Source organism: Gracilinanus agilis, chromosome 2, assembly GCF_016433145.1.
Source record: "Gracilinanus agilis isolate LMUSP501 chromosome 2, AgileGrace, whole genome shotgun sequence".
Taxonomy (NCBI): Eukaryota; Metazoa; Chordata; class Mammalia; order Didelphimorphia; family Didelphidae; genus Gracilinanus; species Gracilinanus agilis.
The window spans coordinates 159,471,025-159,543,113 of NC_058131.1; the positions used below are offsets into that span (position 1 = coordinate 159,471,025).

Sequence of the window (72,089 nt, forward strand, 5' to 3'; positions counted from 1 at the left end):
TAATTTTCTCTAACTCTTGCTTGGTTTTAAAATCTTTCCTTTCCCAGAGATCTGACAGGTATACTATTTTGTGTTCACTTAACTTATTTATAGTTTCCCTCTTTATATTCAAGTCATTCACCCATTCTGAATTTATCTTGGTGTAGGGTGTGAGATGTTGATCTAAACCTAATCTCTCCCATATTGTTTTCCAAATTTCCCAGCAGTTTTTGTAAAATAGTGGATTCATGTCCCAAAAGTTGGGCTCTTTGGGTTTATCATACACTGTCTTGCTGACGTCATTAACCCCAAGTCTATTCCACTGATCCTCCCTTCTATCTCTTAGCCAGTACCATATTGTTTTGATGACTGCTGCTTTATAGTATAGTTTGATATCTGGTACTGCTAGGCCCCCTTCTTCACATTTTTTTCATTATTTCCCTTGATATTCTTGATCTTTTGTTATTCCAAATGAAATTTGTTATAGTTTTTCCTAATTCAGTAAAGAAGTTTTTTGGTAATTTGATAGGTATGGCGCTAAATAGGTAAATTAATTTGGCTAGAATGGTCATTTTTATTATGTTAGCTCGTCCTACCCATGAACAATTAATGGCTTTCCAATTGTTGAGATCCAGTTTTATTTGTTTGGAAAGTGTTTTGTAGTTGTTTTCATATAATTGCTGTGTTTGTTTTGGTAGATAGATTCCTAAGTATTTTATATTGTCTAGGGTGATTTTAAATGGTGTTTCTCTTTCTACCTCTTGCTGCTCTAATATGTTGGAAATATATAGAAATGCTGATGATTTATGTGCATTTATTTTGTATCCTGCAACTTTGCTAAAGTTGTTGATTATTTCTACCAGCTTCTTAGTTAATTCTCTAGGATTTTTTAAGTAGACCATCATATCATCTGCAAAGAGTGATAGCTTAGTCTCCTCATTGCCTATTTTGATACCTTCAATTTCTTTTTCTTCTCTAATTGCTATTGCTAGTGTTTCTAGTACTATGTTGAATAATAGAGGTGATAATGGGCATCCTTGTTTCACTCCTGATCTTATTGGGAAGGCTTCTAATTTATCCCCATTGCATATAATACTTGTTGATGGTTTTAGGTATATACTGTTTATTATTTTTAGGAAGGGTCCTTCTATTCCTATACTTTTCAGTGTTTTCAATAGGAATGGAAGCTGTATTTTGTCAAAGGTTTTTTCAGCATCTATTGAGATAATCATGTGATTTTTGTTTGTTAGACTGTTGATATGATCAATTATGTGGATAGTTTTCCTAATGTTGAACCATCCTTGCATTCCTGGTATAAATCCCACCTGGTCATGGTAGATGATCTTCTTAATTACTTGCTGGAGTCTCTTTGCTAATATTCTATTTAAGATTTTTGCATCTATGTTCATTAAGGAGATTGGTCTATAGTTTTCTTTCTCTGTTTTTGGTCTACCTGGCTTTGGGATCAGTACCATGTTTGTGTCATAAAAGGAATTTGGTAGGACTCCTTCTTTGCTTATTATATCAAATAATTTGTGTAGTATTGGAATTAATTGTTCTTTGAATGTTTGATAGAATTCACTTGTGATTCCATCAGGCCCTGGCAATTTTTTCATAAGGAGTTCTTTGATGGCTTGTTCAATTTATTTTTCTGATATTGGATTATTTAAGTATTCTATTTCTTCTACTGTTAATTTAGGCAATTTATATTTTTGTAAATATTCATCCATATCACCTAGATTGCTATATTTATTGCCACATAATTGGGCAAAATAGTTTTTAATGATGGCCTTAATTTCTTCTTCATTAGAGGTGAGGTCTCCCTTTTCATCTTTGATACTGTTAATTTGGTTTTCTTCTTTCCTTTTTTTAATTAGATTGACCAATACTTTGTCAATTTTGTTTGTTTTTTCAAAGTACCAGCTTCTGGTCTTATTTTTTAATTCAATAGTTCTTTTTTTTTCAATGCTATTAATTTCTCCTTTAATTTTTATGATCTCTAATTTTCATCTTGGGATTTTTAATTTGTTCCCTTTCTAGTTTTTTGATTTGCATGCCCAATTCATTGACCTCTGCCCTCTCTAATCTGTTAATATATGCACTCAAGGATATAAATTTCCCCCCAAGTACTGCCTTGGCTGCATCCCATAGATTTTGGTAGGATGTCTCATAATTGTCATTTTCTTCAACGAAATTATTTCTATGATTTGTTCTTTAATTAACTGATTTTGGATAATCATATAATTCAATTTCCAATTAATTTTTTATTTGCCTTTCCATATGCCCTTACTAATTATTATTTTTATTGCATCATGATCTGAAAAGGTTGCATTTATTATTTCTGCTCTTTTGCATTTGTTTGCCATATTTCTATGTCCTAGTGCATGGTCAGTGTTTGAGAATGTACCATGTGCTGCTGAAAAGAAGGTGTATATTCCTTTTTGTTCCTATTTATTTTTCTCTACATATCTATTAACTCTAATTTTTCTAGGATCTCATTCACCTCTCTTACCTCTTTCTTATTTATTTGGTTTGATTTTATCTAGATCTGATAGAGGAAGGTTTAGATCTTCCACTAGTATAGTTTTACTATCTATTTCCTCCTTAAGCTCTGCCAGTTTCTCCTTTAGAAATTTGAATGCTATACCATTTGGTGCATACATGTTAAGAACTGATATTTCCTCATTGTCTATACTGTAAGATAAGTATAAGTAATGGGGTCACCAGGGATATTAAAATCAACTATGAGGTTTGTGGGAACACTCTCTGGGATGTAAGAGAGACTAAAACTGATCACTGAAGTCTTGTATAGCTACACCACTCCCAACTGGAAAAATAACAACCAACTGTCACTCTGGCCAGAGGCCTTGAATTAACTGACAAGGTAACAAGGTGAAATTGGGTTTTAATTAGAAACAACTAAAAGGAGGGATAGGAATGACTACTCTAAAATCTTAACACCTAATAACAAAACCCAAAGGGACAGGGAAGGACTTATTCACTACACTAATTTAAACTATCTAACTAACAGGGCCTAAGGAGCTATACTGGAGTCTCTGGGTTTCTGGTTTCTGCCTCAAACCTGGAACCTGCCAGGTTTGAGTACAGCTGGGGCTTTTGTGGCTTTGGGATTTCTCACTGCAATCCACTGATGATGTCTGGATGCCAGGAGCTACAGTTGTCTCAGGAACTAAGCAGTAAGGGTTTTGCTTGAAGCACTGTCCTCTTCTCTTGTTCTTTCCTTAAATGCCACACCACACAGGATCCAGGGGAAAACAGGATGCAAGGTGTCCTTTGCTCTGAGTTCTCCCAGGCTGGCAACAGTTTTTGCCTACCACTAATGGAGTCCACATACAGCACACAGATAGACTTCCTCCTCCTTCATTCCAACCTGGAATTCCCAGCTCCAGCTCCTTCCTGCTAGGTACTTCCTAATCAATATATAATCAATACCTACTAACTAGCTAATCTAATCTTACTCATAACAATACTATCTTTTATCAGGATGTAATTACCTTCTCTATCTCTTTTGATCAGATCTATTTTTACTTTGGCTTTATCAGTTATCAACATTGCAATTCCTGCCTTCTTTTTCTCAGTTGAAGCCCAATAGATTTTTTATATCTTTTCACCTTCACCCTGCATGTGTCTACATGCCTTATGTGTGTTTCTTTTGGACAACATATGGTAGGCTTTTGGTTTCTAATCCACTCTGCTATTTGCTTCCATTTTATGGGAGAGTTCATCCCATTTACATTCAGAGTTATGATTGTCATCTATGTATTCCCCAACATTTTTAAGTCCTCTCCTAATTCTGCCTTTTCTTTTTTCACTATTTCCTTTTAAACCAGTGGTTTGCTTTTAATCTGTCCCCCTAATTCCCACCCATATTTTACTTCCCTTTCAGCCCCCTCCCTTTTTGTTCCCCTCTTGTTATTTATTTATTTTTAAGGGTCAATTAGATTCCCTCCCCCCTCTCTTTCCCTCCTTTTATGTACTCCCTGCCCCACTCCCTCCCTTGGCTTTTCCCTTCTGATTTTCCCTGAAGTGTAAGATAGAATTTGTTACCCCAATGGATCTAGCTGCTCTTCCCCCTCATAACTGATTCCTCTGAGAGTAAGGTTTCAGATTTACCTATTAACACTCTCTTCCTCTCCTTCTTAAAATAGTATTCTTCCCCTCCCCTTCCCATACGCCTCTTTGTGTGGTATAGATTATACTATTTTTCTTATTCATTTAAATTTCTCTTTGTGCCATCTTATATTCCCCAACCCATTTATTTTTGTATATCTTCTTAGACCACTTAGTACCCCCAACCTTTTCCTATGTATAGTTCTTCTAATTACTATAATAGTGAATACAATTTTTGATAGTTACAAATAACATTTTTCCATATAGGAATATAAGCAATTTGATTTTACTGAAGCCCTTAAAGAAGAACTTAAAATTTTTTTTTCTTTCCCCTCTCTTTCTTATTTACCTTTTCATGTTTCTCTTGGTTTTTGTGGTTGGATATCAAACTTTCTGTTTAATCTTGGTCTTTTCTTTACAAATACTTGGAAATCTGTTTTGTTGAATGCCCATACTTTCCCCTGGAAATATATAGTCAGTTTTAATGGGTAGGTGATCCTTGGCTGTAGACCCAATTCTCTTGCCTTTCTGAATATCATATTCCAAGCCTTGTGGTCTTGTAATGTGGAGGCTGCCAGATCCTGTGTAATCCTGATTGGTGTTCTTTGATATCTGAATTGTCTCTTTCTGGCTTCTTGTAATATTTTCTCCTTAACTTGGAAGCTTTTGAATTTGGCTATTACATTCCTGGGGGTTGTCTTTTGAGGGTTTAGTGTAGAGGGTGTTCTTTGGACTCTTTCAATGTCTATTTTGCCTGCTTGTTCAAGGACATCAGGGCAGTTTTCTTGGATAATCTCGTGTAGTATGATATCTAGATTTCTATTTGTCTAATTTTTCTGAAAGACCAATAATTTTCAAGTTGTCTCTTCTGGACCTATTTTCTTGATCTGTCACCTTCTCATTGAGATATTTCATGTTTCCTTCTATTTTGTCAGTCTTTTGACTTTGCTTTATTAATTCTTGCTGTCTCGTGAGATCATTGGCTTCTACTTGCCCAATTCTAGCCTTTAAAGACTGGTTTTCAGCTATAATCTTTTGGTTTTCCTTTTCAGTCTGTCCTATCTGGCTCTTCATGGCTTCCGGCTGGTCATTGCTTATCATTTCATTTGATTTTTGAACCTCAATTTCCAATTGCGAAATTCTGTCTTTTAAACTGTTATTTTCTTTTTGAACTATTTCCTACTTTTCTTGCCAAATCTCTTCCACCTTTCTCATGATCTCAGATTGGTTGTGACCAATTTTCATTTTTGGGGGAGCATTTGGATGTGTTTACTTGATTGTCCTCCTCTGCTGAATGTCCTGTGGTCTGGATTTTTTCTATGTAAAAATTATCTAGAGTTAATGCTTTTTTCTTGTTTCTTTTTTTGGTTGGTTTTTCTTGAGCATTGCTAGCCATTACTCTGCTGTTTCTTGCTTCCCTCAGAAGTCTGAGCGAAGAGGTCAGGCTCTCTGTGTATGGAGCTACAGAGCAGTTTTTGCCTAAGGCTACTTTTTGAGTCTGCCCACAGTTTCTGCTGTATGCTGCCCCAGCCCCACTCCCCTCTCCATTGCACACTATTCAGCCTCCTGGGGTCTCAGGTCTAGCTGCTCTCAGGGGTGATTTTGATCCACTGCCAAGTGTAATTCAAGATTGCTAGCAGAAGACTTTTGCTTCTGCAATTTCAAACTGTCACAGAAAGGCAGTTGGAGGTTTTAGAATCTTCAGAAAGTGAGTTGGAGCCTGATGCTATAAATAGGGCTAAAGTCCAACTGAGGGACTTTTGCCTTCTGGCTTTTGCTTTGCCTGGGGGCTTTTGCCTTTGGGGCTTTGGCTTAGCCTGTTGGTTTCAGCTTTTTGGCTTGGCTTTGGCCTTTTGGCTTTGGCATTGGCCTCTGCTTATTTTGTCTTAGGGAAATTTGGACCTATCTAATTTCTCTGGACCTCTCCCTGATCTCTGTATTACATCCTTGCTTGCAGTTCCCTCTTTAGCCCTTGCCTTAATCTTTGATACGATGATTCACCAGAGACTTGTATAGGTAACAAAGGGGATTTATTAAAGTCAGGAATAATCAGAGGGAAAGAGGTTTTAGGTTTTCTAACTGCTGCTAGAGAGAAGGCTGGATGGTGAGGGATGGGTCGCAGGAGAGGTTTAGACTGAGAGAGTCCGGTTCTCCAAGTCAGGAAGGTTTGACTGCCTTTGAAGTAAAATATTTATCAAATCACTAAATTGGGGTTAACTTGTTTAGGATGCCCTACTTGTTTACAGAATCTAAACCCACAATGTCCAATCACAAGCCACCCTTCCTCCCAGGACCCAAAGGGAATTTCAGGGAAATAGTAAGGATGTAATACAGAGGGAGAGGTCCAGAGAAATTAGATAGGTCCAAATTTCCCTAAGACAAAATAAATAAAATATATATATTAACCATAACAAATTATATGTAGTTTGGATTTTTAAAAATACTTTGAAGTTGAGTTTTGGGATAGATATTACAATTAATATTATTATTATTTTCATAACCCTTACCTTAAGGTTTGGTAAGGATTGGTAAGGATACTTGGTATTGGTTCCAAGGCAGAAGAGTGGTAAGAGCTAGGCAATGGGGGTTAAGTGACTTGCCTAGGGTCACACAGAAAATTAAAATTATTTTAAGAAAAAAATTATTCATTACCACAAGGCTCCAAGAGATCTAATTATTTCATATCTGTTGATTAAAAACAGAGTAGTCTGAAAATTGTATGGGGCATACTTTTTCCTCAACTCAAAGTACTCTTCATTGGTGCCTTGCCTTTGTATTTGAAATGACTTCTATATGAAACAATTATTATTTTCTGTTACAATAGCCTGCTGGCTGGTCTCTCTTCATTCCAGTTCATCTTCCTCTCAGCTGTCAAAATGATCTTGTCTGAGTTCAAAATGAACCTCAGACACTAGCTATGTGACCTGACCTCTTTTTTTTTACAGATATTTTCCCAATTACATGTAATAACAATTTCCACATATGTTTCTGAAGTTATAAGATCCATACTGTCTCCCTCCTACTCTTCCCTCCCTCTCCCAGAGATGGTAAGCAATTTGATCTGGGTTATACATATGTGTTATCATGCAAAACATATTTTTTGGACAACCTCTTAATTGGTTTCCTCAACTATAAAACTGACATCATAGCACTTACCTCACAAAGTTATTGTAAGGATTAAATGTGATATTTGTAGAACACAGAGATATTTGTGGCACAATGCCTGACACATAGTAGATGCTTAATAAATTCATGTTCCTTTCCCTTCTTCCCTTCTCTATCCAATCAACTGACTAACTATAACTTCCAGGATCAAATATAAAATCTCTTTTAAAGCCCTCCATAATCTGGCCCCTTCCTATATTTTCAGGCTTTTTACACTTTACCTTTTCCCTCCCTTGATTACATTTTGATTCAGTGACACTGACCTCATTTCTGTTATTCACAGAAGAAAAACACCATCTCCTGACTGGTGTTTGCACTGGTTTTCTCCCATGCCTCCTGGCTTCCCTGACTTCCTGGATATCTCAGCTAAAATCCTGCCCTCAATTCTTGCCTCTTCCTTCTGTTGATTGTTTCCAATGAATAAATTTGTAGATTATTCTTCATTGTCTGCATGCCTCACCTGCCACTTAGACTGTGAACTCCTTGAGAGAAGGTATTTGGCATTTCTTGGAGCACTGGTGCATTTAATAGGGATCTAACCTTATTTCTCTATAGGGAAAAGAAGTATAGACCCAGAAAGAAAAGAAGGGATATAAAATTAGAGAATTTTGATTTGTAGACCTTGACTATCACATCTTTGAAAAATATAGATAAAAATTACTGACTTCTGCAATTAATATTTGACCTAATACTTTTTTTAAGCCCTTACTTCTGTATTATTCTAAGGTAGAAATGCAGCAAGAGCTAGGCAACTGGTGATAAGTGACTTGCCCAGGGTCATACAGCGAGGAAGTGTGAGGCCAAATTTGAACCCAGGTCCTCAGGACTCCGGACATGGCTCTAACCACTGTGGCTACCTAGCTGCCCCCTAATGTAATGTCTTCTTAAAATAGGCAGTTAGGTTAGTTGGCTAGATCCAGGTGCTAACAAGATAATGGTCTAAAGTTTGAATCATCCTGTTGGCCTTTCATCTTGCACGGCCAGATTCTATCATGGTCACAAAGTGAACCCACTTAGGATGTGGCAAGCTTAAAGCTCTTCACTACCTGGCCCCACATTTCACTCCTTTCTGTATAATCTATAAGTTAAGTCAAGCCAACAAGCATTCATTTTTTTAAGCCTTACCTTCAGTCTTCAAATCAATGCCAGGTATCAGTTTTAAGGCAGGAGCAGAGCAAGGGCTAGGCAATTGGAGTTTAGTGACTTACAGGGCCACACAGCTAGGAAGTGTCAGGGGCCAGATTTAAACCCAGACCATCCATCTCCAGGTCTGACTACCCACTGAGCCACCTACCTGCCCCTCAACAATTTTTAAATTGCTTACTATATGCCAAGCACTATGCTAAGCATTTAAGATTTTTTAAAAAAGTTAAAATAGTTTCTATGCTTGGAAGGGGACCATATTCTAATGAGGGAAGACAACACACCTTAAAAAATGTATCCTAGAAAGGAATGAAGACAAGGCTCGCCTAGGCTTGTTCCTTAAAATGGAAGTTATGGAAAGAACCAGCCAGAGAGAGAAGCTGAAGGGGCAGAGGGTACTTTCTTACAGTTCCTTGCATACAACACGCCATCTCCTAGTTTTACCTTTTCCCTGGATGTCCACCATGCTTGAAATACTCTTATCTCTGCCTTCTGGCTTTCTAAGACTCAGCTCACATCACACTTTGTAGAAGAGGTCTTCTCAGCTCTATTCCTTCCCTCTTCACCTCCAAGTGGCTTCTTCTGAGATTATTTCCAGTTTACCTGGATTATATTTCGTATGTATACAACTATTTACATGATTTTTTTCTCATTAGAATACAAGATCCGTGAGAGGAGGAACTGTTTTTGCCTTTCCTTGTGCCTCCCAAATAGTTAAGGTTTAATAAGTGGTTAATGGGGGTGGTGAAGCAATTCTTGAGTAAATCTATTACTCGTAGGAAAATAACTCAGAAGCCTGCTGATGGGACAGCCAGTATTTTTATAGACAAAATAAAGCATAAGCAGATATTCAGTTCTGGAAAGACCAAAAATTGGTCACTTGGAACTGCATATGTATGTGGACCAATACAACTGACCCATTACTCTTCAGTTTATTATAGTTAATTTTTTTTTGATGAGGGAGTGACAAAAATAGAAGGAAAAATCTGGCGATATAGGTTTGTTTCTTGGTTTACTTCTGTGCTCCAATCTGTTTTAGAAAGTTGAATTAACAAAAAATTTTCTCTTCCTGTTGAGAAAAAAAATTTAAAAAAAAACCCAACACCCTTCATGCCCACCAAACAAATACATAGTTAAATAAATTCCTATATTGGCCATGTCCAAAAATGTATGAATCCATCACATCTTTGTCACGAGCTGGGTAGCATGTTTCGTCACCTGTCCTCTGGAATCCTGGTTGGTCATTGCTTTCATCAGATCTGAGTTTTCAAAGTTTTTTTTTATGATGTATAAATTGTATTTCTGCTTCTGCTCACTTCACTCCGTCAGTTTATGCTGCATCTTCCCAGGTTTCTATTCCTTTTGTCATAATAATATTCTATTACATTCATAAAGTACTACTGTACAACCATGATTCATTCTGCCACTCTCCCTCCAATTGATGGGTCCCCCTGTTGTTTCTAGGTCATTGCTATTACAGAATGAGCTGTAACAAGTATTTTTGTACAGATGTATGATGATAAGTCAACATGGGGATAATTTAGGTCCTGATTTTATAAACTCTTTTGGAACTTGGTCCCAAAGATGAGATAGAAGACACTTCAGAAAGCAGGTCTTTAGATGTGGAACAATGTGTATAATATCAAATGTATTGGTTGGTTTTGCCACATTTTTTTATTTTACTTTTTCTTAAAAAAAAATCTTTGTTATAAAGGATGACTCTCCTGGACAGAGGAGGACCTTCTATCCCAGGTTTTCCCTCTGGAAATGTGACATGTGACATTAATGGACTAAGCCAGCCCCAAATCTTTTTGCTTTGAAGTAGGTTCACAGACATTGATCAATTTCTCTAGGAAATCTTACCAAAGTCTCTACTGCCAACATCAATGATACCATGAGTTATTTGACAGTGAAACTACTCTTAAATTGAGTATGCTGCCCATTCTCAGAATGGGCAAAGAGAAATCTCAGCAAAGTTGGAAACAATCCCAGCCCAAACCCTCCGGGATAAAAAACAAACAAACAAAAAACACTAACTGTGTACACTTGCACCACCTTGTGTTTAAAATGCTTCATTGCCTCTTCAGCTGCCTTAATACAGTACAGTTTGGCAACAGACCACTCCTAGGATTCTCAGTCATTACAGAATATAAATTTATTTATAGAATCTTACAAATAAAATGGTTACAGTCCACATGACAATATATTCTTGGGTTTTATTTTTTTCTTATGACACCTGAGTTGTTTGTTTGTTTGTTTTTAAAGAACACTGTGATGGAATTGTAGAACTGTAAAAAGAAATGAATAATAAAAACTCAATTCAGTGATTTCCCCCCTTGCACACCCTCAATACAATGTGTACTGCTAAGTGAAATTACAGAGCGCCTCTTCAAATTGTCATCCTGAGGCCACTGTGATGGAAGATGGCTCACTTAGGAACAGACCTAGGGAAGGTAGGCAGAAAGGGCGTCTTACAAACTGCAGACAAAGGGCAAATAAAGGATGAAGAAGGTGCTGAGATCGGCCACTCAAGTGGGAACTTCTCCAGATGTTCTCACTTCAACCCCACTCCTAACCCTGCAAAGGCTGGAGAGACTCCTGCGGCCTAGTAACGGAAGGGAAAGCTGCTTCCCCCCAAAATGGTAGGGAATCGTGTCCTAGCCTAATTTTGTATTCACGCCCTCCCTGGGGGTTGGGGGGTGGAGGACCAAACTCCTCACCCCCTTCTCCCATCTCAATCTGCCCCTATTTCAGACAGTGAAATACAGCTAGCCCACACGAGCAGTAAAAGTAGGGGTACAGGCGTAGGAGATAGAATAATATCCTTATATATATATATATATATATATATATATCAAATTGATCTAAAACTGCACGTTCAACAGCTAAAATCCAAGGGGAAATGCATATTAAAATGGCACTGAATTTTCCATCAATACATGACAGTCATATTTTCAGCATATAAGGCAGGTCTGTTGCTAACAGCAGCTTTCAATCAGATGCAGGAATATTGCTCTGACTTCCCTTGCCATAATTGGTCTTTTTACCATTTTGTAGTGTAATATGCACTTCCTTGGGGCAGATATGGGAGAAGGAAAAGTTCTTAAGTTAATATATATATATGTAGGGGCAACTAGGAGGCTCAGTGGATAGAGAGCCAGGCCTGGAGATGGGAGGTCCTGGGTTCAAATTTGGCCTCAGACATTTCCTTGCTATGTGACCCTAGGCAAGTCACTTAACCCCCATTGCCAAGCCCTTCTGCCTTTCTAACTTTGAACCAATACATAGTTATTGATTCTAAGACAGAAGAAAGTGAGGGTTTGAAGAAAAAAAAGTTAATATGTATGCAAGAAAGAAGATAATGTCCTATTTTTAACATTTCAGATTTCTAAGCAATTTCAAGTAATTTTATTATACTACTGAATAACTTAAAACTCTCCTACACCAGGAAGTCTTTGCCCCTAAACTGATATTCTCTACTAAGGCAAACCATCTAGTATTATTTTAGAAAGGCAGAAAGAATCTTTCAGAGAGGAGCTTTTACACATTTTGATGAAAACATGGGTTAAGAAAACTAAAGGCTTTCTGCTGGTTCTCCTGTATCAGAGAATGATCTAGAATAGATTTGGTTTCTCCAGCTCCTGAAAGCATTTCTGGGGAAAAGAAAAATGGAAAAGGTGATTTAAAAGAAGAAAATGAGAGGTTCCCAATCCAAAGAAACAGCTCTTTAGTACAAGTGGACCTTGATGCTGATGTAAGTTGCCCTTCCCACAACCTTGAATGCCAAAAGTTCTCCTTATTTAAGCCCGACTTCAGCCTACCCCAGGCCACAAGCAAGACAAAGAGAAAAACTCTTGGCAGTGAATTACCAGCAGTTCCCTTATTGGTGGCATTTTTTTCCCCTGCAGGATGGTGGCATGAAGGAAGTTCCCCAGAGGATTTAAAAAAAAAATGCTGTTTTAATTAGTATCTGATGGAGGGTGCTGCAGTACCTTTTCTTACAGATCAGCCCCATGTTCATTTTCAGACATGAACAGAAGGAAAAACCTCAATGCTAGCTCGAATTACCAACCTTACCAATTAAGTAAATGAGTATTAGCCAAGACCGCCCCTGGGTTACAACAGTGAGGCACTGCCTAAATGACTTCCAGGGGTCTTCACTGCCCAAGTGGCTGAAAAATTAGACTTTATCAATATGATAATAATAAATCAATTCACCTAGTGAACTTGGGGAACAGCTATCCCTTGAAGCCAAAGTTCTGACCATACCATCACACTCCCTAGGGCTGGGCTCTAGCTTCAACAGGTACATCGAGCTTGAAAAAGTTGGGAGTCCAAGGCCCAATCACACCGCCATCTTAATTTTGTTTTTCTTGGTAAGCATCGCAACAGGCAGTGGTACTGGAAGCTAATTCACAGGGTGATCATTACTCTACACTGCTCAAACCAGCACCTTCTGGCCTCATGCTTGGCCCTTGGCCCATTCTGAATCCTGACCAGCCCCACTTCCCTTTACCTGTCCCACTCCACCCCGACTTGTCCCTGTGGTAAAAGGTGTGACTTGGGGAGAAGATTTGTATCGTCCTCTCTCTAACAAGAGCACCCTGAATACTCCTGGGAGATGCTTCTAAAGAGGTGAGAAGATCCTCCTGGAAGCTGCAGGAATCCCATCCCTCCACTCTCAGTGTTACTCTGGAGGAAAGAGGAGGCTGAGGCAGTAATAGTTACATCTATTGTGGAGTCTGGAAGAGAGGAAAAGTCATGGCGTGTTGGGGATGCCTCTGGGAGCTCGATACACCCCAGTCCTTCACGAGGAGAGGCCATCATCGCCGCAGAAGAAACGTGGTTTCGTCTTTCTTCTCATTTTTGCCTTCATTCTCCCTCTCATAAAAACCTCCTCGGCCCATTCCCTTGAGAAGCATGAGGCAACTAAAGAAACTCTGAAGGGATGAGATGGATCTTCTCTCCGTGCGAGAGGTGAACTCTCCTCACAAGGGGACGTGGTGAGGTCCAGATGCATCTCCTAATCCCAAGGAATAACTACGAGATATCCCTTTGGGTGAGAGAGTCTGGGATACGTGCTGGAGCAGCAAGGAAACAGGTTCTGGAATTTGTCAGGACCACTGCCCGCAGTGCTTGTTGACCGAGAAATGCCAGAAAGTCGCCAAGGGGAGAAGTTGGATGTGTGTTCTGTGTTGTTTTTACTGTCCAGAGTCACTCTGAGAAAAGAGAGAGGGCAGAGGGGTGGGAGGCACTACCTAGCAACCAGTTACTAGGGAAGTTCATGTCTAGGATACAGGGTTTTGGGTGAGAGAGCTGACATTTAGAGGAGGGGGATACAGTCTGTAGAACAGCCCGAGGCAGAAACTGGCCTCTTCTGCTGTGCTTTGTTGAAATGATGTCTTCAAACCCGTGCTACCTGGTGACTGAGCATCCCAGGGTTCCTCTGCCAGCCCCACTCCTCACAGCATGGCATTACCCAATCTGAATCTGCCCTGAGTACATAGTGAGAACGAGCATGATGGTGAAGCCTGTGAGCAGGCCCAGGTTCTGGATGATAAAGGGAACTAATATGCTGCCGCTCCTTTCATCTTCTCGGCAAACTTCATTCATCTCTGGGAACTGAAAAAGACAAGAAGGAGAGAGCTGCACTTCTGCCCTGACACATCTTCCTAGTAACCCAGCCTAGGTCCTGGCAAGTTCTGCAGGTGGCTCCAATGCCCGGGTGAAGGAAGAGAAGGCAACAGCAGCAGCGGGGAGAATTTAATAGCCACGTGTGCCCAGCTTTTCTCCTCTGCAACTTTAGAGGAAGAGGAAACAAGTTTCTGTCCCTGGCAGCTTTTGAACACTGCCTGAAAACAAACCTTTTTATTATGTACACAGTACAGTTACGGCTTGATTTGCCTCCAGAACGCAGTCAGCAATGGTGAGAGGGTACAGCAGCAATTTAAGCCAGCCATATAGAAGAAGCCTATGCTTGTGCCCATGCCATCTGTGGCTTGGAGAAAGGGAGCTGGACTTCCCCTAAACTTTTATACCATTAGTGGGGAATGAGCCAACTGAAGCCAACTGCAGTCTTCAGAGGAAAGCTTTATGTTGGAAACATAACAGTCCAAACATTTAGCAAATTTAAGGATGCCATGTGCCTTGGAAGATGCAAGAGAGCCTGGGGCATTCTATAAAATGACAGTGGAGCGAGATGGTCAATATACTCATCATCTCTTATGAAAAGTGTCCTATAATCTCTCTCTCTTTTCTTTTAAACCCTTACCTTCTATCTTAGGATCAATAATTTAGTATCGGTTCCTAATAGAAAAACAGTAAGGCTAGGAAGTGTCTGAGGCCAGATTTGAACCCAGGTTCTCCTAACTCTGGGCCTGGCCCTCTATCCTCTGAGACCTTCCCATACAAAGAATGTAAGGATCACGTTCAGCTCTTCCCAGGTGGCATTAACTTTTGAGGACTTACCATATCAGCCAGGGCAATATATAGGAACATTCCCCCGGCAAGAGCGAAGATCCAGTTGGCAGAAAAGTGACTGCCGGCCAAAATCCCAAAGGCCAGACCGAGGTAGCAGCAGCAGGCAGAGAGGAAGTTGAAGAAGAGAGCCTGTTGGATACTCATTCCAGCATTTAACAGAATGACGAAATCTCCTAAAAAGATGAACAAAGATAGGAGGAAGAAAATAAAAATAAGAAGTCAGATGGCACAGGTTTTGGAAGAATGGAAAAGGTCTGGAGGGGACAAGCCTTCAAAGATAAAGTTCATGGATAATCAGGGCTTGCCCAAAAGTTATTGTGAAACAAATGGAGTAAAAAGCAAATAAATCCAAAGGCTCCAAAGCTTCTTACAATTGGCCAAATGCCCAAAGCCCGGTGGCAGAAACTAATTCATATGAATTAATAAAGGCATACAGATTAGAATAGCCTTCAGTTTCTGTCTTGTTTAATGGAGAAGCAAAATGTGTAAGTTCATCACAACCCTTATTTCTTTTCTCTGGCTCACATTTTAGCAACTACTTGGCTTCAAAGAAGCTCCAGTTTAGACAGCTTTTTAAATGCTCTCAGTCAGGACATATAACAACTCTGTAAAAATACCATATTAATACTAGAAAGATGTATAATTTCATCAGTATGAATAATCCCTTCTTGTCTTTGTAGTTGGTTTTCATGAGTTGCTATGAAAATGAAAAAAATCTGAGAGTTGTCTGTTGGTCAACTCTCAGATTCTCTCTGAATTTAGCGAACCGGGTCCTACAGCAACTGAAGGCAGCCCATGGCTAAGCCTGTTTCAGTTTGGTGGCACCTATCAAAGCTTGCTCTCCCTGGGTAAAGTCTTCAAAAACCGATGCCAAAACAGAACACTGAATTAAAGGCTCATCTTTCATAATCATGTTATACAGGAAAGGAAGGAAAGAAAGAAGACATTATTTTTTGGCCCCTCTTCAAAGTTGGCAAATATTTCTTTTAAGAGGCAGTGGCTAAATTTCAAATCAGGTCAGGGAAAATGTATTTAATCCAATTTGAAAAATTTATTAGGCACCTACTATGTGCAAAGACAGAACCAAAACAACCCCTGCCCTCAAAAGGAGCTTACTGTTCTACAAATGACCACAAGAGATATTTTTGTGGAATTGGAAGTGGGGAGGCATAGGCTCCATAAAGGGCACGTGTGTGAGCAGTACAATCAGAACAAAGATGGTTCCTACATACCCAATTCATGTGGAAATTCTTCGCAGAGGATGGCCACCGAGGTGCTAATGCCTTGGAAAACAGACACAGTGAATGAGGCGCCAATGGCCAGGCCATCAATGAAGTTGTGGAGGCCGTCACTCAGGGTGATCATCCAGGCCAAAGTGCCAATGTCAGAGTAGCGGACACCTTTTATCCAGTAACACGCACTCTGGGATGCCTGTAAGTCCTATAAGAAAGCCAATTTCCCACCAACCCAGAAGAATATTAGAGAGAGAAGAGAGCTTTTTCGACAATAAGTGAAGAACCACACAGCCAGAGCTCCATCACTAATCATACAGGTCCCTGGCGTTCAGTAAATGAAGAGCCACATACCTGGACAGACAGGGAGCCCACGATGACCTTCTCGTCCATCACTGGAGCCTTGCCCTCCAGGTCACTATTCAGATGCTGTGGGATCATGTGATCCAAATCTCCATTCTGCAGCTTCTCAGTCACTCCCTCTTCCTGGTCCTTCTTGGAAGGGAGAGTCTCAGAGACATAGTGGCTATGCCCATGGTGATGCTAGGGGGACAGGAAGGTGGAGGATACACAGGAAATGAGCAACTAAAAGGGAGGAATTTCTTATTGCCCATAAAATCAGCATGTATCTATTAAGTGTTAACTATGCATGCGATACCATGGAGAAATACCTATAAGACGTGGAGCTCATCCTTAGATGCTTATAATCTATTAGGGGGAAACAAGGTAATACATTTGCAAAGTTAAATAATAATAAAAGGTATAAATGGGGCCAGCTAGGTGGTTCAGTGGATTGAGAGCCAGGTCCTAGGTTCAAATCTGGCCCCAGACACTTCCAAGCTGTGTAACCCTGGGTAATATCATTTAACCCCCATTGCCTAGTTCTTACCACTCATCTGTCTTGGAACCAATACACGGTATGGATTCTAAGACAGAAGGGAAGAATTTAAAATTTTTTTTAAAATAAGAAGTCTAAATATGATTTATTGTACAAGATAACAATAAAAGAGGTCACGAGGTAGTATAGAACATGACTATAAAATGAATTTGTATTTTTTTAGACAAATGTAGCAGAACTTATAACTTCCCAAAGAGCAATGAAAATGCCACTCTCCCTCTCCTCTCCACTCATTTCTTTTCTTTTTTGTCCCCTTTTTTAAAAACTCTTCCACCTTAGAATCCATTCTGTGTGTTGGTTCCAAGACAGAAGAGTGGTAAGGACTAGGCAATGAGAGTTAAGTGACTTGCCCAAATCATATAGACAGGAAGTGTTTGAGGCCAGGTTTGTTTTGTATCCAGGCCCTCCCAACTCCAGGCCTGGCTCTCTCTCTACTGAGCCACCTAGCTGCCCTCTCCACCAAGGTAGTCAATCTTAGGAAGCTACACATATGTATACCTCATTTTAACAAGGCTGATATTATTCAAAACATTCTTAGAGTCCTTCTTTTAGAATAGTCTTTTTAGTCTACATATATACATAATTTTGTTAATTATAGTCAATTTACAAACTACACCAGAAAACTAGTTTCATCATTTTATAGTCACATAATTATTATTCTATACCTCAATCCCTGTGGATAAAACCCTGAGAACAGTAACTAGAATAAGAGCAGAATCATCACTCTCCTCTTGCTATTGGACTTGAGCTGTCCTCTTGAGTCAGTCACTACTTAACTTGGATCTCCCTCTCACACCTTCCCTCTAGTCTACCCATAAGGTGAGATGCAAACACACTTGATAAGACTTTGAGAGGAATGTGGAAGTTCAAGGTAATGGACTTATGGTAAAATACAGAAAAATTATTTGAGAAGAGAACCTTGTTAGGAGAGATTCCTTTGCCAGCCCCTTCAGCCTCACCTCGTCTTTCTGTTTGAGAAGCATTTTCAGAATCTTCTCTGTGAAGAAGAAGAGGTAAAAGCCCCCAAATACCACTGCTGATTTTGAGACATAATAATCTTCTAGAGGGTTGAATCCAAAAGCCTGTGGACACAGAACAACAGAATGAGTTTACAGCAATGTAAAACTGTCACTGGGGTCCTCTGGCACCGTCATCCCAGACTATGGCAGTGATCTAACAAGCCAAGAATTCTCCTTCTAAGAGGATCCAACATTAATGTTTTATTGATACAGGACTCTTAGGCCTGATCAGAGATGCTTTATGAGAAAAATTCTCCTAAACCTCTCAGCTGTTTACTAAGAGAATGGAGAAACTACAGGGATATGACCTTGGGTACCTACCTCTAAACATGCCTTTTCTGAATCTTACTAGTTGGGTTTTTTCCTTCTTTTTCCCCAAAGTACAATCTTTATCATTAAGTCCTCTGACTGAGCAATCAACTCCATCTGAATAGAATGTCAGTGACTATCTTTTCTTCTTACTTAAGAGTGTCCCTGGCTGCACTATCTGGGAGCACAAAAGAAAATGATGCAAATCAGACTTTATAACAGGAAATCCATTTCTTCTATATGCCAGAAGACAGGTAATCCATTCCCAAATAGAAATGCACATGGCAGAAATGAGATATCAGACTAGCAAGTCCAGCACATTCCAACTTTTGCTCAAGGTTCTTCCAGTAGCTTCCTCATTTATATCCAGGAAACAAACAGAATCTGATTGAAGGATGACCAAGACCAGAAGTCTGAACCTGAGATTCATCTGTTGACTTACTGGATGATCTCAGGAGACCCACCTCTGAATCTAAATTCCCCTAAAAGGCTAGAGTAGCTCCCAGACTTCTTTCAATAACATCATTGGATGCAAATAAGTCTGACTAATCAGTAGGCAATCTGGATGTAGAGAATAGTTGTGGACAGGATAACCTGCTGTGCTCCTCAGGAGAGCCAATCTCCTAAAAGACATGCCAGCTAAGACACAGGCAACTCATCTCATCTCTCTCCTTCAACATCAACAGACTGTGGTCTGCAGCCATTGCATCAGGAAGAAGTCTAGCTCTCTGGCTCCTGCTCTCCCTTGGACCACCGCCTAGAGTAAATCACTTACCTTCCTTATCTAAGGAGGAGAAGATTACCTGCCTGATCTCTCACAGGGCTGATATAAAAATCAGGTGGAGAAAACAGACATGAAAACACTTTGTAGAACAAATACAATCAGGAAGCTGTATTATTTCTGTCTCAGTTACTGCTGGGCCCAGATCTGTCAGAGACAATGGACTGAAAAATCTCATCACAAGCTAGAGACAGGAAGTCGCTCTGGTTAAGCCATAATCAAATGAAGATTCTCAGGACCTGATTACCAAACTTTCAAAATATTTGCGTACTATTCCCCATTGTGGAGAGCATGCCAGTTCAGCTATGTGAGGGGGCAAAGGTGCCTTCAACACATGCCATCAACAACAACTTCTGACCATGAAGGATCTCGTGTGGGCCACCTTTGCCCTATATCCACCTTTCTGAACAGAGGAGAATGGAACCACTAAGCAAGACCCAAATTCTGGTGAGGTCTCCCACTTCTTTACTCCAGAAACCAAAAAGACTTTTGAGCTGAGCCTACACTCTTAGGAACTGATTTACCTGTGGTTGAGAGAGAGCCAAGAGCTCAAGTAGGGGGTGAAGGGAGAGCACCAAGTGATCTTATTAGAGCAGATCAAGTCCTAATTCAAGCTAAAAGGACTCAAAGCGTTCTCTCCACACCTTCCCTTAAAGTGGAAGGTTCCCTACTTAAGCCCACCCATCCACCCAAGGAGACCAGACATCCTCCCGTGTGGGAGGACCCTCTGCATACCTCAGGGATGAGCTGGAAGAGGGCATTGGAGTAGAGGGTTCCAATCGCCAGAGCTATGAAGTAGAGCAGCAGCCTCTTGTAAAAAGTCTTCTTCATGAAGGGCACCACGCTGGCCCCAACCAGGGAGCAGAGGGAAATGACGGTCACACAAAGGAGACCGTATCCCCACACTGCAGTCGGGAAGCCAACCCCACCCAAGGGGGATAGGGAAAGAAGAAAAGCCCCAAAAGAAGATCGACCCATAGGTTTCAGAGGATTGGGAATGGAAAGAAATGGGGAAAGGTTTGTTTGGTGTTGGGACAAGGGCAGAAAGGGTTCACAGAAAAACAAAAAAGGAGAATCAGAGATGGAGAGAGGGAGGGAGGGAGAGAGAAAACAGAACATTTGTTAGTGATTTGAGTTGGAAAAAATTTTATTGAATTGATTCAGATTACAACAAGGAGATTTAAGGCAGCCCTTTGAGCCCTGTAATTTGGGTTTCGGTTTCCCTCTAAATAATTCTCCAAAAAGCTGTCACAGCCACACCTGCCAACTTCTGAATGATGAGCAGTGTGGTTATACCTGTCATGAGTCCTCTCTATGACCATGAGAGTCTTTGGACTGAAAGCCTCTAGCTTTTGCAGGATAAAGGCAGATAGCAAGAGGCAGAACTCCTGGTACTTTTGCTTTGTGAATTAAATCTCGAGTGTGCATTACTGTTATTTTGATTAGTTAATGGAAGGTAAATAAAGACAAAATTTGTTGGCATGGCATGATGGAGGAATAAGAAGGACACACAAGTAATTAGGGCATTTTCCTACATCCATCATCAGTCTTATATCCTAGACTTGCCTAGTTCTCTTTTTTGGGAGACCTAAACTTAGAAAACAGAGCTCTAGGACTGGCCAGATCATTATACAATTTCTCCTGCAGCATTTCTCAGTGTCACACACTCCATGTCCCAGTTCCTTCATAGACCCTGGGCCACAGCCACCATCTTGAATCAGGTTGTGCCAAATACAGGTTGCTATTAGGATCCCAGAAAATGGCACCTGTGAACTATGACAGGGGTGGAGCATGTACACAATCATTTCATTTCTGCTCAATTAGGGGAAAAAGGCATTTCATATCAAAGAAGAAAATAAAATTAAGCTTTTAGAGCTGCAAAAACAATAAACCAAGAAGATGAGGATTGCCCTGGGTGAGGATGGGAGTGGAGAAGGAAGTTATTTTGAATGGCATTGGCCATAGCTGCCAAACCTTAGGTAAGCCGAACAACCTCATTTGGCTTTATAAATCTCTTGGGTGGGCATATGGAAGATGGCAGCCTATGTTTTGCTGTCATCCCTCCACTACAGGAAGGGAAACCTACTTATCTTACAAATGAGAGGCTTGGTTAAGGAAGTTGGAGGAGTAATGAACAAAAGGCCTAGCCTTTGCTTAAATTCATTGACTGAGAGATAAAAGGGACTTTAGGGGCCAGGGAGCTTTTAACTTTTCCCTGAGAAAAGGGACAAAAGTTTATCTGCCCCTGACTGAAAAAGTGGTTCCCTGGAATTGCTGTTGAGATGAACCCAAGAAAAAATTAATCTGTCATTCCAAAAAGTAATAGTATGGAAATTCAGAGATTTCAAAATTCTGTTTGGCCAGGCCATGAGCCTCTGTTGTTTCTTTCCCTGCTGGTTACAAAGGGCAAAAAGGGTCAGGGTAGTCAGTCAGTAAACAAATATTCATTAAGAACTTACATCTTCCTGGGCACTGCGCTAGACACAGGAAGGAAGGAGAGCAGATTTTTCTTTTGTTAGGAAGATCATCAAATTGAGTATCATTTTTGCAGCTCTTGAATTACATAATTAAAAACCAAAATTAACAAATGCTTCATAATTTACAAAAAGCCCCAACAAGCCATCAGGACACCAGCTCTATCAGGAAAGTGTCAAGATGCAAGGTCTAGACGGTTGTTCAGACACTGCCAAAAGAACTCCCCGACCAACTTTTCCTGGCTTTATTCTCTTTCATAATCTTTGACTACTGTATGGCTCTCTGCATGCCTCAGTTGAAGACTTTTGTGTCATTTCTATCAGCCATATTGTGGATAATCTTCCTTCCATCCCAGATCCACATTTCATTTTTTAGGATTTTTCCTTAATTATCAGGCTTAACCTCTCAACAGGATCATGAGTTAAGGTGCCCATAAACTATGGGCACAAGGGAACACATGCCCTTAGCAGGTTACATTTACCTAAGGGCAGGAATTTCCCAGCAGAAGTACCAGCTTTCCACTTAGTAACCGTAATGAGAGACTATGAGGAAATATTAAGTTCCTGGAATAGGATAATGGGCCAGTCTCAAAGAAAGGAAGACCTTAGAACAAGTTCTTTCTCTTACTACATTTAAGTGTCTTACTACATTTAAGTGTCTTACAGGCAATCCTTTAAGATTACAAATTACAGAGTTGCTGGTCTGTACTAGAGGAGGGAATTTCCACAATTGGAGTTCTCCTTACTAATGAAATTAAGGTTTGGACAAAAAAAAGGCAAGCTACAGGAGAACTCTAAATAGAGGAAAGGGAAGGAAGGAAGAGAGAAGAACCTTGCATTTGACATTGCCTGAAGAGGCCAGAGACAAACCTGAGAGCTCCTTGGGATTGTGGAAAAAAGAGAAGGCCCTAGAAATCCAACAGGGTAAAGCATGTTTGGTGTCGAGGCTCAGCACAAAAGGGAAATTTTATTTTCTGGATGGCACTGGGTAGGTGAATGGAATGAAATGGAGAAAAATAGTCAGCTGATGATGGAAATCCCAGCTGTCGGCGCAAAAAGAAAATAGTTTTTTTGTTTGATTGTTTGTTTTCTGGTCTACTACACCTCTGGGATCAGCTGGAAGAGTGCATTAGAGAGCAGCGTTCCAATGGACAAGGCGATGAAATAAGTGAGGACCCGGCTGAAAAAGGTCTTCTTGGTGCAGGGCAGGACGAGAACTCCCAGGAGAGAAGCCAGGTTAATCAGGGATACACTGAGGAAACCAAAGCCCCACACTGTGGAGGAACAAGAACAGACAGCCCTGGTTAACAAGGGCAGAGGGGAGACATCGGTGCTTCTCCTGGGGAGGAGGGCCCTGCTCAACACCCACATATTCTTGGAGTCAACCAACCAACACTGAAGTAACACCTGCTCTGTGCTCAGCCCTGTGGGGGGAGGCAAAGAAGGAAGAGACATGGTGTCTCTACTCAAGGAGTTAACAGTCTAATAGGGAAGAAAAGACATAAACACTCAAAAAGAGTTAACAATAATATCAAACAGAAGAGCTAAGAATCTGCCAGTGTAGGGGAGCTCCCAGGATGAGAACTCTTTCCACCTAAGCGGATCACAACCTGTCCATGCCTTGGGAGATAAATCCCAGGCTGCTGCTTACACTCTGGTCCTGAGCAGTGAGTTAAGAGATGATAACGGACGAGATGAGAGCTATCACAAGGCAGCACACGACTGATTATCCAGTGGGAGGGCCCAACAGTGGTTCCATGATTTTAGAAGAGGGAGAGATTGAGATGAGCTAGAATGGTGAGCAAAGGACAAGGCTGGCCAGAGAGGGGAGAAGAGGACTTGAACTTTAGATAAGCACAGAGGACATGTCCAGAAGAGACAATGGGCAGGATCTGTGTGAGGATAGGAAGACAAGCCCAATGGACTATCAGGGGATAATGAGCAGTCTGGTGGGGAGGGAGTGTATATGGAGGAGAGTCATGGGAGAAGGGCTGTAAAGGCAGAATAAGGCCACATGCGGAGGGCCTTGAAGGCTAAAAAAAGGAGCACTTGGGCCATTCCAGAGCCATTGTGTTGCAGTTCATTTTTAAAGTCTGGTCAGATAGGACCACACAGTCATCTCTCAGGAAACTAAAAGCCAGCCTCAAGCCAGCCCTGTTCACTGAGCTCAACAACCCATCAGTCTGAGTCAGGAATAGAGAGAACAACTGCTGCTACGGCTGTCGCTCTCCTTGTGGCCTATCCTGGGTCAGGCAGGCACTAGGAAGGGGGGAGACCAGCACCATGGGAACAGCCATCAATGCTGCAGCCCTGGGATACACAAACCCTGAGGGAAGAGTGATGCTGTGTTCAGACACCTCACCCCTGCTGCTTACCTTCTATTGCCCTTGGCTTTCCCTCCTCTGTCTGTTCGTTCTCCTCATTCTCCTGGTTCTCCAGGGTGCAGGCTCGAGAGTCCAGCTGCTGCAGGATTGTGGGACAGAATTCCTGCAACTCGGGCCTGCCAATCTTTGACTGCTCACTGAAATTATGGGCAGCAAAGAGGTCTGCAGAGCTAAAACACTGGACAAAGACAAAACAGAAGCCCCAGTGAATCCAAAAGCTTTGCTTGGTCTTTACATAGAAACCTCACACAGAGGTCTTTCAAGAAGACAGATAGTTTCCCATTTTCATTGAAGCTTAGCAATTTCCAGTTTCTTTTGTGATGAAGCCACTTTGAAAGTCCAGAATTCTCTTCCCTTCTAAAGGCCAATTACATCCAGGTAATGCCAGCTATCTCCTTGGTATCTCACCCCATTTCCCACCCTCTCCATACCTTCCCATCTTCTTCGTCAAAAAGCAACCAGGATGGGTCAAGGCTCACTATAACCTGGTTCCACCTACGTACGATCATTTCTGTTATAATGCTTGTTTCTAGAATATGGATGTGTTCCAACGCAATCAGTATATTAGGAAGCATTTTAAGTATAATCCAAATTTCAAGTTTGCTTATACTCAATTTTGAGAAACAAGTGAAAATGTAGAAACTGCTCCATGCTTCACAACTCATGAATTACAACCTTTCTGACCCCACTTCCACAAACAAATTTCCAAGCTCTGTCAAGGTCAAGTGCCATATTTTTCATCTATTTTCTGGTGCAGTAGGAGCTGTGGGGAGAGGAGGGATGGTTTGACCCTGTCCTCAAACCCTAGCCCACCCCACCACCTTCCACCATGGTCCTGTGGAAGCTGAAGAGGAGCAACAGCTTTTGTAGAACTTAAATATTAACTATTTAACTGCACAAAAAGCATGTTACCTTTGTGTATTGGTTTTCACCCCTTTTTTTATGTGTCCCTGATGAAGTTTTTGAGAGTTGAACCTATAACCTCATTTTTCCTGTGAGCCCTGTGGTTTTTATTTTGAGACTGGCATAGCAAGGTGCTTTCTAGGAATGCATTATGTCAAATTATAGCAGAATGGACCGTATCTGACTTGTTTGTTCACTTTAACTCAGGAATATGAATATACTACTAGGAATCAATTCAATAATGTATATGTCTACTATTCACAAAGCCCTGGGGATATGAAAATGAAAATCTATACAGTCCCTGCCCCTAATAACTTAGCTTTTATGTAGAGCTTTAAGTTTTGCAAAGTGTTTCATGGGTTATCTTGTCTGCTTCTCCCAAGCACCCCGTGAAGCAAGTGCTGTTATTTTCTCAAATACACAGATGAGGAAACTGAAGAAGCTAAGTATAACCTGTAAAGTCATAGCCTTTTGATTCTAAGCCCTACACCATCCACTATTCTCCTGGCCTCCAGAAGTTCACCATTTTTGGTTCTAAAGGGATAGAGCATACAGAGAGATAAGCCCAAATTAGACTAGGTGAAGTGTGATGGGGGTCAAGAAAAGAACCAAACAAGTTCCTTTGAGAAAGTAGAGGACATGGGGGCAGCTGGGTAGCTCAGTGGCATGAGAGTCAGGCCTAGAGACGGGAGGTCCTAGGTTCAAACCCGGCCTCAGCCACTTCCCAGCTGTGTGACCCTGGGCAAGTCACTTGACCCCCATTGCCCACCCTTACCAATCTTCCACCTATGAGACAATACACCAAAAGTACAAGGGTTTAAAAAAAAAAAAAAGAAAGTAGAGGACACTTCCCACTAGGTGTGGGAGCAGATGTAAGCCATCAAAATCCAGGTAGGCCTTAATAGTAAAGGCAACACCAGAAAAGAGCCTTAGGTCATAGACCTGGAGAGTCTAAAGGGTCTAAACCACACCCAAAAGGAATCTCCACCACAACACACTTGATGAGGAGTTATCTGAGGAGGAGGAAGGATGAACCCAACCCTCCACAACACAACTCTTTCATTCTGAAGGACACCCATAATGTTCCCCATAGTTTTTGCTTCAAAACTGATCCTTATGGGATGGCCTCAAGCCCCATTCACACCCTTAGTCACCTTCCTCTTAAAAGGAGAGGAGAATCCCAGTGGGCAGAGAAGTGTGAAAGCTAGGCACAAGGGAGTGGCCTATTCCTTTTCTTTTCTTTTTTTAAACCCTTACCTTCTGTCTTAGAATCAATTATGTATTGGTGCAGAAGAGTGGCAAGGGCTAGGCAATGGGGGTTAAGTGACTTGCCCAAGGAGCTCTATCTACTGATACCTGGTGACCCCAACATTAAGTTCTGATAACTTAAAACTGCACTAGATCTTTTGGAATGTATGATACAGGGGGGTGGGAAAGAGAATACTGTGCAAACCTTTAAAGTGAATTTCCTAGTACTACTATTATCATGCCAACATGGAGACTCATCAGCTCTATGTTACAGACAGATGGTGAAGAACCATTAGCCTCCAAAACACCTGCAGCTACTCCTACAGAAAGCACATTTACCCTGGAGAGATTCCTCCGTCCCAGCTCCGGCTGGGTGATGTTGTCCCGACCCACTCCCACGTCGAGGTGGTTGAGCAGAGCCTTCAACTGCTGCAGGGTCAGAGTGTCTGCTTCACCATAGCGATGCATGAGGTCCTGAAGGAAGGAGGCGGCAGAGATGGGAGAAGAGGCCCCTGATCTGGAAGCAACATCCAGGGTGCAGAGCAGCAGCAGCAGCACGAAGCTTTGGGGGGCTTGCTGTGGCTTCATGGTGACTAGATGGGGGCTACATGAAACAAGAGTGAAGCAATGAAGACCAACAAACCAGCACCCCTCCCAAATCCTTCATCCCCATCCCCATGGTCTTCATACAGATTCTAAATCTGAACATCCCCCTGGACTTTTTGAAAGTAATGTTTTCTTTCTTTCTTTTTTTCAAAGTATCAATTCTAAGAAAGAAGAGTGGCAAGGGCCAGGTAACTGGTGTTAAGCGATTTGCCCAGGGTCACACAGCTAGGAAATGTCAGGAGCCAGTAAGTATGTTTTCAGTGAACAAGCATTTATTCTCTCTTCCATATCACACCCATCATTGGGGAAAAAAGAAGGTAAAGCTTATGTAACAAATAATCACAGTCAAGCACAACACATTCCCATATTAGCCATCAATCAAAATGGCGGTCTCATTCTGCATCTTTGCTCCCATCGTCATCACTGGTCCTTTGGGACTGGTGGGTCATTGCTCCTCCAATCATGGTTCTTTCACGGCTGATTGTCTTTACAACTTCCATTATTGTGTTAATTATTTTCCTGGTTCTGTTCACTTTGCTCTGCCTAAGTTTATCTAAGATATTCCCTGAAACCATTCCTTTCATCATTTCATATGGTATAATTGCATTCCATCCCATTCATCATTTTTTTACTTTTCCTGCTCTTTCATCCATAATAGTGTCAGCAAGTCCCATCAATTGTCCCTTAGAAATGTCTTAGAAAGAGCCATTCCCCAATTGATAAATGGGCAAGGGACATGACTAGGCAACTTTCAGATAAAAAAATCAAAACTGTCAATAAGCACATGAAAAAGTGTTCTAAATCTCTTATAATCAGAGAAATGCAAATCAAAACAACTCTGGTGTACCACCTCACACCTAGCAGATTGGCTAACATGACAGCAAAGGAAAGTGGTGAATGTTGGAGAGGATGTGGCAAAATTGGGACATTGATGCATTGCTGGTAGAATTGTGAATTGATCCAACCATTCTGGATGGCAATTTGGAACTATGCCCAAAGAGCTCTAAAAGACTGCCTGCCCTTTGATCCAGTCATAGCATTGCTGGGTTTGTACCCCAAAAAGATCATAGATAAAAAGACTTGTACAAAAATATTTATAACCATGATCTTTGTGGTGACAAAAAATTGGAAAATGAGGGGATGCCCTTCGATTGGGGAATGGCTGAACAAATTGTGGTATCTGTTGGTGATGGAATACTATTGTGCTCAAAGGAATAATGAACTGGAAGAATTCCATGTGAACTGGAAAGACCTCCAGGAATTGATGCAGAGCGAAAGAAGCAGAGCCAGAAGAACATTGTACACAGAGATGGATACACTGTGGTAAAACCAAATGTAATGGACTTCTGCACTAACAGCAATGCAAAGATCCAGGACGATTCTGAGGGACTTATGAGAAAGAACATTATCCACATCCAGAGAAAGAACTGTGGGAGTAGAAACACAGAAGAAAAACAACTGCTTGATCACGTGATCACATGGTTCGATGGGGATATGATTGGGGTGGTAGACCCTAGTGTCCAAATATTAATAATATGGAAATAGGTCTTGGTCAATGACACATGTAAAACCCAGTGGAATTGCACATTGGCTACAGGAGAGGGGAGGGAGGAGGGGAGAAAAAGAACATGATTCATGTAATGACGGAAAAATATTCTTAATTGATTAATTATTTAAATAGACTTTTAAAAAAGAAAAAAAGAAGAAAAAAGAAATATCTTGTAGGTCCCTAATGCTTACTTACTGGTTTCAAATTCCTTTACTTAGTCATTATCTTTATTTATTTATTTAATAGCCCTTAGCTTCTGTCTTAGAAATGATACTAAGTATCAGTTCCAAGGCAGAAGAGTGGTAGGGACTAGACAAGCGGGGGGGGGGAGGGGGAGCAGGGGGCCCCCGCAGTGCCTAAGTGACTTACCCAGGGTCACAGCTTGAGAATGTCTGAGGCCACATTTGAACCCAGAACCTCTTATCTCCAGGTCTGACTCTCTATCCACTGTCACCTAGCTGCCCCTGCCTAGTTTTTTAAATCCTTTGAAAGAAAGATGGAAGAAGCTATTGTCAGAAAATTGGGATATGGCAGGGCAGAAAGGTGGAGTTTCCCCACAATGCCACATCCAGTGCTGAGATGATGATACAGAAAAGGAAAAGGCAAGTAAAATTTTATAGATAAAACTATGTATCAAGTCACTCACCTTTACAGTCACACAACCAACTGAAAGATACAAGGAATACAAGTCCATTTTACTTAAGTTTCCTGATTATTTTTAATATTATTCACATTTTTAATATCCTGAAAAGGAAAAAGCCATCTTAAAGGATGCCCTCAAACATGTCTCCTGTGTACATGTTAAAGTCATAAGTGACTACTGGATAGAATTCTGCATTAGACATAACTGCATGACAGATTAGAGATATGAAGTGGGTCCTAAAACAGGGAGGCACATGTTTGCAGAAAGCATCATGCACAATGCTAGAGGTTATCTAGTGCAAAGTCCAAACGGAAGAGGAGCTCCCCACACACAGTAAAGTCCTCCAGATGCTTCTGTTTGCAAATGACATTGTGCTTGATTGCATCAAGCCCAGCAAAACTAGAGGAGCATACTATTTAAGATTCCAAACCACCTAAAACAGTTGGGTTATTGGAAAAGAAAAGAAAATTTAACTTAAAAAGAAAAATAAAAGAGTTGGGCTTAATGATCTATGCAAGTAAAACCTAGCAGATGAAGAATGCCCATCGTCCAGACACTAACATTTAGGTGGGTGGAAAGGCCATGGGGCTAATCTATTGGCACATGTATCTTGGACAGAAACTGCATCTGGCTAAAGAGATGGGCAGGCCCAAGTCTAACAGGAAAAAGAGGTTAAGCTGAGTTATATCCAGAATACTTTTCAGAGTTTCCAAGGCCTCCAAGCTATTGCCTGAAACAAAAACCTTTATTTTTAAGTATTGATATTCTTTTATGTGGTTGAAGATTATGGAGAGACACAATCTCTGAAACTGTGGGGGAAAAGTTGTAACATTATTCCTAATGGTATTTCTGCCATTGCTCCAAGCCCTCTTTAGGATCAATTCCTTTCTAGGACAAATACATTCTTTAGAATTTACTCAGTCCGGAGAAATACTCATTCTTAAGACAATAGCTCTGATTATGATCTTGGACAAGTTCATTGTTTAATGAAGGAAATATCGAACCACTCCAATATCTCTGCCATGAGATCAGGTGTTCAGTCAAAGCACCATGAAGTGCTGAGGCCATTGTTTATTATTATTAATTATAACTCACCTTTATGTAGAAATTTAAGTTCTAAGAAAAGTTGTTTTAAGAAGTGAACATTTTAAAAGATTCCCCCCCCCCCAAATCCTTACCTTCTGTCTTAGAATCAATGCTGTGTATTAGTTTGAAAGCAAAAGAACAGTAAGAACTAGGCAATGGGGGTTAAGTAACTTACCCAGGGTCACACAGCTAGGAAGTATCTGAGGCCAGATTTGAACTGATGACCTCCCATTTCTTGGCCTGGCTCTATCCACTGAACCACCTTGCTGTCCCCAAAAGTTTTTTTTTTTTTTTTAAGTTGTATGTTTTGTGTGATAATACATGTTTAACCCAGATCAAATTGCTTGCCAGCTCTGGGAAAGGATGGAGAGAGACAGTTTGGATCACGTAACTTCAGAAAACTTATGTGGAATGTGTTATTACATCTAATTGGTAATCTTTATAATAAAAGAAGTTATACTTTTCTGCCATTCTTATTCTTATCATCCCCATTTTACAACTGAAACTCTAGGAGATAATGTGACTGGCTGGATCACAGAGTTAGGAAACATCAGAGTTGGGATTTAAAGCTCAGTCTTTGGGCTGCAAAGTGAGCCATCTTTCCACCAAATCAGTTGGCATCTACGCTATGTATTTCTAAGCCCAGTGTTGAAGGTGAGTGACCAAGCTGGAGAACGCCACAGTGGGGCCAAACAGAGCTTCCATTCTAAAGCCAAGAAAAGGGAAAGATTTTTTTCTCCTTGTGACTCATCAACTGGAGAAGGAAGAGTCTCAGAGAAGAGCTAGCGCCAGGCAGAACTGCCAGCTCCCAATGTGACGACTTTGGATGATAATATTCTCAGGGATGAAATAAATGCCGGCATGTTTAGTAAACACACACATACGTAGGCACACACAGACACGTCTTTACTTTTCATGGTCACACCAGCTACAGATAGGACTCCAAGGCTTCTCTGTATTTGGAAGTAACTTCTCAAAATGCTCTGCAATCTAGTTCCCCCAGAACTTCCCTGGGCAGAGAGGAGACTCTTTCCCGCTCCTACCCCACCCTAGGCAATGCTTCCAAATGAAACACAACCATGAAAATCCCACTAATGTATTGGATTGGGTGAGGAGGAGGACTGAGTGCTGGATTTAGAGTCAGGAAGACCTAAATACAAATCCCTCCACAGATCCTTCCTAGCAGTGTGACCTGGGCAAACCAGAATAACTTTGGACAGTCTCAGTTTTTCAGCTGTAAAATGGAGATAACAATAACATCCAGGTAATAATAGCATCTGTCTCACAGGCTTACCTGTGACGATTTTGCTGGCTATTATTACTATGATGATGAGTGACTAACTCGGGATCATGCCCTAGGCTTCATTACTAACTGACTATTCCTTCTTTAAGGGGATTTAAGTGTCTTAGTGGACAAGAGTGCTGGGCCTGGAGTCAGGAAGGCTCATCTTCCTAAGTTTGAATCTGGCCTCAGACAAATGGTGTGACCCTGAGCAAGTCACTTCAACCTGTTTATCTCAGTTTCCTCATCTGTCAAAGGAACTGGAAAAGGAAATAGCAAACCATTCTAGGATCTTTGCCAAGAAAACCCCAAAGAGAGTCACAAAGAATCAGACACTACTGAACAACAACTTTTTTTCTATGTGCATGGGTTAAATTGAGACATATGAATTTTTTTTTAAATTCCCCATATAATTGGTTTTGTTCGTAATTATTTGAAATATATCTTATGCATTCTAAAACATTATTCTGAGAAGGGGTCCATAATCTACATCAGAATGTCAAAAGGGTCCAAGACATGTGCAAAAAGGGTTAAGAATCTCTGCTTTAACTTAACCTATTAGCTCACATGAACCTAAAGGGATCCAATTATTCCTCTCTCCCTGGATCTCTGCTTCATGCCCTTAGCAGGATAAGGGGCACCCAAAGCAAAGAGATTTCTAAAGTGTGCCCAGCAGGCACCATGGTCTTAACTATGCCAGGCTGCCCTCCACCTAGAGCAGCCAGGGAGGGGAGCTAGAGGTCTGGGTCTCGCTTCCTCAGCCTCCAGAGCTTGACATTCCTCAGGAGAAGGGATGGGCATGGAAACATGGGAAAAAAAGTCAAAACAAAATAGCCCCGGAGGGAGACAAGATTAGAATCTGCCGGCGTGTCCTCATCATCCAGCAATATTTACCCAGCGCCCACAGGGTGCCTGTCTGTACAGAGGAAGGTTTGCAGAGGAAAGAGACAGCGGTCAGTGCCCTCAGCGGGTGGGAAGGACACACAAGCCACTCCTTACAAACACACTGGGCCCCTTGAGAGTGTGCCCCAGTGGGCAGAGGCCTGGAGCCAGGCCCAGAGAGAGGAGGGAGTGGACTTTGTGTGTGGCTTCCCCAGCCCCAGTCTGACTCCAGCATGCTGACAGAGTGCAGCATATTCCAGCTTTCTCTGGCCGCCGCTCCTAAACAAACCGGACAGCAGGAAGGAGGAGGGTTTCTGATCCCAAAGCAAGCAGATAAGTCTCCCCTGGGCCTTGCACCTGGTGTCCAAATGGAAGGGGATCTCTCTTCCTCCCGGGTCCAAACCACCAAGCAGTTCAGGGCATCCATTCACATAAGAATCTCCATCACTCACATATCCAATTATGTGGCCAAACTTTCATATCGATATTTTCATGTGCCTCTTGCATAAGTCTTCTCTTATCACCCTTCCCTGGGACAACTGTATTAGTCTCCTCATTGGACTTTGCTTCAAACTTCTCCCTCTTCTAATTAATTTTTCACATAGCTACCAAAGCACAGGTCTAACCCTATCACCCCCTACTCCAGGGACTCCCAGACTTCCCTGTCACCTCTAGGTTCAAATAGATAAACTTCTCAGGCATTTAGAGCTCTTCAACCTGGCCCCAACTTAACCTTTCAACCCTATTAAATGGGACTCTACAGTCCATCTAAATGGGCCTCCCACACAGTCATCCCCCATCTCCATGCCTTTGTACTTGGAGGGGAGGAAAGTCTGAGAAGATTGGGAAGACAGGAAGGGGTCAGATTGTGAAGGGTTTTAAATATCAAAGACTTCATATGTTTGATCTGGAGTATGGGATAGCGAGCCCTCCAAGTTTATTGCATAGAGAGGAAAGAGTGACTTGATCCACTTGGCAAATATGTAGAGTGCAGAAAATCTTTAGGCAGAGAGAACAATTAGAAGGCTATTGCAATGGTCTAGGCATTTCCTTTTATTGGTGCCTTGAGCCAAGAGACACACGTAAAGTCACTAATCAAGTTGTGATATCATAGTTTAAACAGTAATGTGGAGAAATGGGATTTTCAACAACCCCAAATAACATTCTTGGGATTCATTTTAGGGCCAGATGGACTACGAATGAATCCAAATTATGTCCAGGCCATCTGGGACAAAAGAATGCTATGCCCTAGAGTGAAGGCGGCTTTGCAATGTTTCTTGGAACTACGGGCTTCTCTTGGAGGTTAATTCCAGTATACTGACAACTGATGGCGTCCCTGCCTCATCTTTTAAGATGAGACACTAGAAGGGGCAGCTGGGTGGCTCAATGGTTAGAGCACCAGGCCTGGAGAAAGGGAGGTGCTGGGTTCAAAGTTGACCACAAAGACTTCCTTGCTGAGCAAGTCTCTTAACCCCAACTGCCCAGCCCTTATTGCTCTTCTGCCTTGGAACTGATACTTAGCATCAATTCTAAGACAGAAGGGAAGGGTATGGGCTTAGAGAGTTGCCTGGAGCTCTTAGAGGGTAAATGAGCAGACCAAGAGAATAACTGACCCAATAACAACATTATAGACAAACAATTTTAAGAGACTTAACTCTGATAAATGAAATAACCAATTACAATTTCAGAAAAATAATGAACTGTGACCCTGCACAATTCATTTACCCTCTAAGAGCTCCAGGCAACTCTCTAAGCCCATATGTTGTAGAGAAGTTTCTGACCTGAAATGGTGGAGGGAGCCCCTCAGCAGGAAGTGCCCTCTCCCTGATCCAGTACTGAATGGCTTCTGTAGTCCTTTCCAATTTGGATTTCAAGGTTCTAAACAAAGGCCCTAAATTAATCTGCAATACATACAGGGTGGGCTCATCCCCGAAAGCTGCAAGAACTACAACCATTAAATTACTCAGCCAAGTGTGATCTCATGTGCCCCTTCCTTGGAAGCAGGTAAGTGGCCCAGGAGATAGTGCACTCAGCCTGGAGTTAATGCTTTATCTCTCCTGATATCTACCTCTCGGCCATAAAGTCCTCAAGAACTGCCCTTCTGGAACATTTCTTGATGGTCTGCTAACGGTTCCATTTATTCTGCTCTCTTACTTACAGAAAATCAACTGGCCAGGGGAGTTTTGAGGGGAGGAGTAGATAGGAAAACCAGGCCTGTAGACGGAAGATCTTGGGTTCAAATATGGCCTCAGACACTTCCTAGCTTTGTGACTGACCCTGTGTGTTAAGTCATTTAACTCCAGTTGCCTAGACCTTACCATTCTTCTGCCTTGGAACTAACATAAAGTACCAATTCTAAGATAGAAAGTAAGGCTTTAAAGAAAGAAAAAAGGAAAGAAAACCAACAGGAGACCCTTCTGGACACCTACCTACCTACCTGGAAAAAAATACCTTCATATGCTGATAAAATACCATTTTGGAAGTCTGAATTCTTTAGCAGTTTCTTTATCCAGCTGGTATAAGTCTGTTCAATCCCCTTTGGGTATAGGCAGTCTCAGAAGTCATTTGTAAAATGATGAATTTCAAACTCCTAGTATCACTACTCAGAAAAAAGAATGGGCTTCCATGCTTCCTCTCCCTGAAAGATGTTGTGTTTCTAGGCCCGGCTCATATTCCTAAGCTGAAGTAAAGAAATCTTCAGGAGCTTCGTGCCCTCCACAAGAACCCTGAGCAATCTTCTATGAAAGGCTGCTTATTGGGGTCTCAAATTCACAGATTGATGGGAAGGATGAAACCTGATAGGGGATTCCAAAATCTTTTGCTCCAACCCCTTTACTGTACAGATACAGAAAGAGAAATGATCGGTCCAGTGTCACAGAAGGAGCTAGTGGTGGAGCCAGGAAGACAATCAGAAATCTAAGATCTGAAAGAGGCCATTTAGTCCAACTATCCCGTACCTGAGCAAGAATCCCTTCTGCCATATTCCCAACAATTCAACCTCTGCATGAAGACTCAACCCTTGCACAGCCATCCCAATCCCACTTTGTACAGCCCTAATTGTTAGGAAGTGTTTCCTTAGTTAAAGCATGCCTCTCTGTGACTTGAATCTATCTCCATAGTCTGGCACTCAAGGACCAAAAAGAACAAAGAGCAGACAGAATGATACAGGACAGGTGAGAAAAATGTACACAAAGATGGGAGAAATCTTTTGATGATGATTCATCATATCAGATCTGGCTTTCTGTTCTATTCTGTCAACATTTGTTGTTGTTGTTTGTTTTGGTTTGGTTTTCTGATTATCGTCTATTGAAAATCTCCAGATTTCCAGCCCTGCCTCTTTACCCTACATCAGGGTGGTTGTGACATTACAAATGTAATTGCAAATATTCTTGGGTTTACCTTTTCCCCCCAGTAGAGTTCTACCAAGAAGCAAAATCCTTCTGATCCCTAGGAAGGTCTCCAACCATCTTGCTTCTAAAGTCAATTCAATGGTCACTGTTATCTTCAATACCTCCCATGTGGCTCCTACTCATTTGCCTATACCCAACACTTTTATTTCCTCACTACCTATTCTCAAATTGCTCCACTGCAACTGGGCTTCTATCTTCAATAGTCTACTTAAAAAGCTACTCTTAAATTCCCACTACTACTGTGCTAGTACAGGCCCTCCTTATAACATCTTTCAACTGTTCTTCTCACCTCCACTAAAATCTCATTAGCCCACTCCTAACTTTCCTCCCCCAGCCCCAGCCCCATCAATGATCTAACTTTGTCATCAAAATTGGAAGCAGTTAGCTGGACTCTTCCTTGACTATGCCCACCCTCCCCTGGAAGTGCTGAGAATTAGAGAGGAGACGGGGTAGGGAGGTAAGGATGGGATAATCCAGACTGTCTAATTAGGATGAGAAGTGGTCATTTTCTCTTTCTCCCTTCCCTCCCTCTTAGAAATATATAGTTCGAATTGCCCATATGCTTGAAATGAAAGCCAATGCTTTCATTGGTTAACATGCCAGGCTCTTTCTCTTTGGATCATTCTTGAGATTAAATTCAATTCAACTTAATTCTATAAATATTTTTAAGCACCTACCAAGAAAAGGCAAAGTGGTAGACTATGGGAAAGAAAAAGAGAAATGAAACACAGTCCCTGAGTTCAAGGAGCTTACATTATTCTGGGAATACAACCTGCAAAGAGATCATTATAGTATATGTGGTACCACTTGAAAAAGGAGAGAGCATGACTATAGCTAGTGGAATCAGGAAATCCAAGTGGGACAGAAGTGAAGAAAATGTGACTTTCAGGTACACAGAGAGACAGCCAATTCAAAGGCATACCAATGATAGAGATAAAATGTATATAGTTGTCAGATAAGGAGGAAAAACCATTTAATTTCCTGGCACAAGAATTTACAATGGCACCTCAAGCACAATTCTTAGCACAATTGTTGTTATCTTTAGCTTGGTATTTGAGACCTGAAGCTATCTAACTTTTCCAGCCTAATCTTCCACCTGACCTCCATAAAAGTCCCACTAGATGGCTCATCCTGGAGCCTGCTTTCTCACTGATATGCCCCAGAAGCACAAACCCTGGCAGGCTCTACTATGTTCTAAGTCTGGGGTTCACAACCTGGGGTACTTATATCCCTAGAATATGAAGAACCTGTCAAAGAGGGTATGAGGAAATATTTGATAAATTACTATATTATAATTTTTTAAATTCATCTTTTTTTTCTCATGTGGAAATGCATAGCTAATGCTAGAATTTATTCACATTGAATACCAGTTCAGAAGGATTTTCTTATAGGTGTATGCATGATAAAATCTAGATATTGTTTCCTTTCATACTAAACAGAGGGTACTAGAAGGAAGAGATAGAGAAAACCAAGGATTAGAGAGACCAAAAAAAAACTGGGAATCTCTCTTGTAAAGATTTCAAATATGGTCCAATGACATAACATGTCTTCTCAAGAACAAGCCTTACTGGGTGTAGAGAGCCTCTTTCCCAATAGGTTAGTTAGCTAGCAGATGATGAATTCTTTGGCCATGGCAACCCATGAAACAAAGAAAAATGGAAAAATGGTCCTCGGGCCCATGTTCTTCTCCTGCTGTGATGGTGACAGAGGCAGAAAAGGAGACAGTTCAACCATTCTGGGGAGCAGTTGGAATCAAGTCCCAGAAGCTATTAAAAACTATGAATAACTTTTTTTAATGCTTTAAATTTTTTTCCAATTACACATAGAAATGAATTTTGACAATTGTTTTTTGATATTTTAAGATTCAGATTATTCCCACTTCCTCCACCAAGGAGGTAAGTGGTCTAATATAGATTATACCAGTGCTTTCATGCAATATGTTTCCATGCTATGACAAAAGAGACATATCACATATTCAATAAAAGACTAAATATCTTTGACCCAAGAATGTAGTTACTAGGTCTATTCCCCAAAAAAGAAAGAGGGGAGGAACCCATATGTACATAAATATTTTAGCAGCTCTTTTTGGGGTAGCAAAGAATTGGAAAAAGGGGGTGTCATCAATTGAGAAATAGCTGAACAAGTTATGGTATATATGAATGTGCTATAAGAAATGATGAATAAGATGGTTTCAGTGAAACTTGGGAAGACTTGTATGAACAGTGCAAAGTGTAATGAACAGAACCATTTCATATGCTAATAGTAAAGACATTAATAACTACCACAGTTCCAAAGGTCTCATGATGAAACATCCTAAGATTGCAGATCAAAGAGTATTTTCTTTTTTTCTCTTTATTTTTAATGGGTCTTATTTTGTTTGCCTTGTCAATGGATGAGGGACAGGTTAGAGAAGGAGAGAAATAATTCAGGATTGAGAATGAAATAAAATTGAATTTTAAAAAAGACAAAAAGAAAAGGCAGAGTAGTAGGCTATGGGACAGAAAGAGAAATGAAACACAGTCTCTGCCTTCAAGGAGCTTACATTATTCTGAGGATTACAAAGAGGAAATAAAAAGACTGCTATTGGCAAATGATGTGATAGTTTATTTTAAAAACCCCAAAGATTCAACCAAAATTAATTAAAACCATAACTTCAGAAAGATATCTGGTTATCAAATAAGCCTATGAAAATCATCCCAAAAAAAGGGAACAGCATGACTTTCAGATCATCTATGATGTCTACATTGTGGTCATCTAAATGCAATTCTAGTTCAATGAGTTGCCACACTATAGAAAGAACTAAAGAATAATAAATTGACACCCTTGCTATAAATGAAGCAGAAGGTTTTTTTCCCTATCCTCCCTTCATCCACAGATACTAATGTCTATCCCTCTCAGATTGCCTTCTATCTCATCTGTATCTATCTTGTTATGTTCCTAGTTATTTGCATGTTTACTCCCTTAGAATATAAGCTCCTTGGACCATTTTGGCCTTTCTTTCTTTTTTATCTTTTTAGACATAGGTCACAGGATGTTTTTTCCCCCCATGGTTACATGATTCTTGTTGCTTCCTTCCTGCTCCCGTAGTTGACAAGCAATTTCACTGGGTTATACACATATTATCGTTCAAATCCCATTTCCATATTATTCATTTTTGTAAAAGAATAATATTTTAAAGTCAAAACCCCAAATCATATACCCATATAAACAAGTGATAAATGATATGTTTTCATCTGCATTTCTACTCCCACAGTTCTTTCTCTAGCTGTGAATAGCATTCTTTCTCATAAGTCCCTCAAAGTTGTTCTGGATCATTGCGTTGCTTTTAGTAGCAAAGTCAATCACATTATATTACAGTCTTTGTGTATAATGTTCTCCTGGTTCTGCTTATTTTACTCTGCATCAGTTCATGGAAGTCTTTCCAATTCTTATAGAAATTAAGCAGTTCATCATTCTTTATAGCATAATAGAATTCCATTGCCAACATAAACCACAATTTCCCGATTGAGGGGCAACCCCTTATTTTCTATTTTTTTTGCCACCACAAAAAGGCAGCTATAAATATTTTTGTACAAATAGAACCTTTCCCATTTTTTTAATCTCTTTGAGATACAAACCTAGCCGTGGTACTGCTGGATTAAAGGGCATTGACCTTTCTATCTCCAAAACAGGTGACTAATAAATACTGACTTATGTGATATAAATGAGTTCTTAGATATGTGAATAGATATGTGAACCTGTTTTTAAAATATTTTAGTAATTTTATTTTTATATAATTGGTCTCCTTTGTAATCCTACATAATTTATCATATGCATTTAAAAACATTATTTTGAGAAGGTATCCAGAGGTTTCATCACTAGACCATTGTAGGTGTCCATGACACACAACAAAAGGTTAAGAATCTCGGAAGGAGCTATTGCAACTCACAGGTTTCCCCCTTGGAGCAATATCTGACTGTATTGGAATAGGTTTTATCATGAGTCCAACACAATAGTAAACATCATTTCATAAGACACCTAGTCATCTCCTCCTTATGAAGAAACTGATAAGACCCTCCAAATCAGATCAACATAAGCCTGGGCAACATCAGTGCCACAGTGGGCATACTCCAAAGCCAGTGAAACATATGCTGGAGAACACAATTGAGGGATTTAGAAACAAAAGAAGTTTGTGGAAGATTCATTCCTTTACATCATGAAAAATGTCTTCAAGAATAACGTCAAATGGCATGTGTTCATGACAAGTGCCCACAGAAGAAATGACAGGAAATGATGTTTTTTCCAAAGTAGGAGTTCCCAAATCAGCTGTCAACGTACAAGCAGAATGTCAACTTATTAGAGCAAAGATCTAAATCAATATTAAGTAGAAAAAAAGATGAAAGAGAAGAACATGCAGCATATGCTGTTAAAGACAATTCAAACTTGGACTATTTTAAAAAGCCACTGATGCTGAGGAATGGCTGAAGAAATACCATGATTCAGAATAACAAGAGTTTCCTATACAATTCTAGCCAATATAAATGGAGACTAAAAACCAGTTCACATAACTCCTGCAAACACTTGGTCTTCTTGCTCCACAGAAAAAAATGATGGCCAAGAGTAGCACTAGGTTAGAACACAATTAAGGAATCTTTTGGAGGAAGTTGATAGAAGTTTATGAGCAGCATCACCTCATAAACAGATCAGAGTATGCTGGAAAAGAAAACAAATTTGCAGAAAGTTTGACATGAAACCCAATTAAACTAGATAATTCCAAGAGCACTGAAGTAGAAGGTAAGCAATAAATTGAAAGGATCTATAAATACCGATTTTTCCCTTTCAAAGAAAGTTTGGGCTGTACCATCAGTCTCCAATGTGCTGTATGAGGAAAAAGTACTAGAAAACTAAAAAATTAAAAAAATCTTTTTAAAAGGATGAGGGCAGAAAAAGCTAATGGAGACCCTGCATATGTAGAAGAGTCCAGATTCAAATAACACAATTTTGAGGCAATGGAGGAATGGAACTTCAAGCAATCTGAGATAAAGGAGATATTGGGGGGAAAACTGCAGATGGTATTACTAATGAAAAAAGATAATTGAAAGAATATTAATCTTTTTTGCCTTCTTTTCTAGATTTTTAGATTTTAAATTAATTTAAATTTCAAATTTAAATTAATTTGGCTTTCCCAGGACCATCCCTCCCCACATTAATGAATTTTTAAAATCCTTGATACATATCTATATATAGTCAGGCAAGATAACTTTCTACATTAGCTATGTCTCAAAAAAAAGGCTGTTGGGGGCAGCTGGGTAGCTCAGTGGCTTGAGAGCCAGGCCTAGAGACGGGAGGTCCTAGGTTCAAATCTGGCCTCAAGACACTTCCCAGCTGTGTGACCCTGGGCAAGTCACTTGACCCCCATTGCCTACCTTTACCACTCTTCTGCCTTGGAGTCAATGTATTGACTCCAAGACGGAAGGTAAGGGTTTTTTTAAAAAAAAAAAAGGCTGTTTCTGAAATTTAAATTCATCACCTCTCTTTTAGATGTAATTCATCATCATTTTTTGCACTTATGGACTCTTCCAAAGTTGTTTTTCCTCTATAATGTTATCGTGTATAAGTTATTCGATTAGTTCTGCTCACTTCACTATGCATCAGTTCAAAATTCTTCCTAGTTTCCTCTGAAAAGTCCATTTCATTGTTTTTATGAGACAATAATAGTCCACTGTATTTATATAACACCATTCATTCTCCAATTTTTGGCCACCATGAAAAAACTGCTACAAACATTAAATATATACATTTGCTCTTTTCTTCTTTCTTTGATCCTTTTGGCACATAGGCCTAATAGTAGTATAGTTGAGTCAAAGGGTATTTATGCACAGTTTGGGAACCTTCAGGTCATAATTCCAAATTCCTTTCCAGAACAGTTGTACTAATTGGCTTTCCCAGGACCAACAGTACACTAGTGAGTACTTACTAGGTGTTTTTTTTAATAGTCCCTCCAACATTTAGTTCCTTCTTTTATCATCTCTATCAAATGATAGATATGAAGAGGAACCTCAAAATTGCTTTAATTTATATTCTCTAATTATTAGCAACTTAGAACATTTTTTCATAGAATTGTTAATAGTTTGGAATTCTTCTTTTGAAAAATGCTATTTCTGTCCTTGGTCCATTTATCTGTTCGGGAATGGTTCTTGGTTGTAGAAATTTGAATCAATTCTTTAAATATCTTAGAAATGAGATTTTCACCAGAGAAACTTGTTGAAAGATTTCTTCAGGTACCTATTTACCTTCTAAGTTTTATTTAAATTAGATCTTTCTGCAAAAATTTAAATTTGATGTAATCAAAATTGCCCATTCAGGTACCTATTTACCTTCTAAGTTTTATTTCAATTAGATCTTTCTGCAAAAATTTAAATTTGATGTAATCAAAATTGTCCATTCTATCTTGTGTGATCCTCTCTATCACTTATTTAGTTAGGAACTCTTTCCTTATCAATACCTCTAAAAAGTAACTTTTTCTTTGCTCCTCTAATTTATTTGATGTCACTTTTTATATCTACGTCCTTTAAAGAATATTAATACCTACTGACCCACCCATATGCCTGTTTTCTCTTTATAAGGATCTTTATAAGAATGACTGAAATCATCTTTGAGGAAAATTGGTTAAGGGAACAAAGAAGCTTTTGTAAACAGTATTCCACAGCAGATCACAACTTCCTATTCTCAAAATGGACAGAAAGGTACAGAGAATACAAGATCCAACTGTGTCTTTATCTATTGTTTAAAAGAGCATTTGAATCAATAGAGAAAAATGAAGCCCAAAAGGATCTCCCATTCAAAGGAAGTCCCAAAAGTTTCTCATTCATAGGAAGGTCACAAGATGGCTTAATAGGGGACAGTTTGGGTGGTTTAGTGGATTGAGAGCCAGACCTAGAGATGGGAGGTCTTGGGTTCAGATCTAACCTCAGCCATTTTCTAGCTGTGTAACCGTGGGCAAATCGCTTACACCCTATTGCTTAGCCCTGGAGCCAATGGAGTCTAAGCCAGACTCTGCCAAGCCCTGGGGACACAAAGGGGGGATGACAAACACCCACATTGGGAACTGGCAGCTATGAGGTCACCAAGGAGCCGCACCTGCCCTGGGACCATTGTTCCAACCTCCTCACTTTATAGATAAGGAATCTGAGATGTAGACAAGGAGGGGACGGACCCAAGCTGTGTCTGCCTGTGGCTCTCTCCGGCGCCCTCGGCTCTTCTCAGCCATGCTCTCCAGCGAGAATCTCCCCTCCCAGAGTTCCAGGGAAAAGCCTCTCCAGTGGGCGCCCGCCCTCGTCCCCTCACACTCGTGGCCTATGTCCCGATGTCCCATCGATGCCTCAAACTCATCTCCAGTCTCCAGGACAGCCAAGGCAAAGCTCCTGCTTCTCCCCTCCCCGGACTCGGCTCCAGGGTTTCCTGCCTCCACAGGGCTCGGGCTCAAGCCCAGGCTCCAGGCCCACTCTCAGTCTTGGAGTTCTGGGATTCTTTCCTCCTCTCAGCTCTCCTGGGAGCTCTGGGTCTGTGGCGGAACCTCTGCTGCCCTGCAGCTCTCTCCTCAGTTTAAGCACTCCCCGTCCCTCCCTGGGGCCATGTTCAGTGTTCTAATCGGCCTCCCTGCCCAGTCTCTGGGCTCTCTCCAACCCATCCAAAACTCACCCTTTGCTTCTCCTCAGCCTAGCCAATGGGGCCACTTACAATGGGGCACCGACCAACTTTCCAGCCCTAGTTCCTATCACTCCTATAGAGAGAAGTCAAATAGGTGGTCCACAGGCCACACGCAGCCCCTGCAACATTCCTGAGGATAGCCAGAACCAGCTTAAAACCAACAGGGAAACTTTTAACCAAATAAATAAAGAACAAAAGCATAGATAATGATACATTTTAAAACAGGCAATGAGATAGTGTGACTTCTGTCTTGGAACCAATAGTCTAAGGCAGAAGGGTTTAAAAACAAAACTCTTGTGTGCCAGACTTTGTGCCAAGCCCTGAGGACAGAAAGACAGATAAAAGTGAGGGAAGGAACTTACCTCATGAGGGAGGAGACAACCTACAAATAACTTTGGGGAGACCCAAGTTCAAAACTGGTCCTCACTAGCTGTATAACTCTGGGGCGAGTCACTTAAGCTATCTGCCTCAGCTTCTTCATCTGTAAAATGGAAATAATAATAATAGCATCTACCTCCCAGTGTTGAGGTGAGGTTCTAATGAGATCATCACTGTAAAGTCCTCAGCACCGTGCCCGGCACAAAGTAAGCATTCTATAAATAAAATGTTAACTATTATTACTATGAAAACTAAGTCAACAGGGATCTTCACGTACAGATTAGCAGCTCCCATTTCTATCTGAGTGTGACACCACTGTTCTAGAAAACCAGGTGTGGCTGGAGTCCCAAAGCCCATGAATAAGGGACTCTCTACTTATCGACAGAGGTCACTGAGGGACAGACAGGATGGAGTTGGGGAGTCTAGTCACTGCTCTCCAAGCCTGAAAGTCTCTTCAGGTATCTCGAGTTCTCTTCGAGGTTCTTTAGCTTTTCTCAGAGTCAATGAGTCTCTTCACACTTTGGGCACTTCAGGGTTTCTGGCTTTGAGACAGAAGACAAAAGATGACAACCCATTTGAGGATGCTGAAGGAGAAGACTGGAAAGAAGCTGACGTGGAAGGAGCAGGTGGTCTCCATCATGTCTCTGGTTCCAGCCTGCTACAGAAGAGAATTTGGGGAACTTCCCTTTGGATGAGATCTGGGACTCTTTAGGGTGAACTCAGTTTTCTCACTTAGAATGGGAGGGCTCCTTTGCTCAGTATTGGCTAATATATATTCTCCTAAGTAGACTTCTCTGACTTTTTTTTTTTGCTATGGAATTGGGCAAACAGGTTTCTTTGAGGATCAATATTTGGCGTGTGTTCATTTGGTGAGGAAGGAGTGAAAGTATGGATATAAAGCTTAGGTCCTCCAGATTTCCCTAATAATGAAACAGTGATCAGAAGTCAGTCCAAACCAGAAGATGATATCCTCTAGACCAGTGATGGGCAAACTACGGCCCCCTGAAATGTTCTATCTGGCCCAGACCTTATTCCTAATCTGATGAATACGATGAGTAGGATACAATACAATGAAACTTCTAAAAGAGTTGCCTTAGAAACAGACTGACAGATGAGCATTTCCTTTCCTTTGGCCCCCTCTTTAAAAAGTTTGCCCATCACTGATCTAGACTAATAATATTTAAGGGAGAAGACAAATATCATGCTAGCCTGGTAACCCCTTTCTCTGAGGAGAGCAGAGTAGCCACGTATCTGTCCTCCACATCTTCCTTTCCCTCTTGGCAGGAATTAAAGTCTCCTTTGAAGAAAGGTGGGGGAGAGAAGCTGGAGATGTCTATTCTGCCTCTCTTCGAGTCCACACAACACCCCCATGCTTCATATGGAGGGAGAGCCCCTTGCTCCTTGCTATAGTAGATGCTTACTGACTTGAAAAACATAAGATGAAGGTGGAAAGGGTGTCCCTGACCAGGATCAAAGGCATCTTTCTTTTTGGGACAACATCCCCAGGATTTTATAGGAGAGTTGGGCAGGTGATGACATCACCCAGGAAGTTGTGGGGAAGGCTAGCAGGCAAGAAGCTGGGGCTTTGGAGAGAGCCAAGTGAGCATGAGCTAAAGAAATAGGAGAGGAGGAGGAGGAGGAGGAGGAAGGACTGGAAAGCCAAGAACTAATCTTGGGCTACATCTCATCCTCCTGGGGCTGGCAGACATATAGCTTCAGCGATATATCTTCAGATGGGTTTTACAACCCTTCAGTGACAAGAAACAGCAGCTACAGAATCCTGAAGCCAGTCCAATAAAAGACATGATAGTGTCTCAGGTACCGAGACGCAGAACCTTTAGTGCTCATCCAATTGGTAAGACACTACCTCCCTTGTTTGAGATACCTCTGGAGAGTGAAAGGAGCACAGGGAGGGCTAGACATATTCCTCCCAGCTAGGCAGATGGGGGATGATGACAATTAGAAAAAAGATAATGAATGATTGCTATTTAGTAGAAGTTTCTTATTTTTTTATCTTGGATTTCTATTTCTAGTAGATGTCCTTTTGCATTACTATGAAACCTGTGTGTGTGTATGTGTGTGAGGAGGAGAGGGAGAGGAGGAGAAAGGGAGAGACAGAGACAGGGAGAGGGAGAAAGGGGGAGACTGACTGATCAAGATTCAGAGGGGAATTAGGATAGGAATATGACCACAAATGTTTAAATGTTTAACTCTCAAAAAAATGTACATAGGGCTCAACTTAAAAAAACAAACAAACACACAGTTCTTACCTTCTGTCTTAGTATCAGTTCTAAGAAAGAAGAAAGGCTAAGCAATCAGGGTTAAATGACTTGCCCAGGGTCACATAGCTAGGAAATATCTGAAGCCAAATCTGAACCCAGGTCCTCCTAATTCCAGGTCTACTACTCTCTCCATTGTGCTACCAAGCTACCCCACCCCACATACTCTTAAGTTAAAGTTGCCCTATTAACATTTTTTCCATCACTTTCTTAAGTCTAGACAACCAACAAACCAATAAAACCAACTAGATCCATGATGCCAAACCTATGGCATATGTTCCAGAAAAGGCACGCAGAGATCTCTCTGTGGGCATGCGCCCGTCACCACCAGGCTTTTTCTAGTACTAGAAAGGCAGAGGGACTTGGGCAGAGCTGTTCGTTCCCCTCCCCCTCTCCAGAGGCAGCTATAGACATTTTTTTCACATTACCCACCCCTCTGCCCAGCAGCCCAATGGGAGCACTTTTCTCTTTCCCATTTGGGGTAAGGAGAGGGGGAGGCTGGGGCATGGCACATAGTTTCGTGGTGGTGGTGGTGGGCACAGTAAAAGGTTCTCATCACTGATCTAGACAACCAACAAACCATAACTAAATACAAAGGCTCCTTCAAAATATGTAGAATTTAGTCTTTATGCAAAGTCCAAAGTCAAGAAATCAGGCTAGAAGAAAGAGAAAAACAAAGAATCCCAACATATAAGAAGCTCTTATGGGGACAGGGATGCTTAGTATATAAACCCTAAAGAAGAGAATGACTCCAAAACATCTGCAAGCAAAGCCTTAAAAAAAAAAAACACACACACACACACACCCCACAATCAAGCCCTTGATTTATAGCATCTGCTGACTTCCAAGGTACAAATAAATGCTCACACTGACAATTTAACAATTGGTGAGGGGGCAGCTGGGTAGCTCAGTGGATTGAGAGCCAGACCTAGGGATGGGAGGTCCTAGGTCCAAATCTTGCCTCAGACACTTCCTATCTGTGTGACCCTGGGCAAGTCACTTAACCTCCATTGCCTAGCCCTTACCACTCTTCTGCCTTGGAGCCAATACACGGTATTGACTCCAAGATGGAAGGTAAGGGTTTAAAAAACAAACAAACAACAATTGGTGAGCTATGGTTCTAGCTGGCTCCAGCACATCCCTGAAATGGAGGCTTATGAGGAACAGAATATGGACCCCAACAGGTTCTGGATATCTTCAGGTACAGTCAGAAATGATACACATAGTAACCCCTTAATAGAAATGTTTGTAGAATTCATTTCCATGTGTTCTTTTCTTCCTAACTAGAGCCCTCCACCTTCAGGACCAAATGCTGTCCATTAAAAAAGGATTGACATTCTATGGAGTCTTAAAGGCTTAGTATTACTGTGGCTCCTTTCCTCCTGGGGGTGGGGAGGATGCTGGAATGCTTGCCTGGGAGGGCTCTGGATGCCGAGTTAACTCCTAACCTAGATTTCCACCCTCATGTAGGAAAGGAGCTGCAGGCAACAGTAAATGTGATCTCTAAAAGCATTCAGAGTTACTTTATCACTTAGTCCCAAAGATGGAAAGATGGGAGAGTATTAAAGGCATCCTTAGGAAGAGAGAAGGGAAAAAGCCCCTGTTTAAAAAAACGAACAGGAAATACATGGATTCTGCAAATTATAAGCCAATTTAGAGACCAAACAAGATGGTGAAGGAGAAGGAAGTAAGATAGCCCAGCCCTCTCTTAGAGAACCGCTTCTCTAAGATCTAGAAAAGGCGCCACATCTCGTTGTGACAGGAAAATCCAGGGAAAAAGAAAAGTCACAAGGAGTCATTTATCATCCTGAGTAATCACAGGGAGGCAGACAGAGGGGTCTGTGGACACAGGGTTCTGGTCCTGGGTGTACCCTGGCACCAGGGCAAGAAGAAATCCCAGATTTGGCAGAGAAGGGCCTGCCTTGGTGCAAGGAGCAGGAACAGAAGCCCAATAACCACCCTGTCATCCACACCTCAGAGATGGGAGGTATATCTCGGGGTGAAGGACTAGAGTAAACAACTGTCACAGAACCTACAGGAGAAGGGGAGCCATGGAGTGCCAGGATCATGTAGGGAGCAAGGAATGAGTACAAAAGTCAGTAGCGGCTGTGTGGCTCTGACCAACAGAGCAGAGGGACTCTCGGATCCAGCTATCAGATCTGTCTCACACCTGCAGAGGAATAACCAGTGCTGGAAGGCCAGGCCAAAAGGGAGAGCACAGTGCTGGATCATCCTGAATTTCCAGGAGGCTCACAGGCACTACTAACACTCCAACGAGAGCCTATGTTACTCACACTCAAACCCAGGCAGGATATTTGCAGTGGCTCACACCACTCTGGGTATACTGAAAGCTTGCAGGTCTTCAATCTGAGCTATTTTTGAGCTCCATGAGTAACAAAACACTCAATAGCCTGAAAAAGCAGCAGGGAAACCCAAGAGAGCACAAAATAGGACTAAATACAGAGCACAGGACTAAGTAGTAAATAAATAAGTATGCAGAGGGGGCAGCTGGGTGGCTCAGTGGATTGAGAGCAGATCCAGAGATGGGAGGCCCTAGGTTCAAATCCAGCCTCAGACATTTCCTAGCTGTGTGACCCTGGCAAGTCACCTAACCCTCATTGCCTAGCCTTTACCACTCCTCTACTTCCTAATCAATATACAGTATTGAGTCTAAGATAAATGGAAAATGTTTTAAAAATATATGCAAAACCTGGTCCTTATGCAAAGTCCAAAGTCAGGAAATAAGGCTAGAAGAAGGAGCAAATAAAAAAGAATCCCACCATAAGAAATGTTTGTGGGGACAGGGATACTTTGGCTAAAAAGCCAAAAAAGGAGAATGACTCCAAAACAACTGCAAGCAAAGCCTTTTAAGCCCCTCCCCAAAGCAAACACCCCATCACAGCCTGGACTCAATTCAACTACAATTCTTGGGGAAAATGAGGTTTTTTGTTTGTTTGTTTTAAGTGTTTAAGTGTTAAAAATTATTTTATAAATGAAGTGAGAGTACTGGAGAAAAGAACTGGAAAAGAAATGAGAACTATGAAAGAAAGACATGGAAAGAGAATCATTAACAACTGGGCACACAAAAGTATAAAATCTTACCAAAGCAACAGATTGATTGAAAATCAGAATAGACTAAATTCATGAGACAAAAAGAAATATTAAAACAAAGTCAACTATATGTCAGTGAACTTGACTTCAAATCCTGGTAAAATAATAGAACATATTGTTAAAGAAATAATGAATGAAAATTAAACAAAATAATCCTTTATGGGTTTTTCATGGTTACTCTGAACTAACCCTATTTCCTTATGTAAATACAGGTTACTAAATTACTAAAGATCACAGAGACTGCTGTCCACATAGTTAACCTAGGTTTTGGGGAAGTGTTTGATAACTTATCTCATGCTATTCTTGTGGAAAAGATGGAGAAAGGAGGGCCAGATAAGAGAACATTTAGAAGGATTCACCATTGTTTTGATTCACCATCAGCTTGGGAAAAGGTGGGGTGCTCCATAGCTCCTATGCCATTTTACATTAAATAAACAAATAAATGATTTGCACAAAGGCAGAAATGGCCAGTTTATCAGACGGCAGTTGACAGAAAGCTGGTAAGAGAAGCTAACAAACTAGCTGATGGAATCTATATCCAAAAAGATCTTGACAGACTGGAAACTATTGAGATGAATCTGATAAGAAGAAAATTCAAAAGGGATAAATGTCAACACGTGGGTTAAAAAAACACCAATGTCATAAATACAAGATTGGGGAAGGCTCAGTTAGCAGAACGTCTGAAAATAGTTTTCCATTTATATACTGCAAGCACTCTAGCAGGCAGCCAAAAACATGTCCAACTATGATGATAATAATAATAGCTAACATTTCTATGGCACTTCCTACATGCCAGGTACTATGCTAAGTGCTTTACAATTATGACCTCATTTGATCTTCATAGCATAAATATTGGAGCTAGGACTGATTTTTATTTTGCTTTTGTACTTGAGGCTAGCACAGTGTCCTATAAACAGTAGGTACTTAATAAATGCACATTGGATTGGAATAAGTCAGATATGACCCAGGTTCCCTTTGGTGGCCCCTCCCTTTATTTTTTTATCACTACTACTTAAAGCTAACACTTATATAGTATTTTAAGATTTGTCAAGCCTTTCCATAGTATAATAGTAGCATTTACAGAGACCTTTAAATTTTGCAAAGCACTATATATATATATATATATATGTTATATATTATATAAAATTTCATTTAATTTATACAACCACCCTAGGAGGTAGGTTCTGGTGTTATTTTACAGAAGGAAACCAAGGCACTGAACTAAGTAATGTCTGAGATAGAATCTGAATTCAGGTCTTCCTAAGTCTAGTAGTGCTCTATCCACTACAATCCCTAGATAACTCCACAGTGCCAGCTGAAAAATAATAATGGCACTATGATAATATAGGAAAAGTACAGACAATGGGCTGAGATATCTGAAAGAGAAGATAGGTCCAGCTCTGGCTTGGGGGCAGAAAGAGGGAACAAAATCAAGGCAGAGATGATGAGAAAAGGGAAGGAATTGGGAATAGTGTGAGCAAAGATGATGAGGCAGGAAAGGACTAAATGGGAGAATACAGTGACCAGCCCAGTCTGGCTGGAGCCCAGAGTGAAGGAAGAATAGTGTGAGAAGAGGCTAGAAAGGTGGACTGGAAACAAACTGTCAAGAGCCTTGAATACCAATCTATAAAAAATACATTTTATCCTGTAGACAGAGGGGAGCCATTGAAGGATTTTGAGCAAGAGAGGGATAAAAACAGTTGTATGGTGGAAGATAGGGAGAGACAGGAGGCAGGAAAGCCATTTAGAAAGCTATTAAAAGGGCATCTAGGGATCCCAGAGGATTCTGGAGGACCTGGATTCAAATCTGGCCTCAGACACTTCCTACCTGGGCAGGTCATTTAATCCCCGTTGCCTAGCCCTTGCAGCTCTTCTGTCTTAAAATTGATAATAAGACAGAGGGGAAGGGGGGAGTGGGGAGAAGGGGGAGAGACAGACAGACAGACAAACAGACAGAGGCAGAAAGACAGAGACAGAGAGAGAGGAAGGAAAGGCTTCCTTATCACAGATGGTACTTGCTGATGATTTTAGATAAATACTACCTATCTTAAGGAAAGACCCTTTTATTCATATGCTTTCTTGTGTTTTTAATAGGAATGGGTATATTTTGTCAAAGGCTTTTTCTGTATCTATTGATAATCATGTGATTTCTGTAAGTTTGGTTGTTGATATAGAAGGAAGGGAGGGAGGGAGAGAAAGGAAGGAAGGGAGAGAAGGAGGAAATAAAGGAAGGAGAGAGGGAGGAAATAAAGGAAGGAGGATGGGAGGAAGGGAGGAAATAAAGGAAGGAGGATGGGAGGAAGGGAGGGAGGGAGGGATGGATAGAAGGAAAGGAAGGGAGGGGGAGGGGAAGGAAAGGAAGGAAGAAGGAGGGAGGGAGGGAGGGAGAGAGGAAGCTATTACAATAGTCCAAGCATAAGATAATAAAGGCGCAAACTAGAGTAGAGAAAAAGGGGACAGATGCAATAGATACTGCAGAATTTGAACAGACAGGACTTGACACCCAACTTTTGGGGATTAGAGAGGGGGCCCGGGTAGCTGGGTGGTGCTGTGGGTAGAGCACTGGGCATGGAGTCAGGAAGGCCTGAATCTAAAAATGGCCTCAGATGCTTATTAGCTGTGTAACTCTGGGCAAGTTACTTAACTTCTGTTTGCCTTAATTTCCTCATTTGAGGATAATAATGGCACCTAACTCCCAGGGTTGTGGTAAAGATCAAACGAGATTATCACGTTAAAGCACTTAACACAGTGCCTGGCACAGAGTAGGCACTCTATAAATGTCAGCTACCATTATCATTAGTATTATTGTGTGTGGGGGGGAACTAAAAGATTTGAAGTCTACATGAATCAGAGTCCCCTTCCTTTGATCTTTCCCAGTATTACAATATATACTACAATATCACATACCAGTTTATGTTCCCTTGAATAATTTTCTGGGAATTGGAGTTTATTTTAATCTCTCTAATAAAAGATGGTATTTAGCTAGTTGAAGTATTCAATAGGAGACCTCTGGGGAGGTCCTCATGCATTTGGGAAGAAGGAGTTCCCCAGTCTCTGCTGGGAGCTGAAAAACCTGGATTCCAGCCTGTTCCCTGACTCCTGGCTTGTCTACTAATGGGATAATATCTGAGTCTGCCTCCTAGGCTTCAAGCTATGAAAGTTGCGGGGGGTGGGGGGTATGGAATTACTCCTCGGCACCCCAAGGTAGGAATCCAAACCAGCCAGTGGCTGAGAGGCTGCAAAAGGAGATGATCCAAAGGGAGCTGAAAGAGGGGATGCTGGAGCTGCTGGCCCATTTTCTGACCCTGGAGCATAGAGTATTTTTAGTCACTCAATGTTCCTGTTTAAAATGGTGCCTTTAACTGTCCTGGTTGCTGAAGAGGAAAGTGAAAAACTCCAGACCATACAAGCAGTTTCCAGAAATTTTTACTGCTCATGGAAACTATGAGTTTCAGTCCCTACCACTCACAGCTCACAGCCCCTCTACCTGCCAACTATCCCAAGTTGGAGGAGAGGCGGGAGGCAGAGAGAGGGCAGACAGAGCTAAGCCAAAGCTACAGACTGGCCTGGCAGGGCTGCTGCCCAGCACAAGGGTTTTCCAGGGTCAAGGAGATGGGGAATGGGGAATGGGGGCAGGGAAGAACCACAGGACACAAACAGGGACAAATGAAGAAAAGGAAGAGGGGCACTAAGGAAGGAGAAGAACCACTGATTTGAGCTTTGGAAAATGAAGTTATCAAGCTTCTTAGATGCCCAGGAGTGAAAGAAAGGATTGGGGCTGGGAAGAAGGGAGCAGTGATGGGAAAGAAGCATCTTTTCCTTCAAGGTTTGTTGGTCCAAGACCAGGCCTAGGCCAGGAGAATGCAGAAGAATGAACTAAGCTTCACAAAAAAAACCCCGGCCCAGGGCTGAAACACCCCAAATACCAGGCAGTCCTGTCCAGCCCAGCTTTCCTCCCCTGAGCATAGTAGGTTTGGCAGCCCCTCCCATCCCCACTTGCCTCACCATGTTCTGAGCAATCACAGGGGGTTTTTCACCACTGAGCAGTTTTGCCCTCCCCTTAGTGAAAGCCAACAAATATTTGTCAGGCGCCTACTATGCTTGGGGATATAAAGATCAGGGGAAAAAATCATCCTGGTCCTCGAGGTGCTGAATGATTATTTTCAGACTTTGAAAGAAAAATAGCCACTAGTTGACTAAGCCTTTTTGCTCCTAGAGGGTTTTCTTTTTTAACCTTTACCTTCTATCAATTCTAAGACAAAAGAGGGGCAAAAGGGCTAGGCAATCAGGGTTAAGAAACTTGCTCAAGATCATAAAGCTACGCAGTGTCTGTCTATATTTGAACCCAGGTCCTTCTGACTCCAGGCCTGGTGCTCTCTATCTACTATACTACCTTAGCTGTCCCTCTTAGAGAATTCCCTGACTGCAGAAACTTCATTATTATTTTTTTTGACCTAAGTATCAATCAATCAATAAGCATTTATTTAGGGCCTACTAGGTGCCAGGCATTCTGCTAAGTGCTAGGGCTACAAAGGGAGGTAAAAACATTTCCTGTCCTTAGGGAGCTCACAGTCTAATGGGGAAGACAACACACAAACAACTATGTACAAACAAGATAACAGCAGAGAAGGGACTAACACCCAAAGCCCCAGGAAAGGCTTTGTGTAGACGGCGAAGGTGGAATGAAGAGAGAGAGAATTCCTGGGCTTGGGTGATGGCCAAGGATGCAGGGAATGGAAAGGAGGCCAGAATCACTGGATTGTAGACTATGGAGATGGGAGGAGTTAGGATGGGGCCAGGCTAGGAAGGGCTTGTAATGCCTAACAGGATTTTAGATAAGATGCTGGAAGTGTTGGGGAGTCCCTGGTCAGGCCGGTGGCTTATGAAGATAACTTTGATACCTGGAGGATGGAGATATTAGAGGCAGAGGGCCCAGCCAGCAAACTGAATGTAACCTGTATATATTATGCTCTTAAATGGGATCACTTAATGGCTCCTTTCCTGCTGTCAGAAACGTTCCTGTGTCTCTGACATTCTTAAAAAACTCTCTAGATTCCAGAGCACCACTGCACCCCCTCCCCGGCCCCCATCTGTTAGGGCAAGTCCTATATCTGTCTTCCTTTTCTTGGCTAAATTCCTTGAGAAAGACACCTACCCATGGTGCCTCCACTTCTGTCTGCTCACTCTCTTCTAAACCCTCTGCAATATGGCTTCTAACCTCCTTCTTCAACTGAAATGGTTCTCTAAAGTTACCAATGACCTTTTTTACTCCCAATTATCAAGCATTTTCCCCCTTCTTAGCCCCCCTTTCCCCCATATTAAAGGTGGTGGTGATGGTGGTAACAGCTGGAATTCTTGGGAAAAATGAACATAATGAAACAAAAGAATTTCACCATTGACCTCTAATTAACTAATCTAAATAGCCCTTTAAAAATCCTCATCATGGGAGCAGCTGGGGGGGTTCAGTGGATGGAGAGCCAGGCCCAGAGTTCAAATCTGACCTCAGAGATCTGAGAACTATAGGATCCTGGGCAAATCACTTAACTCCCATTTCCTCGCCCATACTGCTCTTCTACCTTGGAACCAATGGTTCTGATTCTAAAATGGAAGGTAAGGGTTTAAAAAAAAAATCCTCATTTTAAAAAATCTTTCTGCAGCCCCGATGTTGTCAAATCACCCTCCCTTGAATAAGTTTTTGTGGTCCTGCTCGCTCCAGCTTCTTTTCTTGCCTTCCTCTCCTGACCGCTTCTTCTCAGACTCCTTTACTGGACCTTCATCTGTGAGTGTTCCCCAAGGCTCTGGTCTCTTTTTTCTCTTTATTATTTCACTTGGTGATTTCTTTAGTTCCAGTGGCTTCAACTCTTATCTCTATGCGGGGGATTCCCAGATCTATGTATCCAGCCTGAATCTCGTCTAAGTTCCAGTCCCTCTCAGACATCTTTTTTAAAATTTTTTTCTGTGTTATACAGGTATTATCATACACTCTCAGACATCTTGAACTAGATGCTAGGGAAGCATCTCAAACTTAATGTATCTAATTCGGAGCTCACTTTCCCCTTTCCAACCCTCCCCAGCTTTCCTGTTACTTGTGAGGATGCCACCATCCGCTCAGGTCACCCCGGCTCACGTCCTTGGCATCAGCCTCAGCTCCTCAACCCCACTCACCCCAGGACAGAGTCTTTTGGCTGTTCTTGTCCTTTATCCTCACCCAGCTGACATTCTCCTGCAGGCCTTCATCAGCCTGCATCCCCAAACTGTTGCAACAGCTTTCTAACTGGTCCCCTGCCCAAAGCCTCTGCCCGCTCTGTTCCTCATGGCATTCTAGTGCCAGGCGCTCCCTGGCTTCCTACGCCTTGGCAACAGGCTTCTAGACATCCTCCTCTGTTCCATCACCTACTTCCTCAACTTCGATCAGACCGTGCTATTCCTCTACTCCATAAACTCCAGAGGCTTCCTCTTATTCCCAGGATCAACTATCAAATCTGCTGCTGGCACTGAAAGCCCTTCATATGGGTCTAGCCTTACACAATCATACCTCTCCACCAATTCTAGCACCAGCGAGGAGGGTCTGTTGGCTCTTCCCTCCCCTCCCACATAATACTCTATATGTTATCTCCATGTACTTGTCCTGGCTGTCCCCATTCCTGCTCCACTGTCCCTCCTCACCTCCACCTGTTGCCATTCTAGCTTCCTCCAAGAGGCAGCTCCAATTCCACTCTCTCCAGAGGCCTTTCCAAGTTCCCCACACTGCCAGTGCCTTCCCTCTGAGACCACCTTTAACCCCTTGAACCATTCTAGAGGGCAATTTGGAACTATGCCCAAAGGGCTATAAAACCATGCATACCCTTTCCTGTAATACCTCTACCAGGTCTGTATCCCAAAGAGATCATAAAAAAGGGGAAAGAACCTACTTGTATTAAAATAATAGCAGCTCTTTTGGGGGTGGCAAAGAATGGGAAATTAAGGGGGTGTCCATCTATTGGGGAATGGCTGAGCAAAAATTGGGTATATGTTGGTGATGGAATGCTGTTGGGCTATAAGAAATGAGAAGCAGGAGGATTTCAGAAAGAGCTGGAGGGGCAGCTGGATGGCTCAGTGGATTGAGAGCCAAGCGTAGAGATAGGAGGTCCTGGGTTCAAATCTAGCCTCAGACACTTTCTAGCTGTGTGACCCTGGGCAAGTCACTTAACCCCCATTACCTAGCCCTGTAACAAATAAAATTAATATAGAAGGATATGTATAAAAGATATTAGGGCTTAAAATTTTTTTTTAAAAAAAGAAAAAGCTGGAAAGATCTACAGGAGCTGATGCAGAGTGACATAAGCAGAACAGGGAGAACATTTTACACAGTAACAGCAATAGTGTGAGATGATCAACTGTGAAAGACTTAGCTACTATTAGCAATGGAATGACCTGGTAGAGTTCTGAAGGATTTATGGCAAAGAATGCTATCCCCCTCCAGAGAAAGAACTGTTGGAGTCAGAATGCAGGTCAAATTGTACTAATTTTCATATCAATTTATGTTTTTATTTGGGGGTTTTGGTTTTATTCTCTTATAACAATGGCCAATGTGGAAGTATGTTTTGCATGATAATACATGTATAACACAGATCAAATTGCTTACTATCTCCAGGAGAGGAAGAGAAAGGCGGGAAGGAGATGATGTGGATCTTATAATTTTGGAAAATATATATTGGAAAGTGTTATTACATGTAATTTAGAAAATAAAAAATCTTTGAAGAAAAAAAAGATTACCTTCCCATACTCTGAATATATCCTATGTTGTTCACAGTTACATAGTTGTCTCCCCTACTAGAATGTGAATTCCTTGAAGGCAGACTTCTATTAGAAGGTAGGATTTTAGCTGGGATTTGAAGGAAGCCAGGGATTTAAGAAATGCTTGTTGATTTGGCTTGGCCAAGGAAACTCAGAGGCAGAGCAGAGGAAGGACAGAATTCTAGACATGAAGGACTGCCAGTGAAATTAGATTCCAAACTCCCTGAATCTGATAGTCTTAGAGAGTTGCCATGGCCTAATATTTCATTGTCCTGTGGCCACTCTGTTGATAAATTACTAAATCCTCAGACAACAAACACACAGCCTGTCCTTGGGCCCATAATTTTTTCCTACATTCCAATGCCCATGCCTGAAAAGCTCCATCAGGATTTGTCTACCTTTGACATAGCCTTGGAGAACACAGGAGTCATTCTTTTTGCTATGATGCAGAGGAGAATTTTAGTGGAATAAGGCAAGTGGAATAAATGAGTAACAAAGAAATATACTTAGAAAAGTTGAGGTTGCCATTAGTTGCTACTGCAAAATATTGCTTGATGGTCTAGAATTTAAACTTGCTCAATGTTCAGAATCCAAGGCCTAGGGCCAAAGGGGCCTCTTGATTAGGGGCCTCAAGGAATGACATTCTGCTAAGAGCAAGGAGCCTGGGATGAGTCTTGGAATTTAGTTACTTTCTGCCTGTCTTATCCTTTTTTTAAAATTTCTTTTTTACCCCTTACCTTCCATCTTAAAACCAATACTATGTATTAGTTCCAAGGCAGAAGAGCTGTAAGGGCTAGGCAATGGGAGTAAAGTGACTTGCCCAAGGTCACACAGGTAGGAAACATCTTAATTGAACGCAGGACCTCCCGCCTCTGGGCCTGACTCTCAATCCACTGAGCCACCCAGCCGCTCCCTGCCCCAGTCTTATCCTCAAAAGGAGCTTTCTGTCAATGTGGACTAGAGACTTCATACAAGATATTTTCTGCAGACATTTTGGCCTCTCTGTATCAGTATCTAACCGTCTTCAACTCTGTCTAGATGGGTACACATGGCCAGTTCTCCCTTCATTCTCAGTAATGATTGAGAGGGTGGGTAGAATATGGGTCATTTAAATTCATAAGCAACTCCCAAATGTACATTTCCAATCACAGGCTTTAGTTTGGAGGAGAAATCTGGGGAAGTAGGTCAGGATCTTAGATAGAAAATACTATAAATAAGGATTAAGTAAAATTAGATTTATTTCACTTGAATCCACTTATTGAGTGCCTCCTCTGAGCAAAGAGCTTGAGAAAGACTGCGTCCCTCAGACTAATGCCCTAAGAGTCACCCTGGACTCCTGACTCTCACTCTCCCTATCCAACGTGTTGCCAAGGGCTGTCCATTTCATCTTTACCAGATCTTTCCAATAGGCCAATGTTTCCCTCCTCGGACACCAACGCCGCTCTGGGGCAGGCCTTCAATTACCTAACGCCTGGCCTGGCCTGCAAATCATCTGTGGATGGCTCAGCCTGCCTCAAGTCTCTCTTCAATTCAATCCATCTTCCCATTGTCCACTAGAGTGATTTTCCAAAAGCACAGGGCCAATCCTGTCGCTCTGCCCTACTCAATAAACTCTAGCTACTCCCTATTGCTTCCAGAAGCAAATACAAAATGCTCTGGATGGCCTTTGGAACCTTTCATAACCCAGCCCCGTCCCACCTTTCCAGTCTTCCCCAAAACATACCCTTCTAGCCAGTGACACTGGCCTCCTAGCTGTTCCATGAACATGACCCTCCATTTCTTGGCTCTAAGCATTTTTCTAGTGGTCCCCCATGCCTGGAAGGCTCTCCCTTTGCCACTCAGACTACTAACTGACTTTCCTGGCTTCCTTTAAATCCCAACTAAAATCCCATCTTCAGCTGGAAGTCTTCCCTAATCCCTCTTAATTCCAGTGTTTTCTCTCTTTTACTTATTCCCAGCGTGTCCTCTACCGAGCTTTTTTTGTTTTTTATTTTATTTTTATTTTATTATTTTATTTTTGTTTTTATTGTTTGTTTGTTGTTGTTTTTATTTTTATTTGTATATTTGTTTATACTGTTTCCTCTATTATATTGGAAGTACCTTGAGGGCAGGGATCATCTTTTTGCCCCCATTTGTATCTCCAGGGTTTAGCATAGTGCCTGACAAATAGTGTAGTTGTTCAGGAAATCAGAGACCCATTGGGGATTGCTTTTCCTTCTCTAACTCATTTGACAGATAAGGAAACTGAGATAAAGGGTGAAGAGACTGGCTCAGGGTCACATAGACAGTGTCTGAGATCAGATCTAAACTCAGAAAGAGAAGTCTGATAGACTCCAGGCCTGGCGTTCTATCAACTGTGCCAAGTTGTATGTAGAAAGTAGTAGGTACTTAAAAATTGCTTATTGAATGAATGATACGACTGCAATCGAATAGTGTAAAAAATAATATGAGAAATTCAGAGAAACTTGGGAATGGATGTAGAGTAAAGTAATAACCATAAATAAATATATATGTATACACACACATGTGTTGAAAAAAAATGTCAGTAATAATATAAGTTTAGGCACCATTTTGCCAGAAATATGTTTCTGTTTCTCATTAATCTGTATCCAAGTCATTTTTAGCTTGGAGAGAGATGTCTAAACCTGCACAGTAATCCTCCATGCCCTCTGACATGACTCTGCTTCAACACCAGTTCAGGTAACATTTATAGGAATCTTGAACAAGAAAGATATGTTAAAATACAGCCTGGGCTAACAGCTCAGAACTGAGCAACCGGGGCAGCTGGGTAGCTCAGTGGAGTGAGAGTCAGGCCTAGAGACAGGAGGTCCTGGGTTCAAACCCGGCCTCAGCCACTTCCCAGCTGTGTGACCCTGGGCAAGTCACTTGACCCCCATTGCCCACCCTTACCACTCTTCCACCTATGAGACAATATACCAAAGTACAAGGGTTTAAAAAAAAAAAAAAAAAGAACTGAGCAACCAAGTCATTATCTCATTCCTCCTGGACCATTTGCTTTACTCTTGAAGTTAAAAAAGAAAAAAAAAGACAACTTTCTTTAATTAATCACTATATTAATCTTTTCAATATGGAGAAGGGTGGAAGCTAGCACTATACACCTCAGGTACAAACAGGACAGGTATTGAATTAAGTTATTATCCTTAATCCACTTCTCTAAGAAAAGTCTTTTGGTCTAGGTCAGTGGTTCCCAAACTTTTTTGGCCTACCGCCCCCTTTTCAGAAAAAATATTACTTAGCCCCCTGGAAATTAACTTTTTAAAATTTTAATTGCAATTAATAGGAAAGATAAATGCACCTGTGGCCATCACCGCTCCTCTGGATGGCTGCAGCACCCACCAGGGGGCGGTAGCACCCACTTTGGGAATCACTCTAGGAATACCTGTGGTACCACAATTGTGGTAGCTAGGTGGCTCAATGGATAGAATGCTGAGATGGAGCCAGGAAGACTCATCTCCCTAAATTCAAATCTAGCCTCAGACACTTACTAGTTTGTGACCCCAGGCAAGTCACTTAACCCCATTTTCCCTCAGTTCCTCATCTGTAAAATGAATTGTTAAAGGAAATGGCAAACACTCCAGTATCTTTGCCCAAGAAAATCCAAATGGGGATCCAAAGAGTCAGCAACAATTTAATAACAACCTATCACCTACCTTTCCAAGAGGTTTTCCCAGAAGTCTAGAAAGAGCGTTAGAGAAAAATATGATTTCTTACTCTTCCAAAAGGAAAAGATTTTTAATATGCTTCCACATTAACAACAACAATGCAAATGGGAAGGAGCAGAATGAAAACAAAAACCCAACACTGAAAAAATACTTTTTAATAAAAAATAAAAAACCCAAAGCTGAATGCTATCTAATTATAATCCTGGCCGGGGAGAAGAAATAAGGAAATGCACTGCCATTCTTTTGTAGGAAAGGTGGGAGACAATGAAATAGGTAGTGCTATATACAAGTCAGAATGTGGCTGACAACCAGCTAGGTTTTGCTTAACTTTTGTTTTGTTTTGTTTTGTGGTCTTTGATCTAAAAGAAAGTTCACTGGGGGCAGATGTCCAGGAAGGAAAGCCAAAGGGGAGGGATGTATCTGGAAATGACTGTTTTGTTAAAACAAAAAGGATCAATAAAACCTTAAAAAAAAAAAGTGCAATTCATTAAGCTAAGCCTGGGAGGTGATGGACTAAGGACCAGTGTGTGAAGGTGGAGTGGAGGGCTGGGATGGGTTGGCTATGTATCTGACTAAAGGAAATAGGAAGAGTCAGACAGAAGGTGCCAGAACCAGGGAAAGGTCACTTTACAATCAGAAAAAAAAACCCAATAGATCACCAAGAGGGAAGATGGGGGAGGAAAAACCAGAACAGAGCAGCTGGGGCAGGCGCTAGTTTTCTAACTGTGGAAGGACAAAAATCAATGCTAATCCCCAGCCGCTGGGTAAGACTGGCGAGGGAGACACTAGACTCTGACTGCCACCGAAGCCAAGGCCTCGTTCTCTCTTTTCCTTGGTGGTCTTTTTCTATACATTTTCAAGGCTTTCTCTAGCTGCTTTCTCCCTGTTCCCCCCCGCCCCCCAAGAGGAAGGTGCTGAGAGCAGTGCCATGCTACAACATGGGGAAGGATGATGTTAAGGGCAGAGTGACTTGGTAACCAGGGCCCTGAATGATAGAGGGCACATCTGGGCTTCTGCCAATTCAGATGGGCCAGGACAGGCACCCACAGGACTTCAATTAGAGGAAAAATGACAAGGCAGTAGTGGTAAGGTGCTATCATGGAGGGGAGATAACAAACATTTATTAAGCTCCTACTGTGTACCAATCACTTGATACAATGAGAAAAATGGTGGTCATGCAGTTGGAGGATGTTGGTCTGAATCCCAGCCGTCACTCATTTCCGCCATGATTCTAGGCTAATTGCCCATCATGGGACCCCAGTTTTCTCCTCTGTAAAGCAAAAGGTTTGGTCTAGCCAATATCTTAAGTCCCTTCTAACTCTTAACCTACAGTCCTCAGTTGCTTCTCTTTTCTGGGCCTTGGAACATCCTCCTTTGTAAAGGCGATGGTAAAGGAATATGGCTTCCCAAGTCCTTTTTAGGTCTGATAATCCATGTTCTATGTATGACTCTATGTATCATGGAATGTAGTGACTGGACAGGGGGCAGGACTGAATGCAAAAGCTGGCAACAAGTCGTATTCACAGGGAACCCAGAGACCACAGGTCAAAGGACAGACAGGATCACAGAAGGCCAGGGCAGAGCAGAAGAATAGTTCACCAACTAAGTAGGCTGTTAGAAGGCCATGAAAAATTCTAAGAGAAGTTTAATCAGTTAGATCAAATAATAATCAAAACAACTCTGAAATTTCATTTCATACTCAGCAAACTACAGATAACGAGATGGGACTAGTCAATTCTGGAAGGGCTTTAGAAAAAAAATGGACACCCCAATGCATTGTGGTCCAGCCATTCTAGAAATGCAAAATGCAAAAATCTGGAAGTATGCAGAGAAAATAGGAGTAGTGAGGTGGCACACTGGATAAAGCACAGGGCCTATAGCCAGGTAGACCTGAGCTCAAAACAAACCTCAGACACTGACTACCTGTGTGACACCGAGCAAATCACTTAATCCTGTCTGCCTCAGTTTCCTCATCTGTAAAATGAGCTTGGAGATGGAAATGGCAAACTACTCCAGTATCTTTGCCAAGAAAATACCAAATGGGGTCACAAAGAGTCAGGTACAACTGAAAAATAACCGAACAATAAATGCAAAGAAAATAACTAAAACGCCCTTGTCCTTTGTCCCAGGGATCCCTCTGGTGGGTATATACCCCAAAGAGGTGAAAAAGAAATGTTACCAAGATGCCAGAATATATTTTTTTACAACCCTTACCTTCCATCTTAGAATCAACACTGGGTATTGGTCCTAAGGCAGAAGAGTGGTAAGGGCTAAGCAATGAGGGTTAAGTGACTTGCCCAGGGTCACACAGAAATCTGAGGCTAGATTTGAACCCAGGACCTCTTGTCTCTGGGCCTGGCTCTCAATCCACTGAGCCATCCAGCTGCCCCCAAGATGCCAGAATATTTACATCAGCACTTAGTGTAGTAGCCAAGCAGATGTTCCTCAGTTGAAAACATGACTAACCAAACTGTGGTTCAGGGAGGTAATGGAATAGAAGAAACCAACACTCTGAGTATTGAGAAGCAAGGAAGGAGTTACACAAATGAATGTTATGCAAAGCTAAGTAAGCAAAAACAGAAAAGCAAAATACAAAATGTACATAGAAAAAAGCAAAACAAATAAGTGAAATGCCTAATTATAAGATGGGAGAAAGTGCATATCCCTTTTTTTTTTTTAATATAGTCGGGGACGATTGGTGGGAGCATAAAACACCATCACATTCAGTTTATGTCTTGCTGAATTGGTGAATGTTTTTTTAATCCTCTTTTAAATTTTGTTACAAGTGGTAAATCTGTAGGGAATGAAAGGATAAATTTGGAAAAGGAAGGTGATATAATAATAAAAGTTATCAATAAAACTGGTCTGTGTATGTGTGTATAAATTCAAGCTGACCAAAATGTATCCTGTTCCTGAAAGCCAAAAGCCAAAACCAGATTCTAGCAAACCAGGAGTTAAGAGAAATGGAGAACAATTTACAATTGATCCTGGGGGAAAATAGGGAGTCACTGAAGTTTACTGAGTAGGGAGAGAGATGTGAGATTTGTGCTTTTGGAAGTTTGTTTTGATCTCTGAGTGGAGGATAGACTGGAGTGGGGAGGGACTTGAGGGCAAGGAGACCTCTTTGAGGAAGGAAGGGCTTGGGGTGTTTAGGCTCCCAAATTCAGGGCTATTTTTCACTATACTATAATTATGACCTTGGAAGTCTATAAAAGAGAAGCCTGAGAGCTAGATAGCTGCTCTTGATAGGTATATGACAAATTCCAAGATTCCCTTTGCCTACCCTCTTGACTAAGAATTCTGAAGACAATTGGACTAGGAATGTAGTTTTAAATAAATGCAGTTGGTGGGGAAAGGAAGAGAAGGAATATATAAATCTTATGGTGCCCAGTCATCAAACACTATTGACAGGGTGCTTGCAGTTCACTGATTTCAGTTCTTGGCTTCAGTCTTCCCTTCAACTGTATCCTCAAAGACCTTAGCCTACTACAGCAGCCAAGAAAAGCATTTATGCAATCTGATGCACAGATTCATATGGTAAGAACAGCTTTGGCTAGGGATACTGCTAAGTGGAGTTAATCCAAGGAGCCCTCCTTGAAGACCTGAAGTGGGCTTGCTATTGAAGGTTGAGAGGTTGGCTGTTGGGTTGAAAGAACAAACAAGTCCTTTTCTCTGAATCTAAGAGATTGTAAAAAAAGACAGGGAGGCCAGATTGAGTAGGCTGAGATAGTCGACAAATCTGGTCCAGATGGTGGAAAGTTATGGAAGCACAGAAGTTAGCATTTGACTTGGAAAGAGATGAGAAGTTGGCAATTTAGGCATCTGTTATGTGCTGGGAACTATGCTAATCACTAGGGATACAAAGACAAGGCCAAAAAAAAGTTCCTGCTCTCAAGGAGCTCACAGTCTAATGGGAAAGACAACATGCAAACAAATGGATATAAATGAGACATATATGGGATAAAATGGAGATACTCAACAGAGGGAAGGCACTAGGGCACTAAGGGAAATAGGGTAAATCCAGGAGGTAGAGATGGGGGGAACAGCCAGTGAAAACACCCAGAGCAAGAGACGGAGTGTTGTATAGGAAGAAAAGACCAGGACTTCAAGAATAACTTATCTAGAAAAAGTGAGCATAATCCTTTAGGGGGAAAAAAACAATGATTCAATGAAATAGAGGACTTTTAAACATTCCTGATGAAAGGACCAGAGGTGAATGGAAAATTGGACTCTCAAACACGAAACTCAAGAGAATCATGAAAAAGCAAACAAGAAAGAGAAATCAAAAGACATTCAAAAAGGTTATAAATTGTGTACATCCCTACATGGGGAGATGACTCTTTTAACATCAAAGAACTTTTGTCATTACTAGGGCAGTTAGAAGGACTACATACACAGACAGGGCAAGGGTATGAGTTGAATATGATGGGATGACATAAAAAAAATTAAGGCATGAGAAAGAGGAATGCATTGGGAGGAGGAAAGGAAAAATAGAATGGGGTAAATGAATGCACAAAAAGTGGCATGAAAGAACATTCACAGTGGAAAGGAAGATGGGGAGGAGAGCATGTGAACCTTACTCTCATCTGAACTGGCTTTAGGAGGGAAGAACAGACACAATTAGCAGGGCATGAAAATCTTTCTTACCCTGCAGTAGAAAGTAGGAGGGGAAGGGATAAGTCCCTTGTTGGGGATGACAGAAAAGAGGGCAAATTGGGGGAGGGGGAGGTCAGAAATTAAACAGGGAGATATCAGATGAAGAGTAATACTCAGTATGCATAATGATGCAAAATTGTTTTTACACCCTCTCTAATAAAGGCCTCGTTTCTCAAATATATGGAGAAATGAGGTGAATATATAAAAATACAAATTGCTCCCCAATTGATAAAATGGTTAAAATATAAGAACAGGCAGTTCTAAGACAAAGTAATTAAAACTCTCTAGTCATGCAAAGAAATGGTCTAAGTCACTATTATTTAGAGAAATGCAAATTAAAATGACTCTGAGATACCACCCCTTATCTATCAGATTGTCTATTATGACAGAAAAGGAAAATGACAAAACTTGGAGAGGATATGGGAAAGTTGAGGCAAGTTTGCATTGTTGTGGGAGTTGTGAACTGATTCAATCATTCAGGAGAGCAATTTGGACCTGTGCCCAAAGGGCTATAAAACTTTGACCCAAAAATAATATTACTAGGTTTATATCCGGATGAGATTTAAAAAAAAAGGAAAGAACCTCTATATACAAAAATATTTAAAGCAGTTCTTTTGGGGTGGTGGCAAAGATTTGGAAAGTAAGAGAATACCCATCAACTGGGGAATGGCTGAGTAAGTTATAGTTTATGATTATAATGGAATACTATTGTGCTGTAAGAAATGACAATAAAGAGGAGCTCAGAAAAACCTGGAAAAACTTATATGAACTGAAGCAGAGTGAAATAAGCAAAACAAGGAGAACATTGTACAGTGATGACAGGAATACTGTACAATGAACAGCTATTCTTAGCAATACAGTGATTGAAAACTATCCCAGAGGACTCAAGATAAAAAATGCCATCTGCCTCTAGAGAAAAAGACCTGAGAGTCTGAATCCAGACCAAAGTAAACTTTTTTCACTTTCTTTTAAAATTTGTTTTCTATTTGAGTTTCCTCCCACAAAAGAATTACTATGAAGAAATGTTAACATGATTGCACATGTTAAATCTATATGAGATTACTTACCATCTCAGCAGGGGGTGGAAGGATGAGGGGGTAGAAGGGAAAGAATGTGGGACTCATTCTTTGAAATATGTTGGAAACTGTTTTTACATATAATTGGGGGAAAGCAAAATAAAATTTAATTTAAAAAATAACAAAATAAAGTTTTGGCAGAGGCAGCTAGCAGAGATCAAGAAGCCCTGTGTTCAAATTAGATCTCAGACACTTACCAGCTATATGACTCTGGGCAAATCACTTTAACCCATTTGCCTTCATTCCCTCATTTGTAAAATAATAATAATAATAATAATAATGATGATGATGATGATGATGATAACAATACTTTACAGAATGGCTGTGAGGAGCAAAAGAAATGATCCTGTAAAGCACTTTGTAAACCTGAAAAGTGCTTTCCAAATCTTAACAATATTTATTATTATTAACAATTTATTATGATGCGGGAGAGGGGTTAGACTACAGGAAGGGAATCATAGAATCTCTGATTTGAAAGGGACCTCTGAGGTCATCCAGTTCATTTTCAAACAAGAACAAGAATTCCCTCTGCAGAAAGCAGTCACTGGAAGACCCCCTTAGTTCCTTTGCAAGCCAGTCCCCCAAGGTGGATAGACTCCAGTACATCTGGAATGATTCCAGTTTTCTTGCCAGGCACTATGGCAGCCACTAAAGGATCTAGGGACAAGAGGAGCACAGGGTGCTGTCTCTCTATACAGCCTGAGAATACCCATCAAACATTTTGGTCAACTTGGCCCCAGAAGGCAGAACAATAGGTACAAGTGCTATGGGCAGCTTCTTCCATACAAGGTGAAAGTTCTGAACCATTGTGGCTATTCCTATATCCCATTCTCAGTGACCCCATCAGAGGTTTTGCCATTTCCTCCTCCAGCTCATTTTACAGCTAAGGAAATTGAGGCAAAGAGTTAAGTAACTTGCTGAGAGTCACACTGTAAGCGTCTGAGGCCATATTCAAACTGAAGAAGATGAGTCCTCCAGACTTCAGACCTGGCAATCTATCACCCAGCTGCCCTTTGCTAATGATTAGATTGGTCCAAAATCAGACTGCCTGGGGAGGTAAGGGGGAGGCGGGGACGAGTGATAACTGTACTCCCTCTCTCAGGAAAACTTCAAACAAGGGTTGAACCTTCATTAATCCATGGTGGTGGAAGGAGATCTATATGCCCTGAAAGGTCCCCACTCCATTTTTGAGATTAGTGGAGTTTCTCTTTACACAAATCTGTCCTAAATAAGTATTATCCCAAGCTCAACAAAACCTATTTAGCTTGGATTTCCCCAGTGGTTCTCTGAACCTTCAGGAAAACAAAACCTCAACAATGACTTTGAATACATAACTCAGAGCTAAAGGGGAAGTATAAGCCAAGTGAGTATCAAAGCTTAATTCCTGCTCAGATTCATTAGGCTGCTTTCTAAGCAGAATTTAGTTCCTCAAAAGGCCCCCTTCCAAAGAAAAGGGCATTTTCCTTCCATAATGATTTAAACTGGCTTTCTGATAGAAAGAAATCCATCTTAGGAAAGTCAGAATAGCAGGAACCATTTTCTCTAGTGTCACTGACTCCCAGATAAGTGGACTGAGGATTCAGGCACCCGAAGATTTGGAGACCAAACTTTGGGGTGCAGAGGCAGAAAATCAACCTGGAAGCTGTCTTGGACCTCCAGCCCAATTATCAACTCTTGAAACAAAGATAGCATTTCTCTGTGTATAATTATCGATCATCAGGGCCCAGCAAGTCGGTGGTCTAGTCTCCCACCTAACTCCTCTTGCCATAGTACTTTCGAGACCCCTACACAGTATTTCTGCTCTGGACTAATTCACCATTCCTTGAACCTATTTTCAACTCCATTTACCAGGTGTTTTATTAAATATCTATTACAGAGGGCAGCTGGGTAGCTCAGTGGATAGAGAGTCAGACCTAGAGATGGGAGGTCCTAGGTTCAAATCTGGGTTCAGACACTTCCTACCTGTGTGACCCTGGGCAAGTCACTTAACCCCCACTGCCTATCCCTTACCAATCTTCTGCCTTGGAATCAATGCATAGTATTGATTCTAAGAAGGAAGGTAAGGGTTAAAATATATATATCTATATATGCACACACATATATATATATATATATATATATATATAAACATAAAACATACACACACACATACATATAAAACATGGTAGGTGGGTCCTAGGTGTGAGGTGCTGAGGATACAGAGACAAATGGCATTCCTCTGACTACATCTTACCTTGCCCTTTGCTCAGACTAGTGCCTCCACCAGAAATGTCCTCCTTCCTCTCCTCCACATCCTTCAAGGCCTAGCTTTCATTCTACCTTCATCATGAAACCACCCAAGCGGATTCTTCCAGCATCATGGGGGACCAGTGAGAGGATGAGATAAAGCAAGGAGAGGCAGAAGTTCAGGGTAACCTTAATCAACTCTCTACAGGGGTGAAAACTAATCTATTCCTCTGGAGCTTTAATCAGCAGGTAGCAAGAGATCTGTGGTAGATCCTCCTGAGACTTTGGGCTAGGGTGGAGAGTCAGGGAGAAATTTCTTAAAACTAGAGCAGGATTTGCCTTAGGTCACCACGGAATGGGCAGCCCCATCACTCCCCTCAATCCCTTGGCCTTCCTCCCAGAGGATGATCTGTATATATAAGCTCTGTGAGAGAAGACCCAAGGAGGCAGGTGGAGGCAGGTGAAGGCAGCTGGCCCTTCCTTCCAAATGGAAAAATTCCACACCCCACTCTCTCCTCCGCATCCCTAACAGATTCCTCTCTCACTGTCCCCATGGTACCCATGCTTTCTGGCCCAGCTCAAGTCCCAACTCCTCTTCGCTTCTCCCCCAGAGGCCCAGCTCAAGCTAACCCTGAATCACTGGAGCACTGACAGATTGCCTGGATCACTCATTTGGCATCTGACCTGTACCACCCTCATGATGCCCAGTGCTGGTTTTTAGCTTTTACCCTATATGGAAAGTATGTACATCTCAGTCTGAGGTAAGGATGACCCTGGGCCCACTATGCTAGCAAAACACAAGCTCGGGCAGGCCCTACCATGCTGGAAAGGCTTTAAGAACAGGTCTGGTGCCTCTACCCCAAAGAGATCAAAGAAAGGAAAAAAATTTGTAGGCACAAAGCTGTTTATAGCAGCACTTTTTAGATGGCAAAGAACTGGAAACCAAAGGGAGACCCATCAAGAGAAGAGTGGCTGAACAAGAGGTAGGTAGGTGGCTCAGTGGATAGAGCACCAGGCCAGGATATGGGAAGCATGGATGGGTTCAAATTTAGCCTCGAGATCTTTCCCAACTGAGCAAGTCACTTAACCAAAGTTATCTAGCCCTTACTTCTCTTCTGCCTTAGAACTAATACTTAGTATAGATTCTAAGACAGAAGATAAAAAGATATAGATATAAATGTATATACATATATATACATACATATAAACACACATATATAAAAATATAAAATAAAAGTTATATATACACATATATGTATAAAGCATGGTGCCTGGCACATAGTAGGTGCTTAATAAATGTTTACTGCATAGTATCTACTAATGCACAAAGGGGCTGAGACCTGCCTTGGAGAAGGGAGCACCCACACTAAAGAAGTCACAGATACCAGAAGTACTTAAATATGTGTGTGTGTACTTCAAATCTTCTCTTCTTGTTCCCCTATCGCACCCCCCCTCAAAAAAATTAGATTGCCCATTTCTTCTCCCACTGCTCATCACAAGAGCATACAGTGTTTTCTGTCATAGCATGAGCAAGATGGAAATATATAATGCATGGAAGCACAGGTATAATCTAAATCAGACTATTTACTGCCTGGGGAGGTGGGGAAGGGAGAGAGGGAGAAAATCTGAATTCTAAAATGCCAGAAGACAATTGTCAAAAATTATTTCTACATGTAACTGAAAAAATTTAAAAAACAAAGAGTACAAAAGATGCCTTTCCGCATTGAATGAATGAACCAATGAGGAGATGGGTTAGGACCTGGTGCTTCTAGGTACCAAGTAATTAAAACCACTTCCCTCTTCAAAGCCGATCCAAGGAAGCATCCTTTTCCACACCCACTGCTGATATTCTCTGACTGGGGTTCCTGGCCTGGTCTCTACCACAGAAATGCTCTCCTGCCTCACTTCCAGATGCTCCCCGACTCAACTCTATCCTGTTCTTTCTGTTTATCCTGCCACATAATTCGTCCATCCAGACCTTCAGTCACAGCCTGCTGGGCCAAATAGAAAGGGATCTTCTCTCCAAGGAAGAACAGAAAATCTCCATCAGGGAGATCGTCAGCACCCAGGGAGTCCCACCAACTTTGACCAAAAGAAAAAGGTAGGAATCTCTTCTGCAAGGAAAGAGCTTGAAAACTCTTATCCCTTTCCCGTAAGAGATCTTAAGTCAAGTGTATCACTGCAAAAAGCAGTCTACCCAGCACAGTTTAAGAGAAGCTTTGCTTCAATGGGCAAAAACTTTAAATAAAAAAACTGACCACACAACTGGGAGTCCCAATACCTAGCTCTACTTATTAATTGCCATGTGACTACACTCTTCTTTTCTTTCTTGACTCAAAAGAAACATTCTTCCTAGGCATAACCCCATGCCTTATTTCTAGGAGGTATTCTGAGTTATAATCATAAACCATAAGATTTATCACCTTGAAGGTCCTTAGGTATGTAACAAACCAGTCAACTCAGTGTATGTTGATAAAAGGTGCATGCCTTTATGCCAGACACTGAGATCATCTCACTGAACTGCCTCATTTTTTTCATAAGAGAAACTGAGGCATAGGGAGGTATCAAAGACTATATAGGACTGTAGATATAGAGCTGAAAAGAACTTCAGAGATCATCTGGCCCAAATCATGAATTTTATAGAGAAAGAAACAGGCCTAAGACTATTACACTGACTTACCCAAGACCACACAGATAGCAAGCAGCAAAATTGGGATCCTAACCCATGTTCCTATACTCCAGCTCCAGCACTTTCTCTACCACAGGCCACACTGGCTAGAGCCAAAATTAGAACCCAGCTCTCTTTGCCTTCCAATGGTTAAGAATGTGTTCACTTCCTTAACAGCCCAGGAAGAAACAAAGACTACTTGTTTGAGGGGGAAAAAATTACTCATAATGGGGGCTTGTTACCTATAATCTGTACTCCAGGCACCAGAGTCAGACTGGAGCTATTCTTGTAATTCTGCAGGCCCCATCCCTGCCCCCATTCCCAAGGCCAGAGAAGAGGGCTCACAGTCCCATTACAAACCATATACCCAGAGTTATCTAAGTCACCTAGGCAACTCTATCAGTTGGCAACTCTGCCTGCTCAGGACCTATCACCTCAATGGCAAGTTCCTCCTAAAGCTTGGGAGGGAGGGAGGGAGGGAGGGAGGAAGAGGGAGAGGGAGAGGGAGAGGGAGAGAGAGAGAGAGAGAGAGAGAGAGAGAGAGAGAGAGAGAGAGAGAGAGAGAAACTTTCCTTAATTCAATTCATCAGCAAATCTGTATTAAGCACCTACTAAGTTCAAGGCTCAGTGCAAAGTCCTGGGGTGACAAAGATGGAAAATGACAATTCTGGTGCTCAACCAACAAGCATTTACTAATTGAGTATTAATGTGCCAAGTACTTAAAGATTTTAAAAGTGTAAAGAAAGGGAAAAAAACCAGTTTTATATTCTATTGAAAAGAACCTATACCATAGGGGAGAGGAAGAATATGGGAATCCAACATGTTTACTCTTTGGCAGAAGGCAAAGTGGCCCAAGGAGAGCTCCAAAGAGCTTTAGGAAAATATATGGGAAAAGAAAATTATCAGGTGGGGAAGTTGGAAAGAGAGGTGCCTGAGGAGTGGG

At 41.4% G+C, this 72,089-nt stretch overlaps 1 protein-coding gene across 2 annotated transcripts; it reads right to left on the reverse strand.

Annotated features, from left to right (window-relative positions):
* Positions 1–11,742: 11,742 nt before the first annotated feature.
* SLC39A14 (solute carrier family 39 member 14) lies at positions 11,743–27,453 on the reverse strand. 2 transcript variants are annotated; one of them, XM_044660816.1, is made up of 8 exons: positions 26,486–27,453; positions 23,987–24,173; positions 19,873–20,042; positions 17,988–18,110; positions 16,485–16,673; positions 16,131–16,338; positions 14,887–15,071; positions 11,743–14,040 (listed from the first exon to the last, which is right to left on the reverse strand). In XM_044660816.1, the coding sequence occupies exons 1-8, from the start codon at positions 26,732–26,734 to the stop codon at positions 13,894–13,896; spliced, it is 1,458 nt and encodes a 485-aa protein (XP_044516751.1). In that variant the 5' UTR covers positions 26,735–27,453; the 3' UTR covers positions 11,743–13,893. The 2 variants fall into 2 exon arrangements, with proteins under 2 accessions (XP_044516751.1, XP_044516750.1); XM_044660815.1 differs by lacking the exon at positions 19,873–20,042 and adding an exon at positions 22,716–22,885.
* Positions 27,454–72,089: the final 44,636 nt, after the last annotated feature.

Bases quoted from the DNA above. Each gene is read 5' to 3' on its own strand.
- SLC39A14 (XM_044660816.1), bottom strand. From the start codon at position 26,734: ATGAAGCCACAGCAAGCCCCCCAAAGCTTCGTGCTGCTGCTGCTGCTC. The intron at 20,043-23,986 runs GTAAGCAGCAGG...TCCCGACTGCAG, and splicing joins AAAGCCAAGGGCAATAGAAG to TGTGGGGATACGGTCTCCTT. The intron at 14,041-14,886 runs GTAAGTCCTCAA...TGTCTTTTTCAG, and splicing joins ATATTGCCCTGGCTGATATG to TTCCCAGAGATGAATGAAGT.